Below are 72089 nucleotides of genomic sequence, written 5' to 3' on the forward strand. Positions count from 1 at the left end.
CAGCAGAAATTATGCAAGCCAGAATGGAGAGGCAGGACATATTTAAAGTAATATAAGAGAAAAACCTACAAACAAGATTACTCTAGCCAGCAAGGATCTCATTCAGATTCGTCAGAGAAATTGAAACCTTACAGACAAGCAAAAGCTATGAGAATTCAGCACCAACAAACCAGCTTTACAATAAATACTAAAGGAAATTCTCTAGGCAAGAAACACAAGAGAAGAAAAAGACCTACAATAACAAACCCAAAACAATTAAGAAAATGGTAATAGGAACATACAGATCGATAACTACCTTAAATATAAATGGATTAAATGCTCCAACCAAAAGACACAGACTGGCTGAATGCATACAAAAACAAGATACATACATATGCTGTCTACAAGAGACCCACTTCAGATCTAGGGACACATACAGACTGAAAGTGAGTGGATGGAAAAAGATATTCCATGCTCATGGAAATCAAAAGAAAGCTGGAGTAGCAATTCTTATATAAGAAAAAATAAACTTTAAAAACTATTACAAGAGACAAAGAAGGACACTACATAATGATCAAGAGATCAATCCAAGAAGAAGATATAACAATTGTGAATATTTATGCACCCAAAAGAGGAGCACCTCAACACATAAGGCAAATGCTAACAGCCATAAAAGGGGAAATTGACAGTAACACAATCAGAGTAGGGGATTTAACACCCCACTTTCACCAATGGACAGATCATCCAGAATGAAAATAAATAAGGAAACACAAGATTTAAATGATACATTATACAAGATGGACTTAATTGGTATTTATAGGACATTCCATCCAAAAACAACAGGATACACTTTCTTCTCAAGTGCTCAGGGCACATTCTCCAGGATAGATCATATCTGGGTCAAAAATCAAGCCTTGGTAAGTGTAAGAAATTTGAAATTGTATCAAGTATCTTTTCTGACCACAACGCTATAAGACTAGGTATCAATTACAGAAAACATGTGTAAAAAATACAAACACATGGAGGCTAAACAATACACTACTTAAAAACAAAGAGTTCACTGAAGAAATCAAAGAGGAAATCAAAAAATACCTAGAAACAAATGACAATGAAAACACGACAAAATGAAACCTATGGGATGCAGCAAAAGCAGTCTTAAGAGGGAAGTTTATACAAATACAATCCTACATCAAGAAACAAGAAACATTTGAAATAAACAACATAACATTATACATAAAGCAATTAGAGAAAAAAGAACAGAAACCCCCAAAGTTAGCAGAAGGAATGAAATCATAAAGATCGGATAAGAAATAAATGAAAAAGAAATGAAGGAAACGATAGCAAAGATCTATAAAACTAAAAGCTGCTTCTTTGAGAAGATAAATAAAATTGCTAAACCATTAGCCCGATTCATTAAGAAAAAAAAAGGAAAGTACTCAAATCAATAGATTTAGAAATGAAAAAGGAGAAGGAACAACTGACACTACAGAAATACAAAGGATAATGAGAGATTACTATAAGCAACTCTATGCCAATAAAATGGACAATCTGGAAGAAATGGACAAATTCTTAGAAAAGCACAACCATCCAAGACTGAACCAGGAAGAAATAGAAAATATGAACAGACCAATCACAAGCACTGAAATTGAAACTGTGATTAAAAATCTTCCACCAAACAAAGGCTCAGGACCAGATGGCTTCACATGTGAATTCTATCAAACATTTACAGAAGAGCTAACACCTATCCTTCTCAAACTCTTCCAAAATATAGCAGAGGGAGGAACACTCCCAAACTCCTTCTACAAGGTCATCATCACCCTCACACCAAAACCAGAAAAAGATGTCACAAAGGAAGAAAATTACAGGCCAATATCACTGATGAACATAGATGCAAAAATCCTCAACAAAACACTAGCAAACAGAATCCAACAGCACATTGAAAGGATCATACACCATGATCAAGTGGGTTTACCCCAGGAATGCAAAGATTCTTCAATATGCACAAATCAATCAACGTGATACACCATATTAAGAAATTGAAGAATAAAAACCATCTGATCATCTCAGTAGATGCACAAAAAGCTTTTGACAAAATTCAACACCCATTTATGATAAAAACCCTCCACAAAGTAGGCATAGAGGGAACTTATCTCAACATAATAAAGGCCATATATGGCAAACCCACAGCCAAGATCATCCTCAATGGTGAAAAACTGAAACCATCTCCACTAAGATAAGGAACAAGACGAGGTTACCCACTCTCACCACTATTACTCAACATTGTTTTGGAAGTTTTAGCCACAGTAACCAGAGAAGAAAAAGAAACAAAAGGAATCCAAATCAGCAAATAAGAAGTAAAGCTGTCAGTGTTTGCAGATGACATGATACTAGAGAATCCTAAAGATGCTACCAGAAAACTGCTAGAGCTAATCAATGAATTTGGTAAAGTAGCAGGATACAAAATTAATGCACAGAAATCTGTTATATTCTTACACAGTAATAATGAAAAATCTGAAAGAGAAATTAAGGAAATACTCCCATTTACCATTGCAACAAAAAGAATAAAATACCTAGGAATAAACCTACCTAAGGAGACAAAAGACCTGTATGCAGAAAACTATAAGACACTGATGAAAGAAATTAAAGATGATACAAACAGATGGAGAGATATACCATGTTCTTGGATTGGAAGAATCAACATTGTGAAAATGACTATACTACCCAAAACAATCTACAGATTCAGTGCAATCCCTATCAAACTACCAATGGCATTCTTCACAGAACTAGAATAAAAAAATTTTGCAATTCATATGGAAACACAAAAGACCCTGAATAGCCAAAGCAAACTGAGAAAGAAAAACAGAGCTGGAGGAATCAGGCTCCCGGACTTCAGACTATACCACAAAACTACAGTAATCAAGGCAGTGGGGTACTGGCACAAAAACAGAATGATAGATCAATGGTACAGGATAGAAAGCCCAGAGATATAACCATGCACATATGGTCCCCTTATCTTTGATGAAGGAAGCAAGAACATACAATGGAGAAAAGACGGCTTCTTCAATAAGTGGTGCTGGGAAAACTGGATGGCTACATGTAAAAGAATGAAATTAGAACACTCCCTAACACCATACACAAAAATAAACTCAAGATGGATGAAAGACCTTAATGTAAGACCAAACACTATAAAACCCTTAAAGGAAAACATAGAAAAAAACTTTCTTTGACATAAACCATAGCAAGATCTTTTTTGACCCACCTCCTAGAGTAATGGAAATAAAAACAAAAATAAACAAATGGGACCTAATGAAACTTCAATGCTTTTGCACAGCAAAGGAAACCATAAACAAGATGAAAAGACAGCCCTCAGAAAGGAAGAAAATGTTTGCAAATGAAGCAATTGACAAAGAATTACCTCCAAAATTTACAAGCAGCTCATGCAGCTCAATATCAAAGAAACAAAAAACCCAATCCAAAAATGGGCAGAAGACCTAAATAGAGATTTCTCCAAAGATATACAGATTGCCAACAAACACATGAAAGGATGCTCAACATCACTAATCATTAGAGAAATGCAAATCAAATCTACAATGAGGTATGACCTCACACCTGTCAGAATGGCCATCATGAAAAAATCTGCAAACAATAAATGCTGGAGAGGGTGTGGAGAAATGGGAAACCTCTTGCACTGTTGGTGGGAATGTGCATTGGTACAGCCACTATGGAGAACAGTATGGAGGTTCCTTAAAAAACTACAAATAGAACTACCATATGACCCAGCAATCCCACTACTGGGCATATACCCTGAGAAAACCATAATTCAAAATGTGTTATGTATCACAATGTTCATTGCAGCTCCGTTTACAATAGCCAGGACGTGGAAGCAACCCATGTGTCCATTGACAGATGAATGGCTAAAGAAGATGTGGCACATATATACAATGGAATATTACTCAGCCATAAAAAGAAACGAAACTGATTTTTTTGTAGTGAGGTGGATGGACCTAGAGTCTGTCATACAGAGTGAAGTAAGTTAGAAAGAGAAAAACAAATACCGTATGCTAACACATATATATGGAATCTGAAAAGAAAAAAAAATGGTTATGAAGAACCTAGGAGCAGGACTGGAATAAAGATGCAGACCTACTCGAGAATGGACTTGAGGACACCGGGAGGGGGAAGGTAAGCTGGGACAAAGTGAGAGAGTGGCATGGACATATATACACTACCAAATGTAAAACAGATAGCTAGTTGGAAGCAGCTTCATAGCACAGGGAGATCAGCTCTGTGCTTTGTGACCACCTAGAGGGGTGGGATAGGGAGGGTGGGAGTGAGGGAGATGCAAGAGGCAAGAGATATGGGGATATATGTATATGTATAACTGATTCACTTTGTTATAAAGCAGAAACTAACACACCATTGTAAAGCACTTATACTCCAATAAAGATGTTAAAATTTTTTTTAAAAATAAAAAAAAAAGGTTAAACAATCTAAGAGCAAGGTTTTATGCTATATTGCCTTTCTCCACTAATTTGGGATGACTAAACTCATACCTAAGTATCAATGTGCCATTCATTAGACTCTTATTTCAACTGCTTCCATCGACATTTAAAATAACCAAGTGGTCAGTTGAGTTCAAGGATTGATACTGATGATTATATATCAATCAGACAGTAGTAGAATATAGAGTAATGACTTGCTGAGTCAGGGAAATCTGGCACGAAATTGTTGCTGTATGTTTGATAAGCTCTGTCACCCATTGAGAGAATAAATTAACCATGATTAGCCTTACTTTCTTCAGAAAACTATTCATTCTAAGCATAAAATATGATAACTCAGGAACTTCCTATAAGGACTGCTGGTAACCATGCAGCTGAAGCTTTCCATCTGGTAAAGTCCTTTCCAGTTTATTGAGGCACTGGACTCCAAAAGGTGTAAATCAAGAGCAACCTTTTTTTTTTTAATCACCATTGCCCTTTTGAACCAGCACAGTTAAAACATCCTTCTTTGCTTTGACTAATGCTTGGGCTGATCCATAGCTTTTCCAGTTACTTTCAAATATTAACATGTAATTTCCTTTTTTTAGGTATTACATAGTGTATTACAGACTAAATATAGTGTTAATTCCCATTTTCATTCAAAGATTAATGTGTGCTCAGGCCCTGTAGTAATGCCCAATCATGGTAATCCAAAATCCTTACTGTAATTCTGCTCTCAATGATTGAGACAAAGTCATTTCACTACTGCTTTTTTCCTCAGTTCATCTAACCTCACTCCAAGGATAACGGAGGCCACAGGCCTCTCTTGGATTGCTCTCGGATCATTATTCCTGAATATCATAAAGGAAGGTCTCGGAATTTTTAATTCCTTTACAGAATTTCTTCCCACCCCTGGGTAGCAAAACTCATTACCTAAGTTATAAACAGATAAACAATCTTTGCACTCTACATGCAATTCCACAGCTATAGTTCAGTCCCCTAAACTTGGTAGCTTATTTTTATAGTTGAGATACCCAATTATTTCTTATACTAAAATATCTCATTTCTTATTTCCTAATAGTCATCAGCACCCCCAATTTTCCATATGCATGATGTAACTGGCATTTCATGGAAATGTATATGACTCAAAGAAACAACATTTTCAACAATTTTCTGCTGCAAATGCCCAAGTAACCAAACTGAATTTTGATATGCCAGTGAAACCAGAAAATTGTTCTCCCTCTTTCAGAAAAATTGATTTAAAAGTTTATCTTCTTTTTTTTTTTTTGGTCAAATAGCAAATAGTATGTTAACTCTCTGAAATTCCTAATTGTCTCTTTTATATTTCATTCTCTCTTAACATGACAACACACCCTCTCTCCCCCACCAGAAAATTTGACACTTGTATAGGAAATAATGCTGTTTCTTCTGACACAAACACTCACTTTCCATTTCTACTGGTTAACTTCCTCATTGTCTGAAGGGCAATACTGTGTATTTGCTACAAACAAGAAGTCTGGATTCAAACTGCCAAAATTAGGCTCCTACCTCTGTTTATAAACCATCTGGGTAAATGTGGGCAAGTTACTATACTTTCCTGTGCCTCAGTTTCACAGGTTGTCAGCAATTTAAATGAAACTGTGGTAGGAATCATCATCTTCCTTTATGGTGGCATTAATTTCTTTAATTCCTACAGCATTCTAGATAATAGACACCACGGAATTCTTCAAAAAAGGTGATTGTTCCAGGTCAATACTTTTTGAATACCTTGGAGAAGGGTGTATGCTCTGGGCCCTCCTAGGAGTTATGGTTATCAAGAGGCTGATTAGGTTGCTCAAAATAGATTAATTCTAACATTTTCATTTCTTGAGCCTTGAAACTCCCTTGAGTATAAGAGAACCTCCAAGAGTCTGACTTTATTGATTATAGGTCACCACTGAGCCCTGTCTTTAATTAGTTAACGTACTAGACTATTAACAGAACTCTCAGTAGATCAAACCAACACGTGAAATCCCCAAACATGGATAAGTATACCCATGCCAGTGAATTTGTCCAAACTGAATGCTATATTTTATTACTTTTATCTAACTCCCATTTCCTCACATGCTCCTCAGGCTTACTAATACAAATTGAAATGTTCTTTTAGGTTTTTTGTTTGTTTGTTTGTTTTGCTTTGGTTTGGTTTGGTTTTAATGTAAAAGCTTGTTGTCGATATCTCCCTGTACTCCTCTTTCAGGATTACCTAAGTCTTGTTGTTACATGACAGGTGGTAGAGGTGCTTATAAGGCAACTGTTTCCCTAACCTAAGTTTCTTATACAGAAAAGGGATGGTTTCCTGAAAAGCGGGAGTGGTATTGCCTTCACAGGTAATGGTAGTTCATAGATTTTGGAAGTTAGTCTTTCTCAGACTCAGCATTTGCTCAAAGACTCCATCCCATGTCTCAGGGTCACATTTTCTTTAAAGGGCAAGATAATAAATAGTTTATGTATTGTGGGTCATAGAGTCTCTGTAGGAAAAACTCAACTCTGTCAAACTCTGCCATTGATATCATGTAAACCAATGTTATGACTGTTCTAATAACACTTTATTTACAAAAAGAGGTGGTAGCCTGAGAATCATAGATAGCCAATCCCTACCTTAGCATAAGAGATTCAGTAGAATTTAGCCTTTAATAGAAACTGAAACTTTTCTACCCTTACAATTAAGATACTGGCTTTGTCCTTAGCTGTAACTGTCTGGTGACTACAGGTGAATAGAAACTCCTACAAAGCCGTGGAGGCCTTCTGGCTCTTGACACAGATTGCAATTTGTACCTTCGTAACTTTTCTTTTCTTTTCTCCTATATTTGCTCTCTGGGAATGTCAGAAGAAGCCAAGTGCCTATCCAATTTTGTATTTATCCTTGTTACTATGGCACCTAATTGTCACAGTCATTTGAATTCTTACCACCTTGCCCTCCTCCTGCATTTCACTCTATATAACACCAGGAATGATTTGAATAATTATGATGAAACTGCATGCCAGGGACTACATGTGTCACATTTCCCCAACAAAGAGATTATCACAAGACTGCTTAAATATATGAGAAAAACAAGTCATACTTCCATTTTCATAATTTGTTGCATGGGGCCACTTCTGGTGCTAATTATTGAATCAGTGAGGATCACAGCATATAATAAATGATATAACCAAATTAAGATAACTTGATGATGTTTCAGTAAAGGAGCTATTCACAGAGGTGTGGGAGTGTGGAAGGAAAACAGTGGGCTCTTTAGCAAATGTCTTATCTAAGATGCATTGATTTGTATTCATTTGAATTTCAGAAGTCATCTTAGTTTGTCCTATTATTTTTGAAATCTTATAGCTCTATTATGATACCCTCCTATACAGTAACTATAGACTGTTTAATATGTTCGTAGAAATAGTTGTCAGATTGGAAGCACTGATATCAATCATTTATGCAATTTATCACTGAAATCATTAAATAAAGTTGGAATAAATTCTGATAAAATTTGCAAATATTGGGTTTGCTCAAAACTGCATTATAATCAATGACTTTGGGGGGAAGGAGAAAGAGAACACATAGCTGAGACAAACTACTATTCTAGAAATTAAACTAAGGGGCATCTAAATTATGGAAAAACTTAGAAATATATATATATATATATATATATATATATATAAGTATTCTCAGTTACATATAGTAACTTTAACTATTGAGAGTTGTTCTAGTTAAAATATTGAGAGTTGAAAAATTTGCTTAAAGTCACACACATATTAAGTGGTAGACCCTAAGTAAGCACAGACAGTCCAATTCACAGCCCTCAGTCTGCAAAATTCTCAGCTCACAATACACCCCATGATCTTAGGGAATCTTCAATAATTAATGAAAATGATTATTATTAACATGTTCTCCAAGTATGGTTTATATAAAAGGAAACACCAAATACTATAAAAGTGGCTTAATCTCTAAAGTTATGGGACCATTCTCCTCGAAATACTTTATTTTGGTATTTGTTTACACATTATTTTTCCACCCACTAAAATTCAGTTTTAAGTTAACCTTAAAATTGGCCTATTATGGTTTACTTTTTACCAAATCTTAATTGCTGAAGTTTAGAAAAGCTTTGATGTATATAATACTTACCCTTCATATTTATAATTATTTTTCTTATATTGAATCAGGTATTTTCATCTTATTTCTTTTGTCCTGGCCATTAATAGAGATGTCTAAAGGCTATTTTTCACTTTTTTGTGGTATCATTTAACATCAGTAATTCCTCATTTTCGTTTTAACTAGTCAAATTGAAAAGAAATTAAAATGTACAGGAAAAAAGTTATTATACACATCTCAGAAACTATTAAGATCATCAGCAAGAATGAAAAAGAAAGGTGGTAACCACTAAAAGGGAAAAATTTACATTTAGGGAAACTCACACCTCCCATGATAAAAATGCACTTGCTGGAGGATATCTAGGTACAGGATATTTTACCAAGGATTTAAGTGTGATTCATTCTTCATGTGTTTAAATATTTGAACATTACTCCAGTATTACACATGAAAAAAGTAATTTTCAAATACAGTTATTAACGATCTTCTTAAGACTGAGTGCCATGTAGAAATGTATTTTTTATGGTAATGGCATTTTTATTTTGTAAGAAAACTTTAATATTTCCTTTGCTCATAGTTGTCTTTCTTTCTTACTTGAGTATTTAATACAAACTTTGTTTTGCTGCCGTCTAAATGTAACAGAGTCGGGACAGGGTCACATTCCTATTCCATACTACTAAAATTACTTCTACCCAACTCCCATTTGTCTTTTAGAAGCACTCTGCTTTTTACTATACATCTATTGCTGTATGTCTAACCCAATGAGTCTTTTTCTTAGGGTCAGCACACATCCCCCATTTTGTGGATGACCATCGGTAGCAGCCTAATAGCTTTCTCTCCAGGAAGATATAATATGAAGTCACACATAATCAAGTATTTCTTTTTAGTTGGGCTTGAGAATCTAAATAAAGCATCTATGTAAAATGTTCAGTGTCTATAAACACTTATTCTTTGAGATTTTTAAGTTTTCCGTACATTTTAACTTAGAAAAAGGCAGTAGAGGATTTTAATCTTTTTACATCACAATTTTCAGACCAAAAAACAAAATGAAACACAAAAGAGTTTAGATATTATTTTATATAGAAAAAAAATGAAACATGGCTAAAAGGCACCTTTTTTCTTAGAGGCCATCTTAAAAAAACTGGCAAGACTAAAAAGATCATATATGTAAAACAACACTTCCCAGAATTTTATTGTCTTCTCTCAGATTCAAATAAGGGTAAAAAATTCCCTCCTCATCAACTTTTCTGGTATCTCATATATCCTTATATTTATATAATTCCAGTAAGGACTTGACTTTGGGCCTAAATGTATAAAAATATAAAATTTGGTAAAACAAGCAATGATAACAAAAAGTTCATATTTGTATACTAGAAATTAAATAGTTCTATAAAGTATTTACAGTGAGAAGTGATAATAATATAGGTATAAATAGAGTACTAACCTAGTAAATAAGACTGAGAGTGTCACAGAAAATTTCCTAGAGACCCCAATTGACTCTGAGGAATGAATAGAATTTAGCTGAAAGAAGGAATAAGGCCTTCTAGACAGAGCACCATGAGTCTCCAAGAAACATCACATGTTCAGAAAGCAAATCATTCCATACATCTTGGTTAGACAGGCTGAAGAAAAATTTCTAGCTGCCTATCAAATATTACTTATCTTTATTCCTCTATCAATGCTCTCTGACTCTTAATCACGTGAAGATCTAGTCCTTCTTTAAACATAAGTAGGGCTACATAATTAAGTTTTGGCCAAAGATATGCAAGATCAGTTTTATGTCCTCTGGAAGAATCCTTAAGGAAAGGGGCACAACCTATTTTGACCCTTTCTCTATACTGCTGCCTGGGATACAGGTAGTTGGGCTTATTTTTTCTTATGAGAAGTAAAATGATATTTGCTTTAAAAATCTATTTTTGAGTTTGTGTTAATAGCAGCTAAACATAATTTAAACTAGCGCAAGTGTATATGAAGAGTAGTAAAGAGAAATTTTAAGCAAAAATCATATGATAAAGGCCCTTCTTATATGTTAAAATAAAGACTTTGAACTGTAACTTCTGAATATTGGGGCACCATTAAGTACTTTTAAACAAGGGAATATTATGAATGGATTTGAATTTTAGAGCTATTTTGCAATAATAGTAGAATGGATTAGGATGTGACCAGACAGGAAACGGGAAAACCAGTGTAAAAGCCAGTAAAATAACATAAATGTATCTAGGAAGATCCCAGGGCTTTAATTGACTAGTAACATTCACCAGGATGAGAAATAAAGGAGAAGGGCACATTTTAAAAGAAAGTAATGAGCTCAGCTTTGGGTATTTTGAAAGTGAGTATCCATGGGATATTCAAGAAGAGCTATACAGCTTTTCCTGATTCAAGAAGAAAATTGTGATAACCAGTAGTCAACATTCTTTGTATGCAAAGATATCAACAGAGTGACTAGAAATCTGGCCTGTTTTCTACCCAGTAAAGCTAAACTCTTCCCTACAAACCAAAGAACCAGGGAATATAGTTAAATAAATACATTAAACAAGTTAAAGAATAAAATGAACACCCTCCTATCTAAAAGCAGGCACACAGAGCTTATGTTCCAAGGCTTCATTTCACAGAGGAACTATAGGGAAAATGCCACTGTAATGTGGGCATGTGAAATTCTGAAATATTCTTCCTTCTTTGCCTGTAGTTCAGTCCTGTGTATAAACTAACCTGAAGAAAAGAAAAACCGTCCTCTTATGATGTCATTCTTAAGCCCTTTATAACCTTCAGAAAATGTAGAAGAGTCCGAAAAGAATATTAAATATGGAAAGAATCCTGTGACAGCATAGATTAATCCAATAATAAACTTTTAAGCTAATGACCCTTAGAGCACAATTTAATAATTTAGTAAATGATTCAATTCCTATTCCTACAGACCTTTTGAGATATAAATTTCAATTCAGTATTTCTCTAGCATACTAAAAGTAAAATACATATGCAATTCAATGTTAATTTCTTATTCTAAAAGACTTTGTAATACACCAATTCACTTATCTTCCTCTTCTCTGCCATTTATTTCAATTGAATAAATACATTTCTTTCTTGTTTTGATTGAATAAGTGAGACAGAATATGCCTTTGTAAGTCCTATACTCATTAATAGAGTGAGTGTTCTTAGAATAGACCAAAGAGAATAAATGCATTTATATCCAAATGAACAGGTATATATTCTGGTATTTTCTTTTAATGAGGATGGGGGCTGGCTAGCCATATAATAATTATTCCTAAAGTACAAGTATTCTAGCTAATTATTTAATTTTACATATGGAATTAGTTTTAAAATACAAAAGTTGATCGCTTCCAACCTTTTTCATGATTATAAAAATACGTAGATAGGAATTGCTAAATATATCCTCATATATCTATAAAATAAAAAATCATGAAACCACTAAAATTATATAATAGTATGTCAAAAAATATGTTCATAGTTATTAATATGTATAAAAAGCACAGATACAACAAAATATCAGCGGAATCAAATGTTCTACAAAAATACATAATAATGCATACACACTCAAAATTTGTGTTTTCTCATAAAAAGTCAAATTCTGTAGAGTTTTTGTTATCTAATTTTGGATATCTGTACTTTCTTCCATGAAGATATGTCACTTTTATGATGATGCAAACTAAGAGAACAAAATAAAACCAACATAATAAATTTTTAAAACATATACTAAGAAACAAAACTACTCAAACTCTGCTCCCATAAAATTCTGAAAGGAAATTTACTCAAATATTATCTATTTGACAGCCAACATCAAGACAGAAAGATACAACTTTTATTATTTTAGGACAAGCAATGGGAACTTTAGAAATACTATAACATTTAAAAGCAACCATTTGTAATTTCAACATAGTTGAGTTGATTTCTTATACATCTAGATGTGTCTTCATATAAGCCAACACACTTTGACTAAAGTTAATTTCAGTGAGATGACAATTTATGTCAGAGTTAAAGTAATTGGTGGTTTAATCCTGGAATGTCTCTTTCATGCAAGTGCAATTGTGTCTTTCAGCTTTCTGAGGTTTTCTTAAATACTTTTTTTTGGAACAGGGTGTGGAATTTGGAGGCTAGAGAGAAGTGACAGTTTGCAGTGAAGCATCTTCTTAAGATCTATTTTGGTGATCTATTGCTGCATAACAAAACACTCAAAACTTAGTGGCTTTAAACTGCAGTCCATTTTTACCTTTCATGACTGGTGAATTGCTAAACTTATTTGAGTCAGTTTTGTTTGGGGTTTTTCAAGCAATTGCAATGAGTTGTAAGATGACACTGCTGTTATCTGAGGCCTTGACAGTGCTGGAAGCCCAAGGAGGCTCACTCAGTTGGCTGGTAGTTGATGCTGTCTATCTGGCTGCTCAGTGGATTTGTCAATTACAGATGCCCACACAATTGCTACATGTGGCCTGAGCTTCCTAAGACATGGTGACTGGATTCCAAGACGTTATGTTCTAACACCGAAGATTCCAAATATTCCAGGCAGAAGCCACAGAGTTCCATGATGCAGCTTCAGAGATGCCACACGGTCATCTGCACTGCACACTCTTGGTTCCACAGGCCAGCCCAGATTTAAAGTGAAAGGGGGCTACGGAAGGATGAGAAAACCAGGAGTGGATCATTGGGAAAAAGGTATGGGAGAAAGTGGCATTTTGGAAGGTAGCTATCTCAGTCAGAAAACTCACAGGCCATTTTGAAATTTTTTGTTATTTGACTGCTTAAAAATAAATACTGTTCTCACTGAAAATAATGCTCAAAACTAAATGGATCTGCAAAATTTGATTATCACCTCAGATGTTTTCAGTCCCATCTACATTCCCTAGTGGCGATGCTTTCTGACCATTTCTACTTGCTTTTCTATTTCTTGTTTCCTTTATTTTTAATTAGTTGATATTTTAGTAATCAAATGTCATCAGGAGAAGTAAAGATTTAACACTGTACCCAAAACATATGTTTGGTTTGGTTTGGTTTTGAAGTGAAGCATATACCGCTACAGTCACTGTCAGTTGTAAAATAACCATTTACTGAGTATGTGTGGGGAAATATTCAATATGAAGTAAACTTTTGGAAAATATAGCATATTGGATTTAAACATTCAAATTGCTCTACTAAAATTCCCTCCTCCCTACAAGCATATCACTGGTCTCTATTATTTGCTAAGCTTGATCATCCCTCCTTCTTGATCCTGTCCTTTGCCTTTTGAGATCCATTGCCTTTTTGATTTGCCTTCCAAAACTCTGATCACCCTTTTTCATTCCATATTTTTTCTCACCTTCTTTTGTTAATTCCTTAAATATAAATAATGGGTGGCTTTTTATGAGTGAGAAATAATGATTGGAGGAAATATCTATGCTATTGGAGGAGACAAAAGGCATTAAGGTAAGCGATTATAATTAAAGTAAATAAATTAGTATGCGCATGAGAAACTGTATAGTTCATTTAGACTTGAATGGGAGTGAGAACAACACCTTGGTGAAGAGATAATCAGCAAAGAAAGTATGGAGAAATAAGAAATGGATCTCATTCTTTGCTCAAAAAAAATAAAAATAAAAAAAAGTGAGGACAGCCAAGAACTCAGTAGAGATTATAACAAGTGGAGTTAAACATCTCAGTTACCTTGGCAACAGAACCACCACTTTATGCTAGTAATATCATGGTGATAAAAACACAGCTAAATGAAGTAAACAGCAAATAAGACCCATACTAGGCTGGTTAGTTGTTCCCTGGAGAGTGTTCATGGAGATTTGGGATGATTTTCTGTTAAAGGTCATGTAGGAAAAACATAACTAATATATATTAAAGAAAGAGAGAGACCGCCTACCTCTCCAAATCCACCCCCCCACACCCACCTCTCTACCACCCTGCCAGGAACACAGCTCATCTTTTTGTACTAGGTCAGTGCTAAGTAATAAACATGTAATTGTTAATGCACATGTTGCTTTGGCTAACTTAATAGACGTCAATGCATGGAAAGAAAGCCTAGAATTCAAGGACCCAAAACAGGAAAAAAAGTGCATCCTCTTCACCTGGTACTCTGTATTGTGGTTCAGAACAACATAGGCAGCTGGTATTTACCTTTCCTTCTCTCATTACACTCATGTCAGAGGGGTATGCTCTCTGCAGAATGGGATTATAGATAGGGAGTCAAGAATTTGGCCCAGAGAGCAGCAGGAAGTGTGAGCAAGTTTCTGTGGAGACTCTGACAAAAAGGACATTCAGCTAGACTGAAAAGTAGTGTTAAGCATGACAGCTGGGAAGGAATTTCTGGAAAAGCTCATCAATTTCTAACATTTTAGGACAATACATGTTTGATTCTTTAATAGTGCCACATTAAAAAAAATGGAGTAGGTGTGCTTTTAATGCCCCAAATGGTCCCTGAGGGTCATTAATCTAAATGATGAAATAGAGTTATTCTAGAGGAGAAAAAGTTAATCTTTATGACATTTATTGTTCAGGGGAGAAACATTTTTGTCAAGTGTTTGGCTCTAGCAACGGCTGGGAAGAAAATGTAGAAATCAAACATCCAGAGTCAAGACATGGAAATAACCTAAATGTCCATTGACAGATGAATGGATAAAGAAGATGTGGTGTATATATATACAATGGAATATTACCCAGTCATAAAAAAGAATGAAATAATGCCATTTGCAGAAACATGGGTGGACCTAGAGATTATCATACTAAGTGAAGTAAGTCAGACAGAGAAAGACAGATACCATATGATAGCACCTATATGAGGAATCAAAAATATGACCCAGATGAATTTATCTACGAAACAGACTCACAGACATAGAGAACAGATTTTTGGTTGCCAAGGGGGAGGGGGGGTGGGGGAGGGATGGACTGGGAGTTTGGAATTATCAGATGCAAACTATTATATATAGAGTGAATAAACAACAAGGTCCTACTGTATAGCACAGGGAACTTTATTCAATACCCTGAGATAAACCATAATAGAAAAGAATATGAAAAAGACTGTGTGTGTGTGTGTGTGTGTGTGTGTGTATGTGTGTGTGTATATATATATATATATAACTGAATCACTTTGCTGTACAGCAGAAATTAACACAACAGTGTAAATCAACTAGACTTGATAAAATAAATTTTTTAAAAATTCAGGTAAGGAGATCCCTCTGCAGGATTCAACCAATTTGAATACTTAGGAAGTTGGAACTTGAAAACAGGTTAGGAAGGTAGAGTTCATTTTCACTAGGAAGGTAATATACAAACCTAAATGTCAGAATCTCTAGTAGGTTGTTGGAATCCTACTTCCCAGGACAACTATTCTTGACTGAGGAGGATGCAAAAGGGCAGCTGGGAAATAGACTATCACTTTTACAAGAAACTGCCTTCATAAAAAATAGGGACATCTCTCTAAAGTTGTCAGCAATATAGGGATTCTATAACAGAAAAATAGATAAAAGTCAAAGATGAAGACGTGGAAAAGATGACAGCAGAGTTAAGAAAAATTCTAGTTTCTATTAATCTTCCCTGAGAAAGCTAAAGAAGAGAACGATGACAAGCTAGCGTATTACTCCAAGAATTCTGTGTGATAAATACTTTATCTTATGTATAAGAGAGTTGGTCTCAGGTACTAATTTTTGTAATAGTAGCATAAATCATTTTTGGTTAAAATTAGTATTAAGCTACTTAGGAGTTTCTTAAGTAACAGTATAGTATTTCTACTGGTTTCCATTAGACATTTTGTCCTGAAACAGATGTGTTAAATATGCCTGACCTAATGGAATTGTTGGATATTTGTATGGATGTGTGAAAACATAAAGAGCTAAATATTTCTTCATTTCCAGGACCATCCTTAATTCCCAGGTATTAGAAATTAAGTGAATACTTAGAACGTTAAATAACCAAATAGTTCTTTTCTTCTAGAAGATTATGTTCTGGCCTGTGACATAAATGAAAGAGGTTGAGAGTTTACTTCTTAGCATTATAAATCTAGCAGGAAAACATTTATTTATATACATAGACATGTGTGTATGTGTATGTATTTGGATAAGTTTTGGTAAATTGGGGGTATCCACAGTTTCTGTGATTTCCAACCTGCGATACACAGCAGGAACAATGCTGGAGCAGTACCTGCAACATTCCCTTTAGCAATATGTGGGAAAATGCTTAAGGCAGAGAAGCATATGTTGAAGTAAGGGTATTAAGTGAAAAGGAGTCAGCAGAAAGAAATGCCATTATATTAGAAGGAGAAATATCAAAGTAAGTTTAGAAGTTTTGGCACCAAGAGCATGGGAAAGGAGCTGCTATGGTAAAGATCATAGGAGTACCCATGCTTACATTCAGGCTTTGAATCCTTATCCTTAGTAGAGTGCAATCAAAACCAAGCTGAGATGACAAAAGCAACTTAACAGATGAGAAAATTAATTAGGTGCAAATGAGTAAAATTAAGCTGTGCATCCCTTGCTTCTAAGCAGAAGTGGATGCCACAAAGAGGACAGAGAGGAGGCAGGTTTAGGTGAAAATTTTCTCAGAATGCCAAATCCTCCCAGAGGAATAGCAAGCTGAGCTCTTCCCCAAACAGATGGTGACCAAGGTGTCTTGGCATCCTCCTTCTGGGAGGAGAATGGAGAATATAATGACCTGAGGATTAAGTGGAGGCTTTTGGTAGGGGTGTTGCCTTGGCCTGAAGACAGCCAATAAAACAGGATTCAGTTTAACCCCAAGGTAGTTAATCTGAAGCATTTGAATTTCTGAGGATCACTAAGACTAGAGAGTCACCTGAAACAAAGCTCATGCAATCAAGAATTCTGTGATGATCCAAGTGAGGGGAAAAAGCATATTCAGTGGAACATAGTATTGATAATATAGTGGAAATGACACACTGAGATATGAATATTTGCGCAGATTCCAAGAATTATATAAATATATTTCTTTTAGTCTGATTCCTGGAGTATGAAATATATTCACATTTCAAAAAACTACTTTGGGCTTCCCTGGTGGCGCAGTGGTTAAGAATCCACCTGCCAATGCAGGGGACATGGGTTCGAGCCTTGGTCCAGGAAGATCCCACATGCTGTGGAGCAACTAAGCCTGTACACCACAACTACTGAGCCTGCGCTCTACAGCCCGTGCTCCACAACAAGAGAGGCCATCTCAGTGAGAAACCGGGGCACCTCAATGAAGAGTAGCCCCTGCTCCCCGCAACTAGAGAAAGCCTGCGTGTAGCAATGAAGACCCAACGCAGCCAAAAATAAATACATAAATAAATGTATTTAAAAAAAAAAAAGAAGCAAAGGGTCCTGTCAATTTGTCCTTACGAGTCAGAAAAGATGGTTTACAGCCTTTAAAAAGAAACAAAAAAAAACCTCCTTTGTTTATCCTCTTGTCTCTATTTTTTTTCCTCATTAAGAAAATTAAGAGATTAAGTAGATAAGTGTTGACTATGTTTTCAAAAATTATAAATCTGCTTTTCTTCAAATGACATAAAACTTTAATGTGACTAATTGGTAACACTATTGGGATTCTAGGCTGAACATCAAAAATTTCCAGAATGATGAAACGAATGTAAAAATCAATATTTCATGGTATTTGATTGAAGGTCCATATAAATGGCCTATTATTTTTGACATCAGTACAGTGAGTGTTGAATGATCTAGTTAAAATAAACACTCATGATGATAGGCTCAGAAATGAGACTGTGCTTTGGACAAGTAAGATTAAGACTAAGAAAACTGCCAATGGCAAGGATTAATAAACAACTGAAAACAAAAAATAAAGTTTCCCAACTGAGGCTGTTGAGAATTGTGTGAGAAGAATATTATACAAAAAAAATTTACTAAACAACAACATTAAAAAAACAAAGAAAACAAAAACATTTAAAAGCAGAAAATGTTACTTTATCCCCATGCTTAGGAACATTTTATGGCCTTCAATTTGAGAATAAACATATTAATTTGCAGCTTGAATAATGTGAAACTTCAATTGTAAGGGACAATATGTGTATTTAGACACATTTCTAAAGCTTTATTTTATTATAATTGCTACTTAAAATACTTTTACAGAATATTTCAAATGAAATGATCCATGTAACATGACCTAAATAGAGGCATAATGGCATGTCAACACACACACACACACACATACACACACACACAAATCATATATCTTTTCTGTTGGATTGAAAAGATCACTACCTGCTGATTCCTTTAGTTGATCAGGAATAAGGTAATTCATAGTCTGTACTGATTCTTCCTTTAAAATTTTTTTTGAAAAGTTAAGAAATATAAAAGGCATAAAAGAAAGATGTTAGAGCCCAAAGTGAGAACTTAATTGTAGCTGAGAGAATTGCAATTATCTTGGGATGTCCTGAGCATGTAAATGCAAGCCACTTTAAATGATGCAGCAAGGCAAAAACCCATAAGGTTTTTAGAAATATCATTTTATTCCTTTTTTGTTTTTGCAACCTTACCTCAGAGACTAGTAAGTTTATATAGCTCATACAATGATGCTGGATTTATAAAAACAGTTTTCTTATGATCTCAATAATAAATATATTCACTGACACAATGGGAGATACCAGGTTGTTCTGTTTAAACAATTGATTATTTTTTGACATACAAAAATGAATCATAGACCCAGAGCAAATTAACTTTAATAATTCAAATAACATCCTTTTTCTTGATGATAGAGATTTCTAGAAATAATATGAGTTTATAGTGAATCAAAATTAAAGCTATATTTTTGGTTGGATTACTTTTGCTAGGTTTTTTATTACATAGAATAACAACATATTTTAAAAAAATCCTGTCTGTCTCTGATTTAATGTAAAATGCTATATGAATCAGAGATGAGGTGCAAAGACTACATAAACTTACAACAAACATATAACTTACTGTAAATTAAGAGAAGAACAAAAAAATGAAGCCTCGGGCTTCCCTGGTGGCGCAATGGTTGAGAGTCCGCCTGCAGATGCAGGGGACACGGGTTCATGCCCCGGTCCGGTCCGGGAAGATCCCACATGCCGCGGAGCAGCTGGGCCCGTGAGCCGTGGCCGCTGAGCCTGCACGTCCAGAGTCTGTGCTCCGCAACGGAAGAGGCCACAACAGTGAGAGGCCCGCTTACCGCAAAAAAAAAAAAAAAATGAAGCCTCATTTTTGTAAATACAGTTTATCTTTCAGTATCACGACTCATCAAGATTTATTTACCAGCTTTTTGTTACTTGAATATAAACAGCCATTCCGAGCGTTTCATGCTTTCAGAATTGTAAACTCTATTCATCTAGTTTTGTTTTTTTTTTTAACAACTTTATTGGGGTATAATTGCTTTACAATGGTGTGTTAGTTTCTGCTTTATAACGAAGTGAATCAGTTATACATATACATATGTTCCCATATGTCTTCCCTCTTGCGTCTCCCTCCCTCCCACCCTCCCTATCCCACCCCTCCAGGCTGTCACAAAGCACCGAGCCAATTATTCATCTAGTTTCAATGTACCTTACTGAGAAAGGAAAAAAAAGCACAAACAGCATTTCTGTGTAATGCACAAGGAGTAAATATTTTTATTCAAATTATAAATGAAATGGGCTACTTCTTTATTAAGCATTAAGTGGGTGAGTAAAATTTTATAGAAGAGTGATGATTTAGAAACATTATGTGAAGATTAGAAGTAAGGAATGAAGTGGGGGCAGGTGCAAAATTCCATATCCTACTGTTTTCCAAATTGCCAAGAAAAAAACCTACTGTAAAGAAGTTCTCTCCCACATCTGTTGATTTTCCTTGACTGTCATTAATAATGATAATAATAACGGATAATTACAAACACTAAATTAGACATTGCTCTATGCATTTTACATGTAATAATTCATTTAATCCTGGCAACTACCTCATGGCATGTTATGCTCAAATTACAGATAAGGAAACTAGACATACAGGATTAGATAATGGACAAAACTGGAATGAGAAGCATGATTATAAAAACAAATAAACCCAAAATTATGACTTTAAATCTTCATAAATATAGGATGAATTTGGTCGTTGGGCAAGGAGAAATAATTTTTTCCTTGTGGTCAGTAGAAAAAGAAGATGGAGTCATTTTCTAAAATAACGTAACCAAGGAAGCTGCAGCAGATTTCTACTGGGAAGGAGTTTATCTTCACATTTACCACACCATGATGGGAATTGTTCTATTGCAAAGCTTGGGGCAAAACAGTTCTATCAGGACCCATGTTGCTGTTATTTTGATTCACATCACAAAATGTAAGCATTAGAGTTATCCATCCTTCACTATATTCTAAGCTTCATACTTCCTTTCCTCTAGTCAATTCATTCTGCTTCCCAACGTTCCCAAATATTCCACTGTGCAATTATAGAAGCCCGTCATGTGGTTGAAAACAAAAATCTTTGTGCATCCTGCAATACTCAGGAAACACACTGTCAAAGCAAAGTTTGCAATGCAAAAAATTAAATGGGCAAAGAAGACTTTATTTAAGGCTATTACAATAGGGGCGAAAAGTCAGGACTCAATCCGAACTCAATCCCACTGAAACAAAAGGCGGGAGAGGGTTCTTAAGGACTGGGATGAGCTAGTGGAAAAGTACTGGAGGATATTAGGGGGAAGTTTGGTCAATGAGATGTGCTGAGCCTGTTATGTTATTCTTGAGTTTGTAAATGTTCTTCCCTGTGATTAGATCACCTATATTTGCTAATTTGCATCTATGGAAGTTGGACTTCTACCCTCCCACAGAGACTGAGAAATAGGGGTACTATCTTCCTTAATGATTACATTTCAAAAGGAGAGCTTTCAGGTTCTTGAGAAAGACATCACTGGGCTGTACAACTGGAATAAGGTCTTTATAAAGATTTACATCTCAAAGGGACAGAGAAATAATTTACAATTGCAAGTTTTCTAAAATAAATACTCTAAGAGAAAGGAGGTCAGGAGTGTATAGTCAGGAAGAAGCCTATCTAAAGTTTAGTTAAGCTGAAGGTAATACTAAGGCCAGGTTGATCAATACTTTCTCTCCCTCTCCCTCAGGCTCCTGTTGTCTTAAATGCAACCCGAGTTTTCTCTGAAAACAGTTTACTTTTCCATTGTACACTTACTCTCCTCCCTTGGAAAAAACTTAGTGACAGAAACTGTGGCAGTATTTCCCATGTGTATGCATGGATTCATCCTCAACTGTATACTCATGGTGGATTCTCTGCAAATCTCTTCAGTTCTCTCTGTGTGAGGTCTCTCCTCCATAGTATTCTGTTCCAAAAACACGAGTCACCTTGATTGCCCCTGCTCTCAGCTCCATCTCCTCAATTTGGGAATCTGCCAGGCTTTCATTGATTTCCTTCTCCATGCACTACATCATAAAACTCTCTCAAGCCAGCCAGTTGGGGCAGTCATAGAGATGATTTTTTTTTTAATTAAATTTGATTTTGAGTTTTGCATCATCTCTGAGGATTACACCCTATGTCTTATAAACTACTATTTTATATATTTATTTTAATTTGAGGGGGGGGAGGAGGAATGTTTCAGTTGGTTCCTGCTAATCTATCTTGACCCAAAGCAGAATCCTTCATTTATTTAAATCACTTTTGTACTCATCAGTTATATTCAGGTGCCACTGTGCAAAGACATTATGAATAATGTAAAATATACTAGAAATAATTTTTAAGATTTGCTCTAGGGGATATTGTATTTTTAAATATTACTTAATTTCATGTTTAATGGTGTAGATCTTTAACCACTCCCCAAAGAGAACATTATGAAAAATGTTCCATATACTTGCTTTTTAATCACCTTACTAATCATGATAGTTTCATATATTCATTAACATTAGGGTCACATTAATCACAATGAAAGTAAATTGAAGTTTTAGGAAGACTGTATGTATAGTCTTCCTAAAATAGACTGAGAAAGAGTCTTTGGATGATTGTTCATTAGATTCAAAAATCCAATTTTTATTAGCCCATATGTGGCTTATAAAAAGCCTATATTAGTAGTAGATGGGACATTCCTGCTATTTTCATACAAGTTTATTGTATTGGTATATGTCATGCTGGTATTAACTTTATCAGGGCTGCTGGATATGACAATGCAATCAGTGAACTGCCCAACTCTAGAAGACACAATTCTCATGAAGTCTGAGACATACATAGTGACATCTGCTTCACAACATTAAATGTAGTTAGTATACACATATATATTTTCCAAGTTCTGTCTCCTGAGAGAGCCTAGAAGCAATGACATCCTAGGAGCAACGATCATACCCAACACCCAAATCTTGGTTTCTAACATGATTCTCAAATAGCAGAAACCAGGTCTTCTTGGAGAAATGACTGATTCCAGGATGTGGGCAGGGAAGATACAAGAGGAACTTGGAGTAACTTGTAGTGCCAGAAAGTCAGGCAGTGCTCCAGTAAGAACAACAATCACTTTTATTAATGCGGGCATGTCAAAGGAGGCAACTGGAAGAGCTCTCAATGACCAAATCTAGGACAATTTGAGCAAAAAATAAAGTGTTCAGATATAATTCAAAGTCTAAAATAAATATCCATCTTGATATAAATTATTGAATAAATAAATAATTGGGTAAAAATGGACAAATATCCCATGTAAAAGAATCCCAATTTTTTTCTGTAGATACTACTCCCTTAAGGAGATAGAGTATAACTCCCCCTGAAAATAAACATGCTTTTCAAGCAAGGGAACAACAGCTCCATCAGCTACCAAATGCTAAGCTATATAAGACTAAAAAGAAAATAAACTCAGGGCAGGAGCTACTTGCTGAAATGTACGATTATATCTTCTCACATCCCTAACAAAAATTGTACCCACCCAAAATATCAACATCTTCACCATAACTGAGAGGTAGCTAAAGCTGGAATCTAGTGTGTGAACAACCAATTGTATTAAGGCCAGACCCTGCAGCTCAAGGCAAAATAAGATGGTATTTTTACTGTGATGTTTTAGGTGGTGCAGTTTGGGGTGGTTTGCCATTTGCCATGATTCACGCTTCATTGTCTACCATGGCAGTTAATGAAAGAAATGTCAAATGGGACAAAATAGTACTGCTACTATATAACCCAACCCGTATTTTGACTTGAACTTACAGTTTGTTTACCATATAAAATGCTCACCCTTAAAGTTCTGAAAGTCAATTCTAAGGGGATTTTCAAAGTAGAGATTAGAGAATGAAAATACAATTTTATTTGTGCTATTTCACCGGCATAAACACTACCAAGACTGAAAGCACAAGGGGAAGTAGTGAGTCTTATTTTTTTGCAAATCATGTTCAGCTCTGGGGGGCCATAAATGAAGTTATTTCAGTTCATGTTGACAAACCCAAATTTGAGAATTGCCTGTCTCCTTACAAATACAACAACAATTTGTATTCAGTCCCCCAAATGACTATCCATCATATTTCAAATTTCAGATTTTACTCAAATTTCAAGTAGTATCCAAAGCAATAGTATGCAAAGTGTAATAAGCATTATCCCCTGTGCTCTAACACTGACCCCTTTCTTTGATATTTTTTTAATTTTTAAGGGTCCAGAATTCACTTGATATGTATGTGGATTTATGTCTCCCAGTTTCTTTCTCTTGCCATCTTCCATCAATTTTCTATTATTCTCCCTCAAGTTCCTACACGTTTAGTATGAAATAGAAACTTCTATCTCCTCTGAACAAAGAGTGAGAGGTATGAGAAAAACTGTCAGGCAATGCAAGAAAATGACATCTAATTTTTTCCTAGCCATCTAATATGATCAGAAGCTAGAAATGTAGTGATTGTTCTAATGCACATCTAGTTTTGACTACCCACTCACTCATGAGATAGATATTGAAAGTGGACTTTGGAAAGATTAAGGTCATATAAGGGATATTTATTGAATTGTAATCAAGATGTCACAACATGCTAAAAACCAGGAAGGCAAAGAAAAACAACAAAGACCATATTAGCTAAGAAGGCTGCATATGCCAGAGAATATTATGCTCCGATCTTTGTGTTTCTTTGGTCCTTTGAATTTCTATTAGTGTGTTCTTTCTAAGTGTCAGTAGTTGCCAGAAAGTAGGAAATGGTTTAATCAGTGTTTCTCACTACTAATAAATGATTTTCTTAAAACCTACTTTCTGACTCTATGCCCCTGCTTCCTGAGCATTACAATGCTATGAAAATGTAAGTGATCAGTTTTTTATTAGAGTTCTTCCAGTAGATTATGATGTTTCAACATATGAATTTCTTCCTTAATGAATGAGTCCTTTCATCTAAACGGAGGATGCTAATTCATGCCATATTTCTCTCTCATCCCAAATGGCATGTTAGGACTAAAGTGCTTATAGATTTAAGTTTCATAACCTGTTTACTACAAAACAGAAAATAGTCTTGGCATTGTTTTTGAAACACTGATGAAGCAGAGAATAATGTAAGCATGAAAAAAGTAACTTTATTGAAGGTCTGTAGAAAAATTAAATGTATCCTTAATGAAATAGATGAATTAGAAAGTGCAACCATATGGCTTCTACACACCTGTGCTTATCAGCATGTGTATTTAAAGGGAAATGCCAATACTTCATAATAACTATTTTATAGGAGGGGGAAAAATTCACCACGTGTGTATCAGGGAAAATACTATTATTTAAAGTGTCTTCTGTTTAGGAGAGGAAAGATATCTCTTTGGAATAGCTTTTCCTTTGGAAAAACAATTCTAGATTTAGAAAGCAATTCTTCTTGGCAAAAGCCATGTGTTAAGCAATATTTAATATCCATTATATAGAAAAAATAACATTAAGGGTATCTTAAAGCTTTGTAAATATAAGTAATTTCATATATGTGAGGCATAAATACAGGTGTCACATTAATTCCAGGTTGTATGTCTCACTTTGGCTCCAGTTGTTCCCCACCTAACACCAACATGACTCCTACTTATGATGTAGAGATGTCATTTTCTACTGCCTTTCTTAACTATTCCCTTTTCCTTTATTTTACTATTGGTATCATTTCATTATATTATTATTTTAGTTGAAGAGCTTGAAGAGAATTCAATCTCCATTATGATTTTGGGACTCCAATAAACCAAACCTAATTTCTAATTCCAAGCAATTAGCCAAGTATAGAAATTCTCCTTTTCAAACCTTCGGTAGTCTACATGAGGGCAATCAAATGTGTCAGTTGGAAATCTCGCCTCACAGCTACTGAACAGATGGGTTTTAAGGATATATCCCCTTGAAGCATCCTGACAAGACTATCTACTTTGGTTATGAAGAAAACAGTGTCCATGTCTGAGCACGCCTATATGCTTTTCTTCAAGAATCCAATGAAAGTTTTGAAATTCATCCAAATATTTGAAAAATCCATAATATTAAGAATCTTCTTTCATGTGTTTCATTGATGAGTAGCAAATTACCACAAATTTAGCAGTTGAAAGTAATACAAATTTGTTATCTCACAATTTCTGTGGTCAAGAGTTTAACACATTTAATCTAGATCCTCTCCTCAGGGTCTCACCATGCTGAAATCAAGCTGTCAGCTGACTTCCTCATCTGGAAGCTAATCCAGAAAAAGATTCACTTCTAAGCTCCTTCAAATAGCTGTGGAATTCATTTCCTTGTGGTGATAGGAGGTCCTGTGGTTTTGCTAGCTACTGACAGGTCACACCTCACTCCTACAGGCTTTCTTGGGTCCTTGCCATGTGGCCTCCTCTACATCAGCAGCAGAGAACTCCCTCTCACCCTTCACATCTCTCTAACTTTCCCTTCTGTGACCAGATCTTTCTGCTTCTAAAAGGCCTGTGTGATTAGGTCAGGTCCACCAGTTAAAACGCTGCATTAGTCAGGGTTCTCCAAAAAAATATAACCAATAGGATAGGTAAATAGGTTGATAGATAGACAGACAGATAATAAGGAATTGGCTCATGAGATTATGGAGGCTGAAAAGTCCTATGACCTGCCCTCAATAAGCTGGAGAGCCAGAGCTGGTGGTATAATCCTAGCTGGCGTCAAAAGTCCTGAGAACCAGGGGAGCTGATGGTGCAAATTCAGCTCAAGGGCAGAGTCTATCTGTCAGCTCAAACTGACAGAGAAAAAGCAAAATAGGGGTGAACTCTTCCTTCCTCAGCCTTTTTATTCTATTTGGGATCGGATGCTGCTCACCCACACTGAAGAGGGCAATCTAGTGAATCCACTGATTCAAATGCTAATTTCAAGGAGAAACACCCTCACAAGCACAACCAGATAAAATACTTAATCTGGGGATCCCTTGGCCCAGTCAAGTTGACACAAAAAAATTAACCATCATAAGCTTCCCATCTTAAGGTCAACTATGTCATATAATATAACATAATAATGGAAGTACAATCCACCATACTCTTAGTTCCAGGGATTATACAAGGCATGTATACCTGAAGTAAAAAATATTGGGGAATATCTTAGAATTCTACCTACAACAAATGTGGGTCAATTATCTCTATGAAGGAGAGTTTAGTTTTAATCCATTTGTATTACTTTACTCCATAGAAGAGGAACTCAAAAGAAACTAGAAACAAAAATTATATATTATAAAACTGACAAAGAAAGTAATCCCATAACACCAGTGCAATTTAGCCAGCACATCTCACTCAGCAAGTGTGCTTGTGCGTGCACACACACACACAGACACACACATACACGCACACACACACACACACACACACGTTGAAGATATTAACAATATGTTTAAAATTATTGTAGTTCAGTTTTATATTGATGTGGGTTCTCTAAATATATCACCATAACAATGTAAAAACAGAAATGAAATAGATTCAACATATAACTATAGTTTTCATTGAAAAGTTATAATTTACCTTTTCCTAAATAAAAAGTTACTTTATTTCTAAGTAACTGTTAACAGGACAATATTTCATAATATTAAAAATCAGGGCTTTGGATTTCAGATCTATCTAGTTCAACTGCATCCAGACTATGACTTAGGCCAAGTTTCATATCTTCTCAAAGACTAGCTCTACTCATATATAAATCTGGGACAACCAATTTATATTGAGAGCATTTAATCCTAACCACTAGACCACCAGGGAATAACCAAGTTATATTGATACATCAATAAATTAATGCATGTAAATCACTTAAGACAATTTTTATATCGACAGAATTCTAAGATGGTCCCTACCCATCTTGTATGATTCCCTGTCCTTGAGTGTGTGGGACCTGTTGAAATGGTGATATCATTTCCTTATTATGTTAAATTACATGGCAAAGAGATTTTTCTGAAATAATCAAGGTATATGATATTCATGTACCTGGATTCATGTCCCTAGGATTCAACTCAATCTAATCAGTTGAGTTAATAAAGAAGGAAAATATCTGGGTGGACCTAAGTAGATCAGGTGGAGCCATAAGATCATGAGGGCCCTTTAATAATTCAGAGATATTCAAAGTGTAAGAGGGTCTATGGAGGGGACCAGGTAGCAAGGAGATTTAGTTGCCTTTAGGAACTGAGGATGGGCCCTGTTCTCAAGTGAACAAGCCAAGAAGTGAACAGCAGCCTCAGTTCTATAACCACAATGAGCTCCACTCTACCAACAAAGATGTGAGCATGAAAGAGGACTTCAAGCTCCAGAAAGGCACACAACCTGGCCAATACCTGCATCTCCTCCTTTTAAGATTATGAGAATCCAATCATATATGCCTGGCCTTTTGACCTACAAAACTGTCAGTTGAAACACAGGTGTGTTTTAAGCCACTAATTTTGTAGTAATTTGTTACACAGCAATAGTAAACTAGTACTGTTTAGCTCATATTATACATATAAAATTTGGATATTTTTACTATAACTATTGTCCTCTAAATTAATAATGCTACTCATAAAATTTTAGAAAACATAAAGATTACATTTTTCATGTCTCAGTCAAAATTATTCCCAAAATTACCTGTCACATATTTTACATGTTACTCACAGAGTAGGCAGAGCAATGATTGAAATACATAACAAGATATGAAATTAATTCAGGACAGTTTTTTGGTTTAATTAGCTTCAAAGATTTTGGGAACCTAAAGTGCCAGTTATTTTGAAAGTATGTTATGAAGTTGTTAAAGAAGGAGGAAGATGAGGAGAAAAGAAAGAGGAGGATGGATGAGGAGGAGAAGGAAAAGGAGAAGCTTTCACCATTTCCAGAGTCACAGCCCCCTCCATGAAAAGAACAGATAAACCAAGATACAGCGTACACTGAAAAAGCACAAAACAAAAGTGAGAAGTGGAATTATATAGCTTGAAAAGTTACTTTAGGATATGACGTTTGGGTATCTCCAATCAATAGCCTGTTTAATATCCTTCAAAGTTACCTCATAGAAAACTTTTGGTGTTCATGACAATTGCTCTTGGATGCCCTTCTATCTTCAGACTTTAGTGTCTTCCATGAAAGTTAAGCGCTGTACCAAAAGCCTTTTCTTGGTTACCTAAAAAAGCTATTCTTTCTCAAATAGCTGTGCCCCTTTAAAGCCTTTTTCTCTATCCTGAATACATTATAAACTCCTATTTATTTACAAAAAAATCTCCAGCTCAACTGCTACATTTAGAAAAAAAAATCTACAAATCCTAGAGATTGAATTACTATTATATATTAGATTTTAGGGCTCATTATATTAAATTGTAATTATTTATTACTTTATCTGTATCCCTCCCTTATAAGCATTCACCTTTGCACTTTTAACTGTTTATCAGTGTCTGACACATAAAGTCCTTGATAAATCTTTACTAAATTCATAATATGAATATTGAGACAATTTACCTGCCTGTTAAATCTCCAGGGCATGTTATGCTGTTGTAGACACTGCACAGAAAATTTCTCAAAGAAGTTCTTAGGAAAGCATAACTAAATGTTCTTCTACTTAAAATCTCATTCTCCCCAAGAGACAGGCAATATATATATACTGTTTTCTGATATTTTCCTTTTACCCCAGTTCCAATGCAATACTAGTTCTGTCATCTACATAGAAATGAAGTTACTATTTTGCTTTAGATAGGAACACAAATTATCTAATTATCCCTGATATATTTTCATACTATAAATTTAATGTTTATCTGAATCCCAGTTTTTTAGTTTCATTTCACCAAAGTATGAAGCAATTTATATCACATGGAAAAATGAGAAACTATACCAGGAAAGGCAAAAAGTGGCATCATGCAGTGGCTAATTGAGGTTCAAGTTACATAAAGACTCTATGTTATTGATGAAGGGCATGAGTATAAGAAATAACAAGTACCCCAAACAAGTTATTACTAACACCTAATATTTATATATTACTTTAAAACTTATACATGAGACTGTCATTATCTCAGCAACTCAGAAAAAGGAGGCAAGGTATCTGGGTTTGGGCTCCATGGCAGCCTCTGTTGCTTTAAGCCTTGGTGTTCTCGTATATAATATGAAAGAACAGCTATAGTATTTTGATGACATTTTCCAGCTACAAAATTGTGTGAATCTATAACTTCCTATATCTAGACACCTTCTAATGTCTCCAGGGCATTGTATACAAATAGCAAATTCACACCAGATATTTTTTTTTCCTTCAGTTGCTTTTAGGTCAGTACCTCCTGTTCCCTCATTTTATCAGGTCTCACTCTTCCTAATTTATTAATCTTGACAACCCAGTCTCTCCTTTAGATGAACTAATCACCCCCATCCCTGTGGAGGCAGCATTGCCTCTGTTAGTGATACAGTTGCACTCTGGAACAACCCCTCACATTCTCCTATCTGAAGGTAAGACTTTACCTTCTGAGAGCCAGTCAGGCAAGAGGCGGTTAAATTGACCTATCTAGACAACACTGGCAGTGCCACCCCTGTTTTCAATTAGGAAGGAGTTAAGAACTTCACTTAGTATATTGGTCCTCTATTTAATGTCTATCTATATCTTATCAGGTTAAAAGTTCTGCTGTACATTTTCAATTTGTAGGCTTCCAAAGTTCAAAATAGATACAGATGTAGAGACAGATAAATAACTGTCTTTGTATCTTGTAGAAAATATGTCCATAGACCACTTCAGTTATTGGAGCCAGTTTTCAGAAATGAGGAGGTAGATCCTTAATTTTGAGTTGATAATTAATTACTCAGTGAATGCAATTAGCTAGAACAAGAATTTATATGAACTTGTTCCTTTCAGTTAATACCAATTGTTTGTCAATCTATATACTTACATGAGATACGTCATTTAGTTTAGTGCCCTGTACATAGTAGGTGCCTAAATGTTAGCTAATGATTAATTGTATATCAAAACCACCAGTAAGAGGAACATAGTTAATATGGCATGTGCAAACACTTGGAACTTTGTCTGAAAATCTACTGTTTGAGCAGTTGACTGATTTGTGCCTAATTCACAAATTTTAAAAGACCAGTTTGTTGCTTTGAGCTATTCACCAAAATTTATTTTCATGTAGTAAAAAGTTATTATTTGTGCTTAACACAGTCTGTCAAAAGAGACTTCACAAAACAAAAGCTATATTTATTGTGTTAGTTCATACTATGTTTATTCTTTCTAACATCCACACATGGTATAATGAAATTTATTTAACTAGAAAATAGAACAATGCAGTGGTCTTTTAGGTCAAGTTTTGAACACTCAATGATAACAAAATTTTGTTTCCATGTCTATTCAGTCCTTTTACCAATCCTTAATGATCCTTCAAAACAAGTTAGCAGAATAAAAATTATTTCTATAATTATAGATATTTTCTCCCAAAAACCTAAAAATCATAAATTTTAGAACTGGAAGGGATTTTAGGAAACAATTAGGAGAGTTATACAGTTTTGTGTGTTTTAGTAGACATTGTTATGATTTAAAGAGTCACCAGGGAGTTTATATTAAAAAACAAAACAAGACAAAACCCTTGGTTCTCTTAATACAGTAATTAGAAGTTCAAAGTGAAGAAAAGAACAACTGGAAATCAGAGAAATAATCAATTTAGGTAACCCTGACAGGGGTCATCTTCTATACTGATTACTGTTGTACTTGAGGATATAGATATTTTACAATATGTACTAGTCTGCTATGGCTGCAATAACAAAATACCACAGAGTGGCTTAAACAACAAAAATTTATTTTCTCACAATTCTGAAGGCTGTAAGTCCAAGATGAAGGGGCTGGCAGGGTTAGTTTGACCTGAGGACAGTTTGGCTTGCAGACTACACCCTTCTCTCTGTGTCCTCACATGGCCTTTCCTTGGTGCACATGTGCTCATCTTTGGTGTCTCTCCCTCTTCCATAAGGACACCAATCATACTGGATTAAAGCCCCACTCCAATTTTAGTCATTTTAACTTACTCATTTTAACTTAATCACCTCTTTAAAGACTTGATCTCTAAATATGGTTACTAAGTCTAAGATACTGGGGTTCAGGACTTCAAAAAATGAATTTTGGGAGGACACAATTCAGCCCAAAACCAATGTATACTTAAGCTTTATGAAGTATATTTAGGTTAACATGCTAAATATTGTATCTTCTGCATACTGTAGCATGCTGAAGGGGAACAGACACAGACTTAGGTAAAGGATGGAATGCCTTCTAAACCATACTAGCTTTGAGACTAGAGTATTTAATATCTCAGACCCTTGATTTTATCATAGATAAAGTAAACATATCACCTTTAAATATTTTTCAAGATAATTAGGGATCTAATAAAATACTTTGTCTAAAATTCTACTGAAGATTAAAAGCTGTACATAAACAGAGTCACTATTACCAGCTACTCCCCTTCTGATTGTTCCCCTTGTAAACTTCTTTTGGTGAAAAAAAAATGTATCTTGGTTCTGAACTTTATATTTCTGTATTTTTTTTTATAGAACATTTTGGTTAAAAGTCACCTTCATGTTCAGCCCTTTCTTAATCACCTGGTTAATATATAATTAACACATAGATAAAATATGATTATCATCAGGTTAATGATATTGAGTTTCTTTGCTTAAGGGTGCTAACTTCCATATTTTATGTACAGTTATACTGACTAATTTAACCTCAATAGACACTCATAGCTCTGAATATTCCTTAGTTGAAACAGATCTGAATCCAATTTTGTTGGAATTAGCCCCTTCGTAATTTTAACCACGGATTAACCTATAAGAAGTTTAATATAAACTTTAAAATTGCTTTTTTTTTGGATGACTCTTTAAAACCATCCATAAATCTAACATCTAATATACATATCGATGGGTATGATAAACTGGTGTTACATTTGGGGGTTTTATGCAGAATTAATGGTTTTAAAGTTTATGTTGTAATTAAAATAATGTGTAAAATAATTTGACAAGTCAGTAATGGAATAATATTTTTGAGCTTTCAAAAAAAAAAGCACTTTTTCCCAAGGCACATCAAATTGTAAGCAGTTTGTTCTTTTGTCAGACCATGAACCACTAAAGCATCAAACTGTATGCCATTTTTCAATAGACTTTATTTTTTGGAATAAAGTTTTAAGTTCACAGCAAAATGGAGTGGAAAGTATAAAGCACTCCCATATACACTTTGCCTTCACACATGCACAGCCTCCCTCATTAACAACATCCCCCACCAGAGTGGTGCATTTGTTACAGTTAATGGCCCTACATTGTCACATCATTATCACTCAAAGTCCATAGTATACATTAAGGTTCACTTTTGGTGGTGTACATTTTATGGGTTTAGACAAATGTATAATGACATATATCCACCATTATACTATCATACAGAGTAGTTTAGCTGCCTTAAAATCTGTGCTTCACCTATTCATCTCTCTCTCCCCACTACAGTCTGACAAACACTGATCTTTCTACTGTCTCCATAACTTTATCTTTTGCCATGTAGGTGGAAAAATACAGTATGTAGCCTTTTCAGAATGTCTTCTTTCACATAGTTATAACCATTTTTGGTACCTTCATGTCTTTTCATGACTTGGTACATCCCTGTGTTTACATTAAAAAATACGATCAGTATATTTGAGAACCAACAAGACATATTTTGATGTTATTTTCCCTAGAATGTGAGGTTCAGAAGACTTTGGGAACCCATTGAAATTGTATCCAATAGTCTGTAGGATTATTTTGACACATTTTTTTTTTCTGTGATGAGGATTTATAGGTTTAACCAGTAGGATTCCATGCCCCAAACCAAACTAAGAACCAATTGTTTAGAGAATGAATGATGACAATGGTTTTTTTCTTGTAAGAAGCAGCAGTTTATAAAGGAAAGGGTAGAGATTTCAGGACAATTTTTGTTTCAAAGTTTGGCTACATGGCTTTTTAAAAATGTGACTGCAAAAGTTACATTACCCCAGCCAGCTTCCTCACCTATGAAATTGAGGTAATGATCTTAATTCACAGGGGTTTTCTAGAGAACTTGACATGTACTTGGCATTCACTAAAATTTAGTCACATTCCTTCTTATGGAGGTACACACTTAGTTTCAATTAATACTAAATTATTATTCAAATATGGACTTATTGGTTAATTTGTGTCCTTGTTCAGGATCTTTGACCTTCAGTCTCTCTGAGATCATATTTTGATTTTGGGGTGGTGGATGATATTTGGGAGGCCCTAGTAACCATCTTAAGTCATAAAGATAGGAGATATGAGAGTTGGAAAGGTGAGACATTTTTATGATTTTTTTAGAATATTTTACTCAGTAATACTTATTTAAACAGAAAAACTATGTTGCCTGTTTCTTTACACTTTACTATTTAATAGTTCAATTTCATAATTCCATTACTATTATTTGAAGGTAATTCTTCCTGAGGCATTTCCCTATTACTCTGAATAATAAAGACTTGGCAAAAGATCAAATTTGTTTCTAGAAAATAAATAAAGATTAAAATATGTTTTTTTCTCAAATAAAAATTAACTTCTTAAAGGAGCTGTTGAACTGAAGTACCTGGGAACATTTGAGAAATCTCTAGTGAGGAAAGAATAGTCCTTAGAGGTGATACTGAAATATGCAAACATTAGAAATAAAGAAAAGAAATTACCTGATATTACCTGATATTATAACTTTAGCTCATCAGTTTCTTCCTTCTCCCTTTGCTCAAATACAAAATGAAATATAAGAGATAGAAAATGGCAATAGACCCAAGAGTGACCCTTACCTGCATTCCCAGGGACAAAGTTCATATTACAGTTCACTCTTGTTGTTCATTCTGTGCATTTGGACAAATGTATAATGGCGTGTATCCATAATTATAGTATCATATGGTGTAGTTCAGCTGCTCTAAAAATCCTCTGTGCTCTGCCTGTTCATCCCTTACCCCAAACTCTGGCACCACTGATCTTTTTACAGTCTCCATAGTTTTGACTCTTCCAGAATGTCATATAGTTGAAATTATACGGTATATAGATTTTTCAGATTGGCATTTAAACTTCTTCCATGTCTTTTTATGGTGTGATAGATAGCTCATTTCTTTTTTTAGCACTGAATAATCTTCCATTGTCTGAGTATACTACAGTTTACTTATCCATTCAGCTACCAAGGAACATCCTGGTTGCTTCCAAGTTTTGGCAATTATGAACAAAGGTATTATAAACATTCATGTGCAGGTTTTTGTGTGAACATACGTTTTCAAATGTTCCTCTTTGTAATGGCTGGTTTAAACATTTTTACTACATTAGTTTTCATTGGTTAGTTTTTATTTAGTTAGTTTTCAACAATACAACTAAGGTATGGAGACCTATGATTTGTAAGTGTATGGATGTGTGTGTATGTGTCCTGCTTGGAGTTTGCTGAGTTTCTGAGAACAATTATTTACATTTGTTTCATTGTAAACATTTATGATAAATTTTTGGTCATTGTGTAATCAAATTTTTTTCTCCTCCAATCTCTTAACTTTTTCTGAGTCCAATTACATTTACATTAGATTGATTGATATTCCATCAGGACAGTGAATCTTTTAAAAAAAATTTTTGTCTTTTTTTTTCTCTCTCTGCTACATTTTAAAGGGTCTAGTTTTCTGTTTTCAAATATACTACCCTTATTTTTTGCTGATATAGCCTTCCAGTGAATTTTTAAATTTCAGATATCATGCTTTTATTTCTAGACTACATTTTGCTCTTCTTTATAGTTGCAATGTTTTTTCCCCAGAGGTTCTCCAAATATTTGCTCACAGTGTCCACCTTTGCATTTAAATCTGTATTACTAATTTTCTATCACAATGTAACAAATTATTGCAAATTTAACAGCTTAAAATAGCACACACACAAAAACAAAGCTATGGAGACAGTAAAGAGATCAGTGGTAGCTAGGATGTGGGGGAGAGGGATAAATAGGGGAAGCCACAGAGGATTTTTAGGGCAATGAAAATTCTCTGTATGATACTGTAATGATGGACACATGTCATTATATATTTGTCCAAACCCATAGAATTTACAACACCAAAAGTGAGCTGTAAATTATGGACTTTGGGTGATAATGATGTATCAATGTGTATGTATAATGTTCATCAATTATAACAAATGTAGAGAGACCCTCTGGTAGGGGATAATGGTAATGAGAGAGGTTATGCATGTGTGGGGGTAGAGCATTTATAGAAAATCTCTGTACCTTCCTTTCAATTTTGCTGTGAATCTAAAACTGCTCTAAAAAATAAAATCTATTAAAAACAACAACGACAAAGCAACACACACAAAACACACAGTTTCCATGCATCAGGCGTTTGGGCACTGCTAGCCGGATCCTCCCTCCTCAGGGAGGAGGCTGTAGTCAAGGAGTTAGCTAGGCTGTATTATCATCTGGAGACTTGCCTGTGGTTAGTAATTTCTTTCAAGCTCATTCAGGTTGTTTGCAATATTCACTTCCCTGAGATATATGGTTGAGATGCCCTGGATTCTTACTAAATTTCAACTGGAGGACACAATCAGTACTTGAGATGTCTACAGTTTCCTAACATGCATTATTCTTATAGGCAGTTTATGGCATAGATGTTTTCTTATTCAAGCCCAGAAGGACATTCACTCTCTGGAAGAATTTAGCCATCTTTTAAAAGATTCATTTCATTACATTAGGCCCACACAGGATGCTCTCCCTTAAGATTAATTTAAAGTCAAACTGTTGAAGGATACTAACTGCATTTGCAGAATTCCTTCGCTCTGCCATATAGCATAACCTAGACATGGGAGTAACATTCATCATATTCACAGATATCACCAACTGAAGGGGACTGAACTATGTAGGGTTATAAACCAGTGGGTACAAATCTACCTGCAAATTGTACCTACCACAACATTTTTGACATTTACAATAGCCTTGTGGAAGTTCTGATCTGACGTCATTGGTGTCAATATTGGGTCTGTTTCCATTAATTTTGGCTTTAAATTATGTCATTTTTCCTCCTTCACATATCTATTGATTCTTTACTGTGTACTGACAACTTATGTTACATCATTGAGTTTTTGTGCCTTTTGTTTTTGAAAGATTGTCAATTTTCATCTGGCAAACAAGTCAATTTGATGGCTGATCAGCTTGATATTGTCTAGTTTTGTTTTTAGAATTTTTTATGGGGAGTTTACAGTAGACATGAGTTATCCTACTCATAAATTATGATGTTCCTGAGGTCCCAGCTGATTTTCTGATGAGTTCAGTAAGGTATTTCCACTCTGACTAGTTGGATCACCAACATTTCTCAGAATAAGGCAACCTTCAAGATCATCATTCAGCTCACAGCCTGCTAGCATCTGCTCTCTGTTAGGCCTTGCAAAATCTCATCCTGTGCATGCATAGAATAGTATTTGCTCAAATATTCTATGCTGATATCTGGATATACTTTTATGTGTAATTCTTTCTATTTGATATTTTCTTCACAAATTCCAGCTGCCCCATCACTCCAGATTTCCAATTTCGGATTTCTGTCTAGAAAGTGGGTTGTTCTGTGTTTCGTCTGAAATCCCCAGGGCCTTGATTTGGAGAGTTTATCAAGTGAATACGGAATTCATATTCTGTTTGTCTTTCCATAAGAATCCTTAAAAATAAGTTTTTAAATTTCAATTGTCCAGTGCCTGAAAACAGATATTTCACATGTTTTATCCAGTTTTTTAGTTGTTTATGGCATACTGACATATTTGATACTTATCCCTCCACAAGTAGAAATTTAGTACATATTCATAAATGACCATATAAATAAGCAGACAATATAGCCTATTGAAAGTTTCCAGGGAGAAATTAGTTCCTTCTTAATGTAAGTAGTTTTAAAGATATGAAAAAGATAAAATTTTAACAAATAAATAATTCAAGTGTTAAAATTGAAGTACTTATTGATTTGCTGCATGAGAGAATTGTGGAAGAGAAAAAGCCATATTATTTCAGGCTTTCTGGAATTATTAATGAAGTTCTTCTAAATAAAATAGGATCTATTAAAAAAAGAGATAATATTAGATGTAAGGTAGAAGATTTAAAGATCAGAGACAAAAAGGGTAGGAAAGAATAAATATGGATAACCAAAAATGAAAATTTAGAGAATCTAAGATAAATAACTTGAGTCATAACATGATCAGTTTCCTCATTTAATACATATATTCAAAAATTGACAGTGGTGCCTCATGTCCTGGAAAAGCTCATGGATCCACTCAGTGTTTTCCAATGTCTTCCTACAATTCTGTTCTTACATTTTTCTAGGTTTTTAAACACTTTTGTCAAATATATTAGTCTCATAACAACTAGTACTTTGTAGTTAGAGATGAAAATCTCTGCAATACTGATTTTTAATATTTATTCTTCTATAAATTTGTCAGTCGTACTCAAAACACATCTTCATGCCTGAGAACAATAAAGACCTAAAATATAAGCACTCAAAAAGACTGAAATAAAGAAAAAAAGATGAAGCATGTGAACAGTAACAGAAAAGAATCGGTGTAGTTGTACTAACAAAAAAGAAAGAAATTACTAAAAACATGAAGGGATATATAGTAAGAAAATGGTTAAACTCTGTTCAATATGGTAAAGATAGCATTTTTTGTTTATTGATTTGTAGATTCAATGTAAATTTTGCCAAAGCCAACAGGGTGGGTGGGTGGGTGGGTGGGTGGGTGTAATTGAGAGCTGATTTTAAAGTATGCTTGAAAATCAATAACCACAAAGATAATTTTAAATAAGAAAAACAGATCTGGAGGGCTTACAGGGCCACACTTCAAGAATTATTATAAAGTTATAGTAATTAAACCAGAATGGAACTGATACAAAGACAGACATATATGAATGAAAGAGACTAGATATTCAAAAAAACTAACACACATATGATGTCACTTGATTAGTAAAAAAGGATGGACTTCCTTGGTGGCACAGTGGTTAAGAATCCGCCTGCCAAAGCAGGGGACATGGGTCTGATCCCTGGTCCTGGAAGATCCCACAGGCCATGGAGCAACAAAGCCTGTGTGCAACAGCTACTGAGCCTGAGCTCTAGAGCCCATAAGCCATAACTACTGATCCCTCAGGCCAAAACTATTGAAGCCCGTGTACCCCAGGGCATGGGTGCCACAAATACTGAGCCCACATGCTGCAACTACTGAAGCCCACACACCTAGAGCCTGTGCTTCACAACAAGAGAAGCCACCAAAATGAGAAGCCTGTGCACTGCAACGAAGGGTAACACCTGCTAGCCACAACTAGAGAAAGCCCACACACAGCAATGAAGATGCAACACAGCAAAAAATAAATAAATAAATATTAAAGATTTTAAAAAATTAAAAAGTGTCACTGGACGACCTTCAAGATGGCAGAGGAGTAAGACGCGGAGATCACCTTCCTCCCCACAAATACATCAAAAATACACCTACATGTGGAACAACTCCTACAGAACACCCACTGAATGCTAGCAGAAGATCTCAGACTTCCCAGAAGGCAAGGAAGTCCCCACGTACCTGGGTAGGGCAAAAGAAAAAAGAAACAACAGAGACAAAAGAATAGGGACAGAACCTGCATCCCTGGGAGGGAGCTGTGAAGGAGGAAAAGTTTCCACACACTAGGAAGTCCCTTCACTGGCAGAGATGGGGGATGGGCAGGGAGGGGGGAGCTGCAGAGCCACGGAGGAGAGTGCAGCAACAGGGGTGCAGAGGGCAAAGTGGAGAGATTCCCACACAGAGTAACGGTGCTGACCAGCACTAACAGCCTGAGAGGCTTGTATACACACCTGCCAGGGTGGGTGAGGGTTGGGAGCTAAGGCTTGGTCAAGAGTGGTCAGATCCCACAGAGAGGACTGAGGTTGGCTGCGTAAACACAGCCTGAAGGGGGCTAGTACACCACAGCTAGCCAGGGGGGAGTAGGGGGAAAAGTCTGGAACTGCCTAAGAGTCAAGAAACCATTGTAACAGGGTGCACAAGGAGAGGGGATTCAGAGCACTGCCTAAATAAGTTTCAGAGACAGGAGTGAGGTGTGGCTATCAGCGTGGGCATCAGAGACAGGCATGAAATTCTAAGGCTGCTGCTGGAGACACCAAAATCCTGTGTGTAAGCACTGGTCACTATCAACAACTCCCCTCCTGGGAGCCTGTGCACCCTGCCACTGCCAGGGTCCTGTGATCCAGGGACAACTACCCTGGGAGAAGACACAGCACGCCTCAGGCTATTGCAATGTCATGCTGGTCTCTCCCGCAATAGGCTGGCCCTGCATTCCATACCCCTCCCTCGCCCCGGCCTGAGTGAGCCAGAGCCCCCTAATCAGCCTCTCCTTTAACCCCCTCCTGCCTGGGTGAAGAACAGATGCCAGAGGGTGACCTACATGCAGAGGCGGAGCCAAATCCAAAGCTGAACCCCAGGAGCTGTGTGAACAAAGAAGAGAAAGGGAAATTTCTTCATGCAGCCTCAAAAGCAGTGGACTAAATCTCTACAATCAACTTGGTGTACCCTGCATCTGTGGAATAACTGAACAGACAACGAGTCATCCCAAAACTGAGGCGGTGGACTTTGGAAGCAAATGTAGAGTTGGGGTTTGCAGTACACAACTGACTAGTTTCTGATTTATATGGTTATTTAGTTTAATTTTTAGCACCTGCTATCACTGGTGGATTTGTTTATTGGTTTGGTTGCTCTCTTCTTTTTTTTACTTTTTGTATTTTAACAATATTTTTTTAATTTTTTATTTTAATAACTTTATATTTTCTTTCTTTCTTTTTTTTCTATATTTTCTTCTGAGCCATGTGGCTGACAGGATCTTGGTGCTCCAGCTGGCTACCAGGCCTGAGCCTCTGAGGTGGGAGAGCCAAGTTCAGGATATTGGTCCAACAGAGACCTCCTGGCTCCACATAATATCAATTGACAAGAGCTCTTCCAGAGATCTCCATCACAATGCTAAGACCCAGCTCACTCAATGACTAGCAAGCTCCAGTGCTGGACAACCCATGCCAAACAACTGGCAAAACAGAAACACAACCCCATTAGCAGAGAGGCTGCCTAAAATCATACTAAGTTCACAGACACCCCAAAACAAACCACCAGACACAGTCCTGCCCACTAGAAAGACAAGATCCAGCCTCATCCACCAGAACACAGGCACCAGTCCCCTCCACCAGGAAGCCTACACAACCCACTGAATGAACTTTAACCATTGTGGGCAGACAACAAAAACAACGGGAACTAAGAACCTGCAGCCTGCAAAGAGGAGACTCAAAACACAGTAAGTAAAGCAAAATGGGAAGACAGAGAAAGACACAGCAGATGAAGGAGCAAGGTAAAAACCCACCGACCAAAAAGGAAGAGGTAATAGGCAGTCTATCTGAAAAAGAATTCACAGTAATGAGAGTAAAGATGATCCAAAATCCTGGAAAGAGATTGGAGAAAATAAAAGAAATATTTAACAAGGACCTAGAAGAACTAAAGAGCAAATATGCAATGAAGAACAACACAATAGATGAAATTAAAAATTCTCTAGAAGGAATTAATAGCAGAATAACTCAGCCAGAAGAATGGATAAGTTACCTGGAAGATAAAATACTAGAAATAATTACCACAGAGCAGAATAAAGAAAAAAAAGAATGAAAAGAAATGAGGACAGTCTCAGAGACCTCTGGGACAACATCAAATGCACCAACATTCAGATTATAGGGGTCACAGAAGATGTAAAGAAAAAGAAAGGGACTGAGAAAATATTTGAAGAGATTATAGTTGAAAACTTCCTTAATATGGGAAAGGAAATGATAAAGTCTACGAAGCGCAGAGAGTCCCATACAGGATAAATTCAAGGAGAAACACACCAAAGCATTATTAATCAAAATATCAAAAATTAAATAAAAAGAAAAAATATTAAAAGCAGCATGGGAAAAGCAACAAATAACATACAAGGGAATCCCCATAAGGTTAACAGCTGATGTTTCAGCAGAACCTCTGCAACTTAGAAGGGAGTGGCAGGACATATTTAAAGTGATGAAAGGGAAAAAAACTACAACCAAGATTACTATAACCAACAAGCCTGTCATTCAGATTCAACGGAGAAATTAAAACTTTTAAGACAAGCAAAAATTAAGAGAAATCAGCACCACTAAACCAGCTTTACAACAAATGCTAACCAAACTTCTTTAGGCAGGAATCACAAGAGAAGGAAAAGACCTACGAGATCAAACCCAAAACAATTAAGAAAACGGTAACTGGAACATACATATAGACAATTACTTTAAATGTAAATGGATTAAATACTCCAACCAAAAGACAAAGACTGGCTGAATGGAAACAAATACAAGACCTGTATATATGCTGCCTACAAGAGACCCATTTCAGACCTAGGGACACATACAGACTGAAAGTGAGTGGATGGAAAAAGATATTCCATGCTCATGGAAATCAAAAGAAAGCTGGAGTAGCAATTCTTATATAAGAAAAAATAAACTTTAAAAACTATTACAAGAGACAAAGAAGGACACTACATAATGAACAAGGGATCAATCCAAGAAGGAGATATAACAATTGTAAATATTTTTCACCCAACATAGGAGCACCTCAATATATAAGACAAATGCTAGCAGCTATAAAATGGGAGATTGACAGTAACACAGCTATAGTAGGTGAATTTAACACCCCACTTTCACCAATGCACAGATATCCAAAATGAAAAGAAATAAGGAAACACAAGCTTTAAATGATAAATAAAACATGATGGACTTAATTGATATTTATAGGACATTCCATCCAAAAACAACAGAATACACTTTCTTCTCAAGTGCTCATGGAACATTCTCCAGGATAATTCATAACTTGGGTCACAAATCAAGCCTTAGTAAATTTAAGAAAATTGAAATTGTGTCAAGTATCTTTTCTGACAGCAATGCTATGAGACTAGATATCAATTACAGGAAAAAAAATGTAAAAAATAAAAGCACATGGAGACTAAACAAGACCCAACTAAATAACCATGAGATGCCTGAAGAAAACAAAGAGGAAACCACAAAATACCTAGAAACAAGTGACAATGAAAACACAACAGCCCAAAACCTACGGGATGCAGCAAAAGCAGTTCTAAGAGGGAAGTTAATAGCAATACAATGCTATTTCAAGAAGCAAGAAAAATCTCAACTAAACAACCTAACTTTACACCTAAAGTAATTAGAGAAAGAAGAACAGAAAAAACCCAAAGTTAGCAGAAGGAAAGAAATCATAAAAATCAGATCAGAAATAAATGAAAAAGGAATGAAGGAAACAATAGCAAATATCAATAAAACTAAAAGCTGGTTCTTTGAGAAGATAAAAAAAAATTGATAAACCATTAGCCAGACTCATGAATAGAAAAAGGAAGAAAACTCAGATGAAAAGAATTAGAAATGAAAAAGGAGAAGTAACAACTGAGACTGCAGAGACAAAGGATCATGAGAGAATACTACAAGCAACTGTATGCCAAAAATGGACAACCTTGAAGAAATGGACAAATTCTTAGAAGTGCACAACCTGCCAAGACTGAATCAGGAAGAAATAGAAAATATGAACAGACCAATCACAAGCACTGAAATTGAAACTGTGATTAAAAATCTTCCAACAAACAGAAGCCCAGGACCAGATGATTTCACAGACGAATTCTATCAAACATTTAGAGAAGAGCTATCACCTATCCTTCTCAAACTCTTCCAAAATATAGCAGAGAGAGGAACACTCCCAAACTCATTCTACGAGGCCACCATCACCCTGATACCAAAACCAGACAAGCATGTCACAAGGAAAGAAAACTACAGGCCAATATCACTGATGAACATAGATGCAAAAATCCTTAACAACATACTAGCAAACAGAATCCAACAACACGTTAAAAGGATCATACACCATGATAAAGTGGGTTTTATCCCAGGAATGCAAGCATTCTTTAATATATGCAAATCAATCAATATGATACACCATATTTACAAACTGAAGGGTAAAAACCATACGATAATCTCAATAGATGCAGAAAAAGCTTTTGACAAAATTCAAAACCCATTAATGACAAAAACTCTCCAGAAACTAGGCATAGAGGGAACTTACCTCAACATAATAAAGTCCATATATGACAAACTGATAGCCAACATCATTCTCAATGGTGAAAAACTGAAACCATTTCCACTAAGATCAGGAACAAGACAAGGATGTCCACTCTCACCACTATTATTCAATGTAGTTTTGGAAGTTTTAGCCACAGCAATCAGAGAAGGAAAAGAAATAAATGTAATCCAAATCAGAAAAGAAGTAAAACTGTCCCTCTTTGCAGAAGACATGATACTATACATAGAGAATCCTAAAGATGCTACTGGAAAACTACTAGAGCTAATCAATGAATTCGGTAAAGTAACAGGATACAGAATTAATGCACAGAAATCTCTCTTTCTATACACTAGTGATGAAAATTCTGAATGAGAAATTAAGGAAATACTCCCATTTACCATTGCAACAAAGAGAAGAATATACCTAGGAATAAACCTGCCTAAGGAGACAAAAGACCTTTATGCAGAGATCTGTAAGACACTGATGAAAGAAATCAAAGATGACAGAAACAGATGGGGAGATATACCATATTCTTGGAGTGGAAGAATCAATATTGTGAAAATGACTATACTACCCAAGGCAATCTACAGATTCAATGCAATCCCTATGAAACTACCAATGGCATTTTTCACAGAAACAGAGCAAGAAATTTCACAATTTGTTTGGAGACACAAAAGACCCCAAATAGCCAAAGCATCTTGAGAAAGTAAAATGGAGCTGGAGGAATCAGGCTCTCTGACTTGAGACTATACTACAAAGCTACAGTAATCAAGACAGTATGGTACTGGCACAAAAACAGAAATATAGATCAGTGGAAGAGGATAGAAAGCTCACACATAAACCCACACACATATCGTCATCTTATCTTTGATAAAGGAGACAAGAATATACAATGGAGAAAAGACAGCCTCTTCAATAAGCGGTGCTGGGAAAACTGGACAACTACATGTAAAAGAATGAAATTAGAACATTTCCTAACACCATACACAAAAATCAACTCAAAATGGATTAAAGACCTAAATTTCAGGCCAGACACTATAAAGCTCTTAGAGGAAAACATAGGCAGAACACTCTAAGACATAAATCACAGCAAGATCCTTTTTGACCCACCTTCTAGATAAATGGAAATAAGAACAAAAATAAACAAATTGGACCTAATGAAACTTCAAAGCTTTTGCACAGCAAAGGAAACCATAAACAAGATGAAAAGACAGCCCTCAGAACGGAAGAAAATGTTTGCAAATGAAGCAATTGACAAAGAATTACCTCCAAAATTTACAAGCAGCTCATGCAGCTCAATATCAAAAAACAAACAACCCAATACAAAAATGGTCAGAAGACCTAAATAGACATTTCTCCAAAGAAGATATAGAGATTGCAACAAACCCATGAAAGGATGCTGAACATCACTAATCATTAGAGAAATGCAAATCAAAACTACAATGAGGTGTCACCTCACACCAGTCAGAATGGCCATCATCAAAAAATCTACAAATTGTACAAATGTACAATTTGTACATTTGTACAAATTTACATATGATGTAATTACATATGATGTAATCTACAATGTACAAATTACATTGGTGGGAATGTAAATTGATACAGACACTATGGAGAACAGTATGGAGGTTCCTTAAGGAACTAAAAATAGAACTACCATATGACCCAGCAATCCCACTACTGGGCATATACCTTGAGAAAACCATAACTCAAAAAGAGTCATTTACCACAATGTTCATTGCAGCACTATTTACAATAGCCAGGACATGGAAGCCACCTAAGTGTCCATCGACAGATGAATGGATAAAGAAGTTGTGGCACATATATACAACGGAATATTACTCAGCTATAAAAAGAAACGAAATTGAGTTATTGAAAGGGAGGTGGATGGACCTAGAGTCTGTCATACAGAGTGAAGTAAGTGAGAAAGAGTAAAACAAATACTGTAAGCTAACACATATATATGAAGCCTAAAAAAAAAAAAGTTCTGAAAAACGTAGGGGCAGGACAGGAATAAAAACACAGACATAGAGAATGCACCTGAGGACATGGGGAGGGGGAATGGTAAGCTGAGACGAAGTGAGAGAGTGGCATGTACATATACACACTACCAAATGTAAAACAGATAGCTAGTGGGAAGCCACCACATAGCACAGTGAGATCAGCTTGGTCCTTTGTGACCCGTAGAGGGGGGGTATAGGGAGGGTGGGAGAAAGATGCAATAGGGAGGGGATATGGGGATATATGCATATGTATAGCTGATTCACTTTGTTATACAGCAGCAACTAACACAACGATGTAAAGCAATTATACCTAAATTAATATGTTTAAAAAAAGATCACTGGAATATTGATATAGATTGTATTCTAATGAATAGTTTAATACTTATTTATTGTTATTTAAATAAACCTATACTTTACCCCATCCTGTATATGCACAAAATTATATTCCTGATGGATCATAACAAAAACTTCCAGAGGGAAGAATATCTTCATGACTTTGGTTAGACAAATCTAGTTAAATTTGATAGACAAAGAACTATTTACAAAAAAAGGCCTGCTACCTTGTACTTCCTTAAGCAAGTAAAAAGGCACCATTTAGAAAATAAAAAGGAAGCTACAATGTAGGATGATAGTTTCAATACATATATCAAACAAATGATTCATATACAAATATTTTAAAAGGCAATTCATGACGTTTGGCCAATAAGTTGAATAGGCAATAAATGAAAGGTGATATTTACTTCTTTTTTCACCAAGGTAAAAGTAAGCTAAAACATCAGTGAGCTACAAGATGACTCATTGAGCCCACCTGATGACTAAAATGAAAAAAAGACTGACAGGCACTGTCAAAAGGGTATAGTAGTTATAACGTTCGTACACTACATGTGGGAATATCACTTTAAGGTCCTCTGGATATAATTTACTAGAGTTAAACTGAAGATCCCTATGACCCAACAGTATGACTCCTAAGGATATAACCAGCAGAAACATACACATATAATCATCCAAAACTCTTAGGTACATATGCAGTGGAAATTAGTACAATATTCACCACATGGACAAGAAGCTGATAGAAAGTACATAACAATAGTGAAAAATCTGAAAACAACTCAAGTGTATGTCCATCAAAAGTAGAAGAAATAAATGTATTGTGTGTGGAATAGTAACACAATGGAACAATATCAAAAAAAGAGCTACTAGTATACAAAAAAGCATGGGTAAGTTTTATAGATAAATTGCTGAGCAAAAGAAAGCAGACACAAAGTATTATATACTCTCTGATTCTGTTTAAATAACATTCAGAAACAGGCAAAGTAATCTATGGAGACAGAACTCAAAATAATGTTTATTTTGGAGGGTGAATAATTGGAATGGAGCTTAAGAGATTTCTGGATGTTAATAATGTATTAAATTGTTATCTGGGTGATAATTAAATTTATATGCTTACTTTAAAAATGTACCTTCCTTTAAAAAGGTACATTTTAATATATACATTTATCAAAATACTTTTTTATAATTTAAATATATTGTTATATTTATCCTACCACATTTATATTTTAAGCAATGTGTAGTATGTGGAACAATATAATTTTTTAAATCATTGTGTACTATATAAAACCAAAAGGAGCTTATGTTAACAAGAATAATGAATAATATTATATGCCTTCCTTCCAAAAATAATATTATATGGCTTCCTTCCAAAAATAATAATAATAACATGTCACACACACACACACACAAAACCCCACTAATATACACATTTGAATATCATTCTTCCAAATCTCAAAGACAGTATTAATCAAGGTGATGGGGAGCTCCAAAATTTATGATCAGCTATGAAGAGTTCTTTTTCTCTAGATCACTGGTTTAAATGTTCCTGATACGCTAATAAAGAAAGTTCATTAACTTCCAGTAGCTGTTTGGTGTTTTATGTAAAATGAGATGATGGCCTCAGTTGACACCATAGAAAGTCATGTCTATAATTTAAATTACAAGACTAACTTCCCAGCCTATCTTCTCAAGAGGCCAAAGATTAAAAAAGCATTGAGGTAGCTGAACTCTCTTGCCCTTAAATCTGGCCATCTATACCTGTTGTATAAAATAATGTAGCAAAATGGTGCTAGAAAGCCAATGACAGTCTAAATTGTTTACCTAATATCTATTCTACCATTTTTATATCAAGCAAAAGGTAACATTATCTTTCTCTTAGGCTTATTTTTTTTTAATATAAAGCAATATTGAAAGGCTGAATAAGAAAAGAGATTCCATATGCCATTGCTTACCAAATCCTCAGCAGCTGTCAATGGTATTGGTTATCCCTCCTGCTTCACGTCTCCATGTGGAGAAACTTCCATTTGGGTAACAACCCAGGCTTTTATTACCTCAGCATTCCTCCCCAGGGAGGGGAGGAATTGGTGGTTGTGGTTCAGCAACTTCTGTACCTACACTTTATGACCTGGCAGCCAGCAGAGAAGACACAATTTGTTTCTATCTCTCCAAATCATGGAAAGTTTGGCATGACAGGCTCTGCCTTCGTGGGGAAGGTTTGGGGGAAAAGTTCAGTTAGAGGCAAATAAATATGCCCATTTGGCTGCCCCAAGCCATAATCTCCTTTTATTTTTATCAAGATTAGAGATGATATTTTGATCCCATCTGCCTGACTCCTATATGTACTTTTCAATTGTTTCTATATTTTTGGGTAAAGAGAGTTCTTTTGGAGCCCCTAAATCCAAACTTTCATGGAATATTATAATTTGAGAAACTTTTTTTATGACATTTATTGTTTTCTTTCTAATTTTACAAACAATACATATTCATTGCAAACAACTAGAAATACATAAAAGCATAAAGTAAAAAATATCACCCATAATACTCAAACCCCAGAAATAACCACCATTAGCATTTTGATGCATTTCCTCTCAGTGTTTACATATTTTTTAACTGAAGTATAATTGACCTACAATACAATGTTAGTTCTAAATGCACAAGATAGTGATTCAATATTTCTATATATTACAAAATGATCACTATGATAAGTCTAGTTATGATCTGTCACCATACAAAGATATTACAATATAATTGACTATACTCTGCATGCTGTACATTTCATCCCTGTGACTCATTTCTTTTGTAACTGAAAATCTGTACCTCTTAATCTCCCTTAACTATTTCACTCATCCCCCTCACCCCTCCTCCCCTCTGGCAATCACCTGTTTGTTCTCAGTATCTATGAGTCCATTCTGTTTTGTTATGTTTGTTCATTTGTTTTGTATTTTAGATTCCACATGTAAGTGAAATCATATGGCATTTGTCTTTTTCTGTCTGATTTTCTGGCTTATTTCACTTAGTATAATACCCTCTAGGCCCACCCGTGTTATTGCAAATGGCAAGATTTTATTCTTTATCATGGCTAAGTAATACCTATCAGAATCGCTACTATCAAAATAACAAATAAGTTGGTGAGGATGTGGAGAAAAGGGAACCCTTGTGCACTATTGGTGGGAGTGAATATTGATGCAGCCGCTCTAGAAAACACTATGGAGCCTCCTCAAAAAATAAAATATAGAACTACCATACGATCCAGTAATTCCATTTCTGCATATTTTTCTGACAAAAAGAACAACACTAATTGAAAAAGTTATATACACTTCTATGTTCATTGCATCATTATTTGCAATAGCCAAGATATGTAAACAACCAAAGCGTCCACTGATAGATGAATGGATAAAGAAAATGTGGCAGATATATACAAAACGAGGACTGAAGTATTATATCTTCATAAGGGAAGTCCTAGTTTCCAGTGTATTTGAAGATTCAGCCTCAGACTGACTGTATTTATTGAAGGAATAGTATTAAGGGCCCAAAATGTGAGCATTAATTATCTGCTTGGAATTTCTTACTGAAACATGAAAGACCACCTGAAAACTGTCCAATTCAGGACAATTACTGTATCTTCAAAATATGAATAGCCATAGTATCAACCACTGTTTATCTGTTGGTAATGGTAAGGACATGAGTAGAGGCTGACTTGGGTCAGATGCTAAGTCTTTATGACCCTGAAAGCTTTACCTGCTGTCTTCCCTTGCACCGTCAAGAAGAGATTAGCTTCAGTAAGTTCAGACATATTATGAATAAGATGAATAGAGTTAAAGAAACCCTTTCAGAAGTACCAAGTGCAAATAAATCAAGCAGTTGAATTACAGAATAAATAATGTCCTAAAAGGTAATAGGCTCTTATTTTTCACCATCCTCTGAAGTTAGTTTTACCTAATCTTAGGGAAAATGTATCACAATTCTTTTTAAACTCATATCTTGAAACAGTTTATTCATAAAATCAAGCACTATTTCAAGAGTGTTTTTGTTGTGGAGATGATTATAAAGTAGCCACTCTTCTTGTATTTTATAAAACTCTCAACTTCTGCTATTTAAATTACTTAGCTAATTAGATCTCTAATGAAAAGGTGTGTAAACACACTCATTTTTAACCTTAAAAATAATTTCCAACACTCCTGGGTGCTGTTAAAGAAAAACAGTTAATAAAAGAAATTGCTTAAGCTTTGTGAGGATAATGTAGTTAATCAGAGATCTCTAAAGACATCCTCTGGGTAGAAACACTGAACTGTGCAAGCCAATGTGGAAATATTGTAATCCCAATGTATTTGAATAGAGAATTTAGTTGTTTAGCTTAAAAGTAGGTAAGTGGTACTTGTACCATTACATTAGTCACATTAATCATCAAGTTTTCACACAGAGAAATATAGTTGAGCACAGCAGCTGGTTAAGTCATTAGGGATAATGACTTGCATAACATTCTAAGAATGCGAAAATAGTTTTCCTATTAAAAAATTAAGGTGAATTCTGTGTATTAGCTATGCTCCTCAAAGTCTGGAAAACAAAAAATCACAGTGCAATCACCTTGCTCCCACTTTTCTTACCGCAAGTATATCAACATGTCATTGTAGAAAGACACTGCATTATCCTTCTCAGGAGCCAATAATTTGTAACAGTTCAGCACACTGGTCTCATAACTTTTAACATATAAGTTACTATCTTGAAAAAAAAATTCTATATGGCTGTCACTTTTTACCCAGGATATTCTGATTGCAGTAGACATGATTATCTTGAGGCTCTAGAATTTCTATTTTAGGAATTATGGGAGATGTGATGAGCTTAATAAAGAAAAAAAAAATCAACCTGTGAGGCAAAGGTTTCAAAACTTTGGTGGTTCCCTAAATTCTCAGAAGAAACAATCAGTGTTTCATTCTACATTTTTAGCTTCTAGTTGATCACAGAAATGACCAGAAAATATCAGAACTGAGCTCAGAGAGGTTCAAGAACCCAAGAGGCTTGGCATGAAAATCAAGAAAAGTAGCAACAGAATATGCATTTTTAAACCCCTGCCGGATTCCAATATTCCTACCAATAGCAGCAAAAGCCAATACTCCTGGTAAAAACCCCTGCAGTCACTGGCATCACCACCCCAAATGAAACCTAAACTCTTCCAGTGTATCAGCAATCTTCACCCAATGATGAAAGTCTGACAAGGGTTAATATATTTGCTCTGCCTCTGTCAGTATCCCTCCAGTACTCATCCAATGTGAGGCTCTCCACAGATAGAAAGATTTGTGTGGTCAGCAGTCACACAATTTATAAATCAATGAATATTTGTACACCTTAAATATTAAGATGTTGCAGCAACTGTTTATGATTAGAACCTGAAATCTGAATTATGTCAATAGGGAGGGAGTAGCAGATTATTTCTGAACAAGCAGAGGAGGAGATTGCCAATTCAGATATCAGATGAATAGGGGTGTTGAAGGAAGGCGTGAGGAGTCAAGACTGAGAATCCAGAAGGATAAGAAGTGAGGAACAGTTATTGAGGAATATTTTTTGTCATTCATAATGATCCAAGTACTAGTATCTCTCTAAACAACAAGATAAAACCTTCTAGACTAAATCTGCTCTGCTGAGAAATGAGATGGTATCTCATTTACTGCCTAACTTGCATAACTTACTGTGTCTCTCTAGCTATAGGGTACAAGTCAGGGTAGGAGGTAAGGTAGCAGGGAAAGCCTAAAAATAAATATGCTTTGGCACTGGTAGAGTTGTGGATATAGAGGATGTGATATATTAATGGTGTTAATGTCCCAATTCTCTTCTCATCCCCCCAATGTCTTATAATCTCACAGTGACCACACATTCTGGCTTGGCCATGTGACTTTATTTGGCCAAAGGTATGCAGGCAAACTTAATGCAAATGGAGGTTTGAAAAAGTATTTTCATGTTTCTATTCATTCTCTTGCTTCTCTGCCTTCCTGACTTGCCCAAGCAAGCCTACTAGAGAATGAAAGAAACATGGCCCAGTCACTTCCATTGCCTCAGAAAATAGTCAGCTGATGGCCTGATATGTGAATAAGCCCAGATGGTATCAGAAGAACCACTCCATCAAAACCAGCCTTACTCACCCACTCTCAGACTCATGAGTTAAATTAGGGCTTATTGCTTTAAGCTATTTTGATCTGGGGCAGTTTGTTATACAATATTCTATACAAAAGATTACTGATACAGTGGACATTAAGGGAGGGTGACAATGATATTTTTTGTTCCATAAACTAGCAATCACCAACCATTGATAGTATCAGAATCACCTACAAAGCTTTTAAAAGTATACTCAGATCCATCTCTGACCTATAAAATCAATTGCTTGCTCTGGAGGCATGGTAAGTATTTGGTATAAGGGACCCGACATGTAATAAATTTGGGATCCACTGATTTAGGCATATTGTCTTGACAATTAGAAGGGAATATTTCTAAAGTATTTATTTATTTTCTCACTAATCTGTCAATAAAGAAAACCAATTAAATTTTATGTTATGTCTTAATTATCCTTACAGCTATGATTTATTTTCCTAACCTGTGAATACTGGTCATGTAAGCCATGGACTGAAAAGTCAGAGGACCATAGGCAATAATGGACTTGAAAATCCTTTTCTTGGAAAATGTACCTGGTAAAAAGATAAGCAATAATTTCCATCTTCTTGATAAAGGTGAAAAAAGGATATGGATGCATTTAATCTGGACTGTAAGACTAACACAAGCTCCCTTTCTGAAGAAAGAAGCTAGTGAACCAAAAGCCCAAACAACCTCTCCCCAAAACAGAAAAGTATCATCTTTACTGCCGAATGTCCTATTCTTCAAATATAATAGCATTACACCTTGTGTTTTTTCCCCTGCTCTGCCATCTGTCTGGATCTCTTCTCATGGATGGCTCCTTCTAAGCATACGGAACTCAGAATGGTCTTCTGTCACCTCCCTATAAAGATATCCCTGCCCACATCTCTCTACCACAACTATACCTCTCTCTCTATTCAATTACTTCTTTTTATTTCCTTCAGAGCTATTAACATTGAAAGGGTGATTACATGTGTGGTATATCTATGGTCAAGTTGAGCATTAACAGGATATAATACTGGAGAAAAACCTATTTCGCTTATGATTAGCTAACAAATCTTACTATTGGTCAGGCGAGCAGAAACTGGAGTATCAAGGCCAGTTAGATTTTACCTGAACTCACCAGTGAAATTCATGCTTTTCTTGTACTGCATATTCTCAACTCTTCATTGTATGCAATATTCTTAATTGAATTTAAAAGAAACACTTTTAAGATATAAGGCAAGATCAACTAGGCATGGAGATGCTGCAGATATGCTCAATAGTCTATGACACACTACTAAGGCTGTAGTCCTTATTGAATGTATCGTGATTCTTAGTATATACTAGAGGCAGAACGTGGTGCTAGACAGTTGCACCACAGTAGCTATAAGGAAACCTGAGAACTCTTTTCTGGTTCTAATGTTAGCCAACTGTGCAATTATGGGAAAATCATTTAACTTCCCTTTCTCCATCTGCAAAATAATAGGAGAACTGGTTGATCTCAAATTAGTCTGTATTGCATTAATGCTTTCCCCAGCATTTGGCCTTGAACCGTTTCTGGTAGTTTATTTTTCATTGGCTCTGATAACAGCACACTCCTTTGGTAAGGGAACAGCAAGAGGTGGCAGAAAGATCATGGGTTTTGGAATCAAACAGACTTGTGTTTGAATCCCAGCTTTGCCCTTCCTGGTTTCGGGATCTTGGCCAATTTTCTTAAACCTTGCCAAGTGTTAGTTCACTCAGAATGTCTTTCTCACAGGGTTTTGAGGGGGAAATGAAATACATGGAAAGTGCTTGAAAACATTACATTCAGTTCTAAATAAATGCTAAGTTCCTTTCATCTGGTTCTTTTTGTATCTAACCTAAGTTCTCACTCTGTCTCCATCAGGGCTTTTTCTTTCTCTACCCATCCCTAAGTAGAAATATTTCACCAGTTCAGTCATAGACTCTTCTCTTGGGGTCAGCTCTTCTTTTCTTTTAAATAATTGGATTTATTGTATTTCCAGGAAATATCAATTGCAAAAAATATTGACAATGTTTGAAGAAAAGCAACAGAAAGCCAAAATAATCCTTGTATGTAGATTAAAATAGTTGAACCATAATCAGTAAAGTGTCCCAAACCCCCTATAATTATTCCATGAAATATTGTAACAATTGACAAATTTTTTATATTTAATAACAAATTTACTCTCTCTGAATATTTTCATATTAATTTAAGGGAATAATTCCTGGAAATTTACCAAATCTATATATTTATAGAATGTTAGAAGCTTTTAAATAAGTAGAAAACAAACACAGTTAATCAATACAGATATTTTAACATACTAAATAACAATGAAACATACTTGGGTGTCTTTATAATATGTCCATTTAGCTAGGCCAAACTGCCTTTCCCAGAAATCCTTTTCCTACTAATTTCCCATTAAGATGGGTCATAAGAGAGATTCTTGTGCATGATACAGTCATCCCTCGGTATCTGTGGGGGACTGATTCCAGGATCCCCAAGGATACCAAAATCCTCAGATACTCAAATACCCTATATAAAGTGGTGTAGTGTTTGCCTATAACCTATGTATAGCCTCATATATTTTAAAATATCTCTAGATTACTTATAATACTTAATACAATGTAAATACTATGTAAATAGTTGTAAATACAAAGGAAATGCTATGTAAATAATTGCCAGTGTTGTAAATTCAAGTTTTGATGTTTGGAAATTCTGTAATTTTTGTTTCCAAAATTTTCAATCTGTTGTTGGTTGACTTCTTGGATATGGAGCCCTAGAATCCATGGATATGGAGGGTAGATTGTATTTGAAAGACAGAAGTGAAGCAACAGCCATTTTGTAGATCACACATACTGCTACTTAATTACTTGCTCACCTTATTAGTGTGACACAGCTGCTGACCCTTAAAATATTCCACCTTCCCTAGGATCTTCCTTCAGCTTCTCTGACTCTTGGTCCAGGTAGGTGTGTTCAGTAAAAGTGTACAATTTCAAAAGATACTAATGCTGTTCAGGTCTATGGTGAGAGTACATGGATGAAGCATGAATTTCCTTGGGTGGGGATGAGGATTGAACTGGGACAGCCTCTGAGAGCTGAGATAGTTGGAATAAAATATGCTGCTTTTACATCCTGGGTGTCTATATCCTGACCAGATGCCAGCTGTCACCATCAGCAAACCTTACTTGCTGCACTTCCTAGTAGATGGAATAAACAAACTGATTCTCAGGGAGACAAAGAGAAAAGAGTCCATATGAGGTCTTGAGTAGTGACCCAAGGCAAATTTGTCCAAGGCTCACCAGTGTTTTGAGACATTCTACTTACTGGCCTTCAGGCCTAATTCATGTCGTCAGGTTTATTGAGCATAATCTCCTACCTGTTGCCACTTTCCCTTAGCAACAATAAAATCTACAAATATAAAAGGGAAAATATAATAGAAAATAAGGATATAGGCAAGATTCACTCAGGGACATAACACAATCAGCTCTCCTGGATTTTCAGCTTGCTAACTCACTACAGATCTCAAGTCTTACCCCTTATTATATATATAGTACATATATATATATATATATATATATATATATATATATATAGGTTTTTTAAACATCTTTATTGGAGTATAATAGCTCTACAACGGCGTGTTAGTTTCTGCTTTATAACAAAGTAAATAAGCCATGCACATACATATATCCCCATATATACTCTCTCTTGCGTCTCCCTTCCACCCTCCCTATCCCACCCCTCTAGGTGGACGCAAAGCACTGAGCTGATCTCCCTGTGCTATGTGGCTGCTTCTGACTAGCTATCGATTTTACATTTGGCAGTATACATATGTCTATACCACTTTGTTCAGCTTACACGTTCCCAACACCATGTCCTCAAGTCCATTCGCTACTTTTTTTTTTTTTTAGATTCCATATATATGTGTTAGCATACGGTATTTGTTTTTCTCTTTCTGACTTACTTCACTCTGTAACAGACTCTAGGTCCATCATCCACCTCACTACAAATAACTCAATTTCTTTTCTTTATATGGCTGAGTAATATTCCATTGTATATATGTGCCACATCTTCTTTATCCATTCTTCTGTTGAAGGACACTTAGGTTGCTTTCATGTCCTGGCTATTGGAGATAGAGCTGCAATGAACATTGTGTTACATGACTTTTTTGAATTATGGTTTTCTCAGGGTATATGCCCAGTAGTGGGATTGGTGGGTCATATGGTAGTTCTATTTTTAATTTTTTAAGGAAACTCCATACTGTTCTCCATAGTGGCTGTATCAATTTACATTCCGACAAACAGTGCGAGAGAGTTCCCTTTTCTCAACACCCTCTCCAGCACTTATTGTTTATAGATTTTCTGATGATGGCCATTCTGACTGATGTCAGGTGGTATCCCATTGTAGTTTTGTTTTGCATTTCTCTAATGATTAGTAATGTTGAGCATCTTTTCATGTGTTTGTTGGAAAACTGTACATCTTCTTTGGGAAATGTCTATTTAGGTCTTCTGCCCATTTTTGGAATGGGCTGTTTGCTTTTTGGTATTGAGCTGCATGAGCTGCATGTAAATTTCGGAGATTAATCCTTTGTCAGTTGCTTTGTTTGCAAATATTTTCTTCCATTCTGAGGGTTGTCTTTTCATCTTGTTTATGGTTTCCTTTGCTATGCAAAAGCTTTTAAGTTTCATTTGGTCCCATTTGTTTATTTTTGTTTTTATTTCCATTTCTCTAGGAGGTGGGTCAAAAAGGATCTCCCTGTGATTTATGTCATAGAGCATTCTGCCTATGTTTCCCACTAAGAGTTTTATAGTGTCTGGCCTTACATTCAGGTCTTTAATCCATTTTGAGTTTATTTCTGTGTATGGTATTAGGGAGTGTTCTAATTTCATTCTTTTACATGTAGCTGTCCAGTTTTCCCAGCAACACTTATTGAATAGGCTGTCTTTTATCCACTGCATATTCTTGCCTCCTTTATCAAAAATAAGGTGACCATATGTGTGTGGGTTTATCTCAAAGCTTTCTATCCTGTTCCATTGATCTATATTTCTGTTTTTGTGACAGTACCATACTGTCTTGATTACTGTAGCTTTGTAGTATAGTCCGAAGTCCAGGAGCCTGATTCCTCCAGTTCCGTTTTTCTTTCTAAATATTGCTTTGGCTATTCAGGGTCCTCTGTGTTTCCATAAAAATTGTGAAATTTTTCGCTCTAGTTCTGTGAAAAATGTCATTAGTAGTTTGATAGGGATTTCACTGAATCTACAGATTGCTTTGGGTAATATAGTCATTTTCAAACTGTTGATTCTACCAATCCAAGACCATGGTATATCTCCCCATCTATGTGTATCATCTTTAATTTATTTCATTGGTGTCCTATAGTTACCTGCACACAGGTCTTTTGTCTCCTTTGGTAGGTTTATTCCTAGTTATTTTATTCTTTTTCTTGCAATGGTAAATGGGAGTGTTTCCTTAATTTCTCTTTCAGATTTTTCATCATTAGTGTATAGGAATGCAAGAGTTTCTATGCACACACTTTGTATAATACGACTTTACCAAATTCATTGATTAGCTCTAGTAGTTTCTGGTAGCATCTTTTGGCTTCTCTATGTATAGTATCATGTCATCTGCAAACAGTGACATCTTTATTTCTTCTTTTCTGATTTAGATTCCTTTCATTTCTTTTCCTTCTCTGATTGCTGTGGCTAAAACTTGCAAAACTATGTTGAATAATAGTGGTGAGAGTGGACAACCTTGTCTTGTTCCTGATATTAGTGGAAATGGTTTCAGTTTTTCACCATTGAGAATGATGTTGGCTGTTGGTTTGTCATATGTGGCCTTTATTTTTATTTTTTTTATTTTTTTCTGTACGCGGGCCTCTCACTGTTGTGGCCTCTCCCGTTGCAGAGCACAGGCTCTGGACGCGCAGGCTCAGCGGCCATGGCTCACAGGCCCAGCCACTCCATAGCATGTGGGATCTTCCCGGACAGGGGCACGAACCCGTGTCCCCTGCATCGGCAGGCGGACTCTCAACCACTGCGCCACCAGGGAAGCCCTGGCCTTTATTATTTTGAGGGAAGTTCCTTCTATGCCTACTTTCTGGAGAGTTTTTATCGTAAATGTGTGTTGAATTTTGTCAAAAGCTTTTTTTGCATCTATTGAGATGATCATATGGTTTCTATCCTTCAATTTGTTAATACGGTGTATCACATTGAGTGATTTGCGTATATTGAAGAATCCCTGCATTCCTGGGATAAACCCCACTTGATCATGGTGTATGATCTTTTTAATGTGCTGCTGATTTCTGTTTGCTAGTATTTTGTTGAGGATTTTTGCATCTATGTTCAACAGTGATATTGGCCTGTAGTTTTCTCTTTGTGACACATTTGTCTGGTTTTGATATGATATTGGGATGATGGTGGTCTTGTAGAATAAGTTTGGGAATGTCCCCCCCCTCTGCTATTTTTTGGAAGAGTTTGAGAAAGATAGGTGTTAGCTCTTCTCTAAATGTCTGATAGAATTCTCCTGTGAAGCCATCTGGTCCTGGGCTTTTGTTTGTTGCAATATTTTTAATCGCAGTTTCAATTTCAGTGCTTGTGATTGGTCTGTTTATATTTCTTATTTCTTCCTGGTTTAGTCTCGGAAGGTTGTGCTTCTCCAAGAATTTGCCCATTTCTTCCAGGTTGTCCATTTTATTGACATACAGTTGCTTGTAGTAATCTCTCATGATTCTTTGTATTTCTGCAGTGTCAGTTGTAACTTGTCCTTTTTCATTTCTAATTCTATTGATTTGTCTTCTCCGTTTTTTGCATGGTGAGTCTGGCTAATGGTTTGTCAATTTTTTTTATCTTATCAAAGAACCAGTTTTTAGTTTTACTGATCTTTGCTATTGTTTCCTTCATTTCTTTTTCATTTATTTTTGATCTGATCTTTATGATTTCTTTCCTTCTGCTAACTTTGGGGTTTTTTTATTCTTCTTTTTTAATTGCTTTAGGTGTAAGGTTAGGTTGTTTATTTGAGATGTTTCTTGTTTCTTGAGGTAGTATTGTATTGCTATACACTTCCCTCTTAGAACTGCTTTTGCTGCATCCCATAGATTTTGGGTCATCATGTTTTCATTGTCATTTGTTTCTAGGTATTTTCTGATTTCCTCTTTGACTTCTTCAGTGATGTCTTGGTTATTTAGTAGCATATTGTTTAGTCACGATGTGTTTGTATATTTTACAGATTTTTTTCCTGTACTTGATATCTAGTCTCATAGTGTTGTGGTCGGGAAAGATACTTGATATGATTTCAATTTTCTTAAATTTACCAAGGTTTGATTTGTGACCCAAGATGTGATCTGTCCTGGAGAATGTTCCATGAGAACTTGAGAAGAAAGTGTATTCTCTTTTTTTTGGATGGAATGTCCTATAAATATCAATTAAGTCCATCTTGTTTAATGTATCATTTAAAGCTTGTGTTTCCTTATTTATTTTCATTTTGGATGATCTGTCCTTTGGTGAAAGCGGGGTGTTAAAGTCCCCTACTATGATTGTGTTACTGTCAATTTCCCCTTTTATGGCTGTTAGCATTTGCCTTATGTATTGAGGTGCCCCTCTGTTGGGTGCATAAATATTTATAACTGTGATATCTTCTTCTTGGATTCATCCCTTGATAATTATGTAGTGTCCTTTTTTGTCTCTTGTATTAGTCTTTGTTTTCAAGTCTATTTTGTCTGATATGAGAATTGCTACTCCAGCTTTCTTTTGATTTCCATTTGAACGGAATATCTTTTTCCATCCCCTCACTTTCAGTCTGTATGTGTCCCTAGGTCTGATATGGGTCTCTTGTAGACAAAATATATATCGGTCTTGTTTTTGTGGCCATTCAGCCAGTCTATGTCTTTTGGTTGGAGCATTTAATCCATTTACATTTAAGGTAGTTACCTATATGTATGTTCCTATTACCATTTCTTAATTGTTTTGGATTTGTTATTGTAGGTCTTTTCCTTCTCTGTGATTCCTGCCTAGTGAAGTTCCTTTAGCATTTTTTGTAAAGCTGGTTTGGTGGTGCTGAATTCTGTTAGCTTTGCTTGCCTGTAAAGGTTTTAGTTTCTCCATCAAATCTGAATGCGATCCTTGCTGGTTGAGTAATTGTTGTAGGTTTTTCCCTTTCATCACTTTAAATATGTCCTGCCACTCCCTTTTGGCTTGCAGAGTTTCTGCTGAAATATCAGCTGTTAACCTTATGGAGATTCCCTTGCATGTTACTTGTTGTTTTTCCCTTGCTGCTTTTAATATTTTTTTCTTTTTATTTAACTTTTGATTGTTTGATTAATATGTGTCTTGGCGTGTTTCTCCTTGGATTTATCCTTTCTGGGACTCTCTGTGCTTCCTGGACTTGATTGACTTTTTCCTTTCCCATATTAGGGAAGTTTTCAACTATAATCTCTTCAAATATTTTCTCAGTCCCTTTCTTTTTCTCTTCTTCTTCTGGGACCCCTATAATTCAAATGTTGGAGTGTTTAATATTTTCCCAGAGGTCTCTGAGACTATCCTCAATTCTTTTCATTCTTTCTTCTTTATTCTGCTCTGTGGTAGTTATTTCCACTATTTTAACTTGCAGGTCACTTATCCATTCTTCTGTCTCAGTTATTCTGTTATTGATTCCTTGTAGAGAATTTTTAAGTTCATTTATTTTGTTGTTCATCATTGTGTGTTTGCTCTTTAGTTCTTCTAGTTCCTTGTTAAAACTTTCTTGTATTTTCTCCATTCTATTTCCAAGATTTTGGATCAGCTTCACTATCATTAGTCTGAATTCTTTTTCAGGTAGTCTGCCTATTTCTTCTTCATTTGTTTGGCCTGGTGGGTTTTTGCCTTGCTTCTTCATCTTCTGTGTGTTTCTCTGTCTTCTCATTTTGCTTAACCTACTGTGTTTGGGGTCTCCTTTTCACAGGTGGCAGGTTCATACTTCCCATTGTTTTTGGTGTCACCCCCAATGGCTAAGGTTGCTTCAGTTGATTGTTCAGGCTTCCTGGTGAAGGGGACTGGTGCCTGTGTTCTGGTGGATGAGGCTGGATCTTGTCTTTCTGGTGGGCAGGACTGCATCCGGTGGTGTGTTTTCAGGTGCCTGTGACCTTATTATGATTTTAGGCAGCCTCTCTGCTAATGGGTGGGGTTGTGTTCCTGTCTTGATAGTTGTTTGGCATAGGGTGTCATGCACTGTAGCTTGCTGGTCTTGAGTGGAGCTGGGTCTTAGCATTGAGATGGAGATCTCTGGGAGAGTTTTGCCATTTGATAGTGCATGGAGCCAGGAGGTCTCTTGTGAACCAATGTCCTGAACTCAGCCCTCCTGCCTCAGAGGCACAGGCCTGACACCCAGCCCAAGCACCAAGACCCTGTCAGCCACACGGCTCAGAAGTAAAGGGAGAAAAAAAAAATAGAAAGAAAGAAAATAAATAAATAAAATAAAGTTAATAAAATAAAAAATAAAATACATTTATTAAAATAAATTAAAAATTATTTAAAAGAAGAAGAAAGAAGAGAGCAACCAAACCAGAAAACAAATCTACCAATCGTAACAAGTGCTATAACTATATTAAACAAACAAACAAACAAAAACTGGACAGACAGAACCCCAGGACAAATGGTAAAAGCAAAGCTATACAGACAAAATCACACAAAGATGCATACACATACACATTCACAAAAATGGAAAAAGCAAAAAATATATATATATATAAGGAAGAGAGCAACCATATTAATAAACAAATTTACCAATGATAATAAACTATAAATACTAAACTAAGATAAACATAAAACCAGAAACACGTTAGATTCAGAAAGCAAACCCCAAGTCTACAGTTGCTCCCAAAGTCCACCACCTCAACTTTGGGATGATTTGTTTCCTATTCATGTATTCCAGAGATGCAGGGTACATCAAGTTGATTGTGGAGATTTAATCCACTGCTCCTGAGGCTGCCTGGGAAAAAGTTCCCTTTCTCTTCTTTGTTTGCACAGCTCCTGGGGTTCAGCTTTGGATTTGGCCCCACTTCTCTGTGTAGGTCACCTGAGGGCATCTGTTATTCACTCGTACAGGACAGGGTTAATGTAGCAGCTGATTAGGGGGCTCTGGCTCACTCAGGCCGAGGGGAGGGAGGGGTACAGAATGCTGGGTGAGCCTGCAGCAGCAGAGACTGGCATGACATTGCAACAGCCTGAGGCGTGCCATGTGTTCTCCCAGGGAAGTTGTCCCTGGATCATGGGACCCTGGGAGTGGCGGACTGCATAGGCTCCTGGGAGGGGAGGTGTGGATAGTGTCCTCTGCTTGCACACAGGGTTCTTGGTGTCTGTAGCAGCAGCAGCCTTAGCATTTCATGCCCATCTCTGGTGTCCACGCTGATAGCTGTGGCTCATGTCCGTCTGAGCTCGTTTAGGTGGTGCTCTGAATCCCCTCTCCTCACACACCCAGAAACAATGTTCTCTTGTCTCTTATGCAGTTCCACATTTTTTCCCAGACTCCCTCCTAGCTAGCTGTGGTGCAGTAGCCCCCTTCAGGCTGTGTCACGCAGCCAACCCCAGTCCTCTCCCTGGGATCTGACCTCCAAAGCAGGAGCCTCAGCTCCCAGCCCCGCCCCTCCCCACCCCCCCTCCATGGTGGGTGAGCAAACAAGCCTCTCAGGCTGGTGAGTGCTGGTCAGCACCGATCCTCTGTGCAGGAATCTCTCCACTTTGCCCTCTGCAACCCTGTTGCTGCACTCTCCTCCATGGCTCTGAAGCTTCCCCACCCACCCATACCCTGTCTCCACCAGTGAAGGGGCTTCTTAGTGTGTGGTAACTTTTCCTCCTTCACAGCTCCCTTCCTGAGGTGCAGGTTCTGTCCCTATTCTTTTGTCTCTGCTTTTTCTTTTTTCTTTGGCCCTAGCCAGGTACTTGGGGAGTTTCTTTCCTTTTGGGAAGTCTGAGGTCTTCTGCCAGCATTCAGTAAGTGTTCTGTAGGAGTTGTTCCACATGCAGATGTATTTCTGATGTATCTGCGGGGAGGAAGATGATCTCCACGTCTTACTCCTCCGCCATCTTGAAGGTCTCCCCCATGGGTCAGCTCTTCTTTTTTTGTTGTTTTGTTTTGTTTTGTTTTTTGCAGTATGCGGGCCTCTCACTGTTGTGGCCTCTCCCGTTGCAGAGCACAGGCTCCGGATGCGCAGGCTCAGTGGCCATGGCTCACGGGCCCAGCTGCTCCTCGGCATGTGGGATCTTCCCGGACCGGGGCACGAACCCGTGTCCCCTGCATCCGCAGGTGGACTCTCAACCACTACACCACCAGGGAAGCCCCAGCTCTTCTTAAGTGATAATCTTTAATGACTCCTCCTATAACTCTGCTGATTACTTCTAAATAAATATTGCCACAGTAAACCTTTCATTTGAGCTATAATCACAAAGTTGACTACCTTCTAGTCATCATGCTATAACCACCCAAATGATTCTTCAAATCTGTCACAGACAACAGAAAACACCATAAAGCTACTCCCATTCTTTTGTTTGCTCTTTTAGTTTGATAGTGCCACCATGCCCCCCTCCAGAACTGAAACTTCAGAATCATCTTTAATTCTTCCATGTTTTTCTTCCCCCTACATCCAATAAATCACCATGACTCTTCTGGCTCCATACTATTATATCTCTCATTCTCCTTTTCAATTGCACTATTCATCTCCTTCTGTACATTAATAACAACTCTTCCAACTTTAATTTATACAGAATCAAATGCAAACCAGTTGAAATCCAACTCCAAGTATGAAAAAAATTTTGTTTTTTTAATTTCATAAATCAATGTAACAGAAAATTCCAAGAGCTGGATTTTCCTTCAAGCAAGTCTCAATCCGGACACCCAAAGCTACTACCAAGACTCTTCCTTTGCATTTCCCATTTATGCTTTCCTCTTCATTGACAATTCTTAGGTATACTTTCCCCAGGTGTTAGCACAGATATTAATAGCAGCACTAGGAACACATCAAATGAATAACAAAGATCCCAAAGAGTAAAAGTCTCACTCAAATAGGTTTAATAAGTTCTCCAAAAGAATTCTGATTGGTTCTGCTTATTTATCATACTTGCTTCTACTTTAGACAATGAAATAGATACACGGTGACCAAGGAGCCTGCTTTACCAAAATCACAGGGAGTATGCCAAAGAAGAGTCTTCATTTACCTCCAATTCTTGCTACTCTAATCCATCTTCCCTGTTGAAGAGTGAGTTTGTCCAGAGGTGTTACTCCTTCCACGTGAAAACAGAAGTATTACAGGGCACTAAACACTTCCTTTTTACCCACCCCCCCACCCCCACAAAAAAATAACTCCACTAACATAATACAGTTTATGAAATTCCTCTACTGAAAAATATTTGAGAGTCTTTAGATTTCAGTTGGAAAAAAATCCTTAATTGCATTCAGGTCAACTATTCACCAACAAATATTTTTAAATTCCTATTTTATTACAGGCACTATTCTAGATACTATAGATACAGACTGACAAAGTATACAAAATGGCTACCCTGATAGAGATCATACTTGATGGAACAGTGCAACTTTACCAACCTTTACACTTTCCATGATTTATTCTCTCAATCTTTTGGGGAACTCTGTATTTTTAATTATATTATCCTCTCCAACCAAAGTCTCTATGTTTCTCTTACCACTTTATTTCTTAAAATATATGTTAATTAATTTTTGTTGCATAACATCAGCTTCAAAATCTCAGTAGCTAACTGCAAGAAACATGTATTTGTGGTTCAGATTGGTTTCAGGACTGCTCCACTTTTCTCATTTGAGGCCTAGTGACTAACTGGGCATGTTTTTCTCATGGAGATGACAGAAGTCCAAGAAGCCAAAAATAATCATACCAGTTCATATAATGTTCACTAGCATTCCACTGGTCAAAGCAAAACATAACCAGGCCCAATATCATTGGGGTAGGCTGATACACTCCATGTACTCTAGAGAGAAAGACTGCCATCATATATTAAAGGACAAGGATACACAATTCTATTATACAGAAGGGAATGATAAACTGGAAGAAATATCAAGTCAAGTATGAAATCCCATTTTTCAAGACCTAGCTAACATAGCAACTTCCTCATGAAAACATTTCCTATCCTTCAATCAGAAATTTTCTTCTATGTCTCCATAGCACTTTGAGCCTTGATCAGTGTTCAATCCTTTTGCATGGTATTATAATTAAGTGCTTGCAAGTTGTACCTTAAGAAGCGGGACTACAGATTATTCATTTTGGATTTACTGCAGTGCCTAGAGGAGCCCTTTGCCTATAGCGTGCACATAACTATAGCACAGTTGTCAGTAAAACACCATGATCAAGACCTCCAGCTGTGGAGACCCACTGTCTCACTGCAGATCCAAGCTCCATACCTAGTAGCTAGGTTTCCTTGAACAAGAACATCGCCCATCTCCCAGCATGTTAAGAAAATAGATAAAGCATTTAAAGCACTACCTAGCTCATAAGAAAAGCACAATCACATATATTCATTATTATAATTTGCTTGTCTAATGAATGTTGTGTAAGTTTCACTCAAGTTCTAAAATTTTAAATTAGCTGAGTATGATAGTTAATTTTATATATCAACTTGGCTGGCCTAACAGATTCCCAGATAGATGGTAAAATATTATTTCTGGGGTATGTTTGTGAGGGTGTTTCTGGAAGAGATTAACATTTATCTCAGCAGATTGAGTAAAGAGATTCACCCTCACCAATGTGGGTGGGCATCAACCAATCTATTGGGGACCCAAATGGTAGGTGAAGAAACATTTAACTGTATACTCCTAGAGAACAGAGTCTTTTTTTATAGTTTTACCTTTATGTAGATGCTCCGTCATTCTTTACTATGATAAAGGTGAGGCATAAACACATTGGAATTTTGAAAACTATGTAAGTGCAAGGTAAAATGATCCATATGTTACATTTCTAAAATGAAATAGTTATTTGAGGATTTATATCAGATTTAATTTACAAGACTTAAATGCATTGTTTCTAAAATTGAGGAAAGTATTGAAGTATAGTTTCAGAATTTTCTTAAATGTATCACGTTAATTTTTATGTAAATACCATTATTTTATTAGTATGAATATGATGCAAAATTTGCTTTCTTTTTAAGAATAAGCATAATTCATTATGGCAGTTTTGAAGTAAAATATACAAAGTGATTATACAAGTGATTATAAGATGTTGTTCCAGATACAGAACTTGTTTGCCATACCTAGTCTAAAAATATAATCCTTCCTCAAGCCTTCTAAAGTCAATGTGCTAGATGGCTTTCTTTGTTCTTTCATTTAAATTCTAGCCGGAAAGTCATTTCAGTAAACTTGCTATAACTGCAATTCTAGGTGTAAAATATTAATGAAATTGAAAATGAAACACATGTTGTTTATTTATAAACTTACATGTGTAGGCAACATTTGCATAAAATGATTTAAAATCAAGAACTGCAATCTAACTGGTATTCTTAATGAACAATAAAAACAATCCAGGAGTCAAATAGGGGGTATGTGTGTGTGAAGGGACAAACAGTTTATAAAGCTATGTAAAAAAAAATGTAAAAATATGAAACACTGAGATTTTTCAATAATGCAAAAAAAATTTGACTCTTTTTGGAAATGCATTCTTAATCTGTAGACATTAGCCATAATTAGTGGGTTTGTATCTGTGGTATGTGTATATCACAGTCAGCATACCCAAACCTTTTTTTTTTTTCTTTTGGTTTAGTTTTATTTCATTTTTGCAAAATTCCTCCTCATTTCTGCAAAAGCTTGAGGTTTGGGGAATGGTGGGGAATGATCTGAAAATTCTGAGTATGAGAACTGGAGGGAAGAGACCAAACACATTCTCTGGGAAAAGAGTGAGATTTTGTTCACCTTGGGAATAAGGTGAGAGGTGAAGTGGCTTCTTCAGCCACCTAGATAATCTACTAGGTAAAGCTTCCAGATCAGAGAGATTCAAGATTTACTCCTAGGTGATGACATTAAAGTATGACAGTTAACACTTTTGAGTTTTTACTGTGTGGTAAGCACTTTCATTACATGATTTCATTTCATTGCAACACTGTTATGGTATAAATTGCATCCCCCTAAAATTCAGTAATTTAAGCTTTAACCACCATGTGACTATATTTGAAGATAGGACCTTTAAGAAGGTAATTAAGGTTAAATCAAATCATTAGGATGGGACCCTAATTAAATAGGCTTATGTCCTTATAAGAAGAGGAGGAGACACCAGGAGTGTCTGTGCACAGATGAAAGGTCATGTGAGAACATAGTGAGAAGGTGGCCATCTACAATGCAGGAAGAGAGTTTTTACCAGAAACCAGATCGGACTTCACCTTGATTGTGGACTTCCAGTCTCTAAAACTGAGGAAAATGTTATTGACCATATCTGAAGTATAGTTTCAGAATTTTCTTAAATGTATCATGTTAATTTTTATGTAAATACCATTATTTTATTAGTATGAGTATGATGCAAAATTTGCTTTCTTTTTAGGAATAAGCATAATTCATTATTTTGGCAGTTTTGAAGTAAAATACACAAGTGATTATTACTGTGAGAAAATAAATTTCTGTGTTTAAGTCACCTAGTCTATAGTATGCTGTTATGATAACCTGAGCAAACTAATACAAACACCATTGAGAGAATGCTATTATTATCCACACTTTACAATCAGGAATGAGTCTTTGAGAAACAAAGTACTTTTGTTCACAGTTATTGAGGAGATGGCAAGGCACACCTTGAACCCAGGTTGTCTTATTCTTGAAATCATGGCAGATAAATTGCTTTACAAGTCTGCCACTCTAATACAGGCAGTAATGTTTAATTGTATATTTTCATTCTATTTGTTCATTATGATATTGCACCCACATTAAGTTTTATGTCATTACATAAAAATCAGGCAATTCAGCAAGTAAATTCTACCTTCTTTGGTAACCCTAGATATAGTAAGCTTTCTTTAGTCACCTAAATAATGTTCAAGCTTGCCACATAAATTAGGCTTGCAATGAACTAGCTGGTTAATGTTGGTAACACAATTTACAAATAGTGGGGCTTAGATTCATACTTTCTAAGTACTTATACAAAAAATGTTTTTAAACTCTCAATATTTTATCAAATGAATAATTGGAAATATTTGAGTTTCAATGAATTATAATTTATTCCATTTATATTCTGCATGGGCTCATATTAACTAAAAGTTAATTAGGTATTTCTGAGGACATATGAAGATGAGCCTTTGAGAAAACTATGGCAAATGAAAGTGACTTGCAGCAATTACATATTCTTATTTGCCTGACTCAAGATTAATAAAATGGACCAGTTTATCATTGAGGCAATTTATCAATAATGTGAATCATTAAGTGAAAGGCATGGACTTATTACATACTAGAAAAGGTTTTTTAGACAGTTATTGTCTATTCTGCAGGGTTTTTAAAATATAAAACTAGAAAACAGTTTAGATGTAGAAATGCCTAGAAATATATATTTTTTAATTTCATTATTGTACTACCAATTACTTATATACAGTAATTTTCAAATACTTTCAACTGACAAATAATTATTGAAGGCATACAGTGCTTTTCACACATGTACCTTCACAGATACAAATGTCAGGCAACCTCACATAGGTCCCTTGATATTAAAGTCATCACTTCTCCACCCAAAACATTTATGTACTCTCCTTCCTTAGACCATAAAATTCAGACTTTTTCTCTCTCAGATTTACCACAACTCACTTTACTTCTTTAAGTTTTTTCTTTCCTCAAAATTGGCTGCAGTTAAACAATTGTCTCCATCCCTCTTTCTCTTTTTTATTTCCTTCTTAGGAGCTTAATATTAAGTATGATGGAGAATCAGAAATGACAGCCACATAATAAACACTATGAAATTAAAAGAGATTCCTAAACTATAAAATTGTTGAATTAACAAATCTTCGTTCTTCTTGCTGACTTACTGCTTTAGATGACAAGGAAGTCCAAAGCCCACTTACTTTTCTTTTTCAATTTTAAAAATATATGTACTTCACATATCTGCATCTACAATTACTCTCCTCTATTATCAAGAAGTAGCACTAGAATTACTCTTTTATTTCTATAAAAATATTTTTTTAAATAGTTAAGCTTACATTTTAAAAAGTTTTTTTAGAGGGCAAAACCAGTTTTCAGAAGCTTGGGAGGGGCTGAGAGGAGTGGAGATGTCATGGCTTTAGTCAACACTCTGTCCATATATGAGATTCAGTCATGTCTCTGTGTCTGGCAGCCTGCTCCAGAACTCTATTGTAATAATCCCCTGAGAAGCATCCTGGGAGAGAGCTCATCATAAAGGAAGAGTCAGGCAGTCAAGCTTGGCTTAGTAAAAAAACTTTCATTATCAGCCAAGAGAAGCAATTCTGAGTACAGCATGATGTTCATCACTCATATTTGTCTTTGAGCCTAACCACCCATGGACTTCTGTCTGAGTCCTATTAGGGGAAGAGAGACACAAGTAAAAAAATAGAATGACTGTTTTTCAGTTAACACTTTATAAGATATTGTGATATCAACTACTTTGATACATGCCTGTAAGCGGCAGAATAAAGGTTTGTTTCCTCTTGTGTAGATAACACAATATAAAGTGTTGAAAGTACTCAGTACACTATGACTTGGGACCACCTGACAGTCAGTGGTCCATCAATAGTAATAGGGTCTAACAGGAGATAGTATTATTCCAAAGCAATGGTTTATCCATGTGATCCACAGACACTCTTCTGTGGGTGGAAAGGGGAGGGGAGAGGTTATTTTAATGAATTAGCTCATGTGATTGTGGAGGCTTGGTGAACCCAAAATCTGCAGGATAGTTCAGCAGGCTGGAGAACCAAGAAATAGTTGCAGTTCAACCCCAAAAGAGTCAGTTGACAGATTCTTTTGTTTTTCAGAGAGGTCAGTCTTTGTTCTATTAAGGCCTTCAACTGATTCAATGAGACCCACTCACATTATGGAAGGTAATCTGCTTTACTCAGATTCTACCAATTTAAATGTTAATCTCAACCAAAAACACCTTCACAAAAAGCATCTAGAGTAATGATTGCCCAAATATCTGAGAACTGTGGTTTAGTCAAATTGACACATCAAATTAACCATCATAGCGCCTTTCCTCAATGATTATTTCTGCGTATCCCCAAGTACCATATGTATACTCAAATCAAGTTCTATAGGCATGCAGAATTATCACCACTATCATCCCCTTCTATACTAGCAATTTCTGCACACACACACACGAACACACACACACACATACACACACACACGGTTGGTTCCATTTTTCTAGAGAATCAGGACCAATACAGACATTTTCTTGTATGTGGTAGGCAGAATAATGGCCAACCAAAGATATTCATGTCTTAATTCCCAGAACCTATGGATATGGCAAAAGGGACTTTGCAAATATGATTACGTTAAGGATAGCAAGATGAGAATATTATTCTGTATTACTCAGGCAGGTCCAATGAGATCACAGGGCTCCGCACAAGTAAATAAAGAGGCAGGAGAATTAGAATTAAAGATGGAGATGTGATGACTAGAAGCAGAGATTGGAATAATACAACTGTTGGCTGGTGGCCAGAAGTCAAGGAATGTGCGTAAGCTCTAGAAGTTGGAAAAAGTAGGGAAACAGATCCTCATCTAGACCCTCTAGAAATAATGCAGTCCTACCAACACTTTGATTTTAGCCCCATGAAATTCATTTCACTTCTGACCATCAGAATTATAGGAGAATTACTTTTTGTTGTTTTAAGACACTAAGCTTATGGTGGTTTCTTACAGCAGCAATAGAAACTAATACGATAGCAACGCTGCCATAGCAGATGAGGAAGAAAGCATCCAAAAAGGAAAGAAGGAAGGAAGGAAGGGAGGGAGGGAGGAAAAAAGCATGGAACTGAGAATGGTATGAGACAAAGAAGAAAGGATGAGTGAGAAGAAAGGATAGGTAAGAAGAGGACCAGGATAGACAATATGACTACCAATGCTTGCTTTAGAGTAATAGCATTAGTTTTAGTTTCATAGAAGTTGAGCTATCCTTTAATGATTTCAAAGTGCTTATAGCTATCCCTACTTTCTCTGAAGGTTATAATCCCTGGTATACTCAATGAGAACTTAACAGTGCATTTTCCATTATTGCTTCCTTGTTTAAAATATATAAATATTGTATCTATTATTAATAATTCAACAGTCAATTTAAAAAAAAACAACTATTTCTTGCTGCAAAATATACTGCAATTTGTGTAATGATTTTATTTTGTATGTAAGCAATAATTTTCCTAAAATTTAAACAAAATAATAATGACATAGTTTTAATATGCAAAATTCTACGATTTAACATACAAAGATGTATTTTCTTTATTTGTATACTTAATACCTCAAGGACATTTCATCATGTCACAGATAGTTCTAACTTCTGCTGTCTTTGCTGTAGCTATTTAGCAATTTTGAAACCTTTTCAACTCCATAAAATGTTGGGCCTGAGGAATAGCTTTTCATCAGATTAGTAATGATCTCTGTATTTTTCAACTCTTCATTTTTATGGTATTTTATCTCTTTATATTTTTAAGAAAAAGTAGCTCAAGAATTTCATTATATTGTAATATGAAAACAAAAACAAAATTTCTGCTTATCTAA

This window comes from Monodon monoceros, unplaced genomic scaffold (genome assembly GCF_005190385.1).
Source record: "Monodon monoceros isolate NGI ecotype Baffin Bay Population unplaced genomic scaffold, NGI_Narwhal_1 Super_Scaffold_20, whole genome shotgun sequence".
Lineage (NCBI taxonomy): Eukaryota > Metazoa > Chordata > Mammalia > Artiodactyla > Monodontidae > Monodon > Monodon monoceros.